The 72,089-nt window shown below is 37.6% G+C and overlaps 3 protein-coding genes and 1 pseudogene across 3 annotated transcripts; all 4 read left to right on the forward strand.

The window, feature by feature from the left end:
* The first annotated feature begins 1,631 nt into the window (after positions 1-1,631).
* On the forward strand, positions 1,632-2,701 carry LOC142528325 (uncharacterized). The gene is made up of 2 exons (XM_075633367.1): positions 1,632-2,011; positions 2,245-2,701. Exons 1-2 carry the CDS (start codon positions 1,632-1,634, stop codon positions 2,699-2,701), a joined length of 837 nt encoding a protein of 278 aa, XP_075489482.1.
* Positions 2,702-2,841: 140 nt separating this feature from the next.
* Positions 2,842-3,243, forward strand: LOC142528326 (uncharacterized). The gene has a single exon (XM_075633370.1). It carries the CDS (start codon positions 2,842-2,844, stop codon positions 3,241-3,243), a length of 402 nt encoding a protein of 133 aa, XP_075489485.1.
* Positions 3,244-11,273: 8,030 nt separating this feature from the next.
* LOC142528327 (uncharacterized) lies at positions 11,274-11,831 on the forward strand. The gene has a single exon (XM_075633371.1). The coding sequence runs from the start codon at positions 11,274-11,276 to the stop codon at positions 11,829-11,831; it is 558 nt and encodes a 185-aa protein (XP_075489486.1).
* Positions 11,832-70,416: 58,585 nt separating this feature from the next.
* Positions 70,417-72,089, forward strand: part of LOC142529269 (putative serine/threonine-protein kinase PBL18) — a 3,503-nt pseudogene continuing 1,830 nt past the window's right edge.

Below are 72,089 nucleotides of genomic sequence, written 5' to 3' on the forward strand. Positions count from 1 at the left end.
TGCCGGTGTATTTTTTATGTCTCATGAAATAATTCTGAATTGTTTGATTAGATTCGATGATAATATTATAATAACTAATCTAATCATGCTAGATAAGTCTGACTTCGACTTTATTTTGGGAATGGATACTCTGTCGTTGATTGTTTCCATGGAGTTGTCAGATTCAAACCGTATTATGGCGATAAATGGAATTTTTACAGTAGTTATTCACAATCACGTATTCCATTAGTGTCAGCAATGGAAATGTTTAGAATCTTGTCAACAGGAAATGAATGATTCATGATCTATGCAGTTAATGTGACACAAGGAAAAATATTTGAAGTTTCAGATATTCATGTTGTCAAGGAATTCCCTGATGTATTTCCTGATGAGATTCTTGGATTTCCACCCCAGAGGGAAATAGATTTTAGTATTGAGTTGGTTTCAGGGACAAATCCTATTTCTAGAGCACCATATCGTTTGGCTCCAGCGGAATTGAAAGAACACAAAGAGAAATTACAGGACTTACTAGGAAAAATGCTATATTAGACCAAGTATGTCATCTTGGGGAGCTCCGGTATTATTTGTAAAGAAGAAAGACGGAACGATGAGAATGTGATATGATTACATGCAGTTGAACAAAGCTACTGTGAAGAATAAGTATCCTCTGACGCATATTGATGACTTGTTTGATCAGTTGATAGGTAAATCAGTGTATTCAAAGATCGATCTTCGTTCTGGATACCATCATCTTAGAGTTCGAGAGGAAGATGTTCCGATGACAGCATTTCGAACACGTTATGGACATTATTAATTTCTAGTTATGTCTTTTGGATTGACTAATACCCCAACAGTTTTTTATGGATTTGATGAATCATGTTTTTCGAGAATTTATAGACAGATTTGTTATTGTCTTCATAGATGACATTCTGATTTATTCAAAAACAAAGAAGGAGCATCGAGAACATTTCAGCTTAGTCCTCCAAACACTCAGAGCAGCGCAATTGTATGCAAAATTTTCTAAATGTGAGTTCTGGCTAGACAGAATAGTATTTCTGGGTCATATTATATCAGCTCAAGAGTATCAGTGGATCCTAGTAAAGTTGAAGTTGTTATCAATTAGCCAACACCGACGAATATTTTTGATATTCGCAGTTGGGATTAGCAGGATATTATAGACGTTTTATGAAGGATTTTCTATTATAGCAAGGCCTATGACCCAATTAACGCAAAAAGATCAACGTTTTGTGTTGACTGATGAATGTGAGTCAAGTTTTCAGACTTTGAAGGAAAATTGACAACAGCTCCAGTGCTAGCTTTGCCATCAGGCTCGGGTGGATATGTTGTTTGTTCAAATGCATCTCTAAATGGACTTGGTTGTGTTTTAATGCAAAATGGGCGAGTTATTGCATATGCTTCTTGTCAGTTGAAGCCACATGAGACCCAATTCAGTTCATGACTTAGAGTTGGCTGTCATTGTGTCTACATTGTAGTTATGGTGTAATTATCTTTACGGTGAGCAGTTTTTGATTTTTTTGGATCACAAGAGTCTTAAATCTCTTTTCATACAGTCTGACTTGAAAATGAGACAACGTCGATGGATGAATTTTCTTTAAGACTTTGATTGTAAGAATCAGTATCAACCAGCGCGAATGAATCTTGTTGCAGATGCCCTCAACAGGAAAGTTCAGAATGCTATGCTGACATCTCTGACTATCTCTAAAGTCCACGAGCACTTGGGAACTTCAGGATGGACTTATCAGATCAGTAGAGACTACTTTATAGTGTCATCTATTCAAGTTGAGCCACAGATTTTATCCAGCATCAAAGCAGCACAAAGGACCGATCCGCACATTCATAGATTAAAAGAATTGTCTCAAATAGGTCAGATAGAAAATTTTAGTGTTACCTCATATGGTAGTCTGCGTTTTAATGGTAGAATTGTAGTTCCTAATTTGATATATTTGAAAGAAGCTATACTATGGGAAGCACATTGTAGTAGACATAGTATTCATCCAGGAATTCAAAAGATGTATCATACCTTGAGAGCTCATTATTGGTGAGGAGGTATGAAGAAAGATTTTTCTCATTTTGTGGCTAAATGTTTAACGTGTCAACAAGCTAAAGTCGAGAGAATGAGACATTGTAGAATATTACATTGTCTTGAAGTGCCGCAGTGGAACTGGGAGCACATTGCTAGGATTTAGTGACACATTTACCTCGTTCTAATCGTGGTTGTGATGCGATTTGGGTAATTGCCGATAGATTGTCTAAATTAGCTCATTTTATTCCGTATGAACGTACTTGTACTTATATGAAAATGGCAAAACTGTACATTGATCATATAGTAAGATTGCATGGTGTGCCAGTAACCATAGTATCCAATCGTGAACCAAGGTTTTCTTCAAAGTTTTGGGGAAGTTTGCAATCATTTTTGGGATCAAAGTTGGCTATGAGCACCGCTTATCACCCACAGAAAGATGTTCAGTCAGAAAAAACTATTCAAAAGCTTGAAGATGGGTCACGGGCAGTAGTGATGGATTTAAAAGGTGGTTGGCAAGAATCATTATCTTTGGTTGAATTCTCTTACAATAATAGTTTTCAGGCAACAATCGGTATGGCACCATTTGAAGCTTTGTATGGAAGAAACTGTAGATCGACGATATATTGGGAAGATGTAGGAGAAAGACAGATGTCAAAACAGAATTTATTCAAGAAATGAAAGATAAAGTTTAATTGATCAGGAAAAAGGACTAAAGCAGCCCATGATCGTCAAGCTAGTTATGCTAATAAAATGCATAGACCTTTAGAGTTACAAGTGGGCGATTTGTTTTCTTTAAAGTATCACCATTCCGAGGTACTATGATATTTGGACATAAAGGGAAATTAGTTGCGAGTTATATTGGTCCATATCTGATTGTTGAGATGATTGGCACATTTGCTTATCGTTTAGACTTGCCGCAGAGTTTGTCTTTGATACATAACGTGTTTCATGTATCTATGTTACGAAAGTATGAGCCAGATCCGTCTCATATCTTGAATGTCGAGGATGTGGAGTTGGACAGTTCTCTTAGCTATGTTAAACATCCAGTGCAAATTTTGGATCAAAAGGAAAAACAACTCAGGAGCAAGACGATTCCACCGATTTTGATACAGTGGAGTAGACATGGAAAAGAAGAATCTACATGGGAACTAGAGGCAAAGATGCAAAAAGAATGGCCTCATTTGTTTGAAAATGTAATGAATTACGCTGATCTATTCTGAATTTCCTATGTATTTATCAGACATAATGTTTTGAATACTAGTGTTGTATTTGTTAGATTTCGAGGACCAAATCTTTTATTAGTGGGAAGAATGTGAGGCCCAAGAAGTATATAGGCCTAACTCATTTCCAATTAATATTTATTCGACCAATTTCCCCTAAATCCACCCCGTAACCATCTCCATGTTTTTCCCCTGAAACCCATCGGCTCTCTTTCAAGCACCGAGTTAATCATCTCATCGTCCCACCAACTATCGCAGTAATAGCACGGTAGTCCAGCAATAGGTTTTCCCAAGCTATGTGTTCCGTCTCTGAGCTGAATCGGCAAAATCATAGCTCCATCCTTCACGTCCGAGCCAACAGCTGCGTTTCATTCTTTGTCCGATTTGGTGAGCTTCTAGTTTCGATTTTTCTTGTTGATGTGGGGTTTATTGAGCAAGGAATCAAAGCCTTTTATATTCCCCCTGTTTTCAGCTGATTTCCAGCTATTTTCAGCTCGGTTTCCAGCGTGGGAATAGTGTTTCTGACGACTTTTGCGGCGAGCCACCTCCGCGAGATCACCGTTGTGCATTTAGCCTCAATTCTTGAGGTATTAAGCTTAAAATTCCAGATTTTGATGGGTTTATAGGCTGCCAAGAATTTGATTTCTAACCACTCCGATTTAAATTGTTTTAGTCAGTTGGAATGCAATATATTGAAGCATGTATCGAATTTATATTGTATTTTATATCATTGGACGAGCTCATCAGAAAGTTCTTAAGAAATTACTGTGGTATTGTAAGTTATAGTTGAGGTGCGCTCAAACCTATAACATTATGACGCTTATATTGGCGTGTAAGAATATTCACTGAATGTTGTTCGCTATTATGTGCCTTGAATGTTTATTCTGATGCATTCATGCATAAATTGTATTGGCATAATATATTGAGCCTTAACTCCTTTGACGGTGATTTATGTTGATTCTGTTGAGATATATTGAGTCATCAGAGGGACGAGTGGGTTAGGATTAGACACATTCCCTGATGACAGTTAGGGACGAGCGACTTAGCTATTCGCATTCCCGATGCTATGTGCATGGACGAGCGGCGATTTGATTCTGCATTCCTGGCACGAGTGACCACTGTTATTGTTGACGATGATATTCGTTTAAACTTCGTTTGGTATTCGTTATTCCATTGTTATCATTCATACATCGCATATCATTGCATTTACTTGGTATTATTACATGTCTTTAATATAAATCGTAATTTTACTGATTTGTCGTACTAGGGTCCAACCCTTATTTTTTATGTTGTGGTTGTTTTTGATGTCATAGCAGGTCATTCTAGGGGATTTGACGTGTCTGGTGGAGCGTCAACGAGTAGTACCCAGTAGTGGAGTTGGATTTGTGTCAGAGTTCCCAGATACCTATATATTATACTGGTTTGATACATTTTCCAGGGAGATGCCTTGTATAGCTGTATGGTGTTGTTTTTATGTTGTTTTGGATTTTATTTGTAGTATATTGTGTATAGTCATGGACAGTGTGGTTGTAGGATATTTGTTTGGTTGATTGTGAAATTGATGTTATTTTCGAGCGAATATTGATGTTGTTGTGTTTTGAAATTTTTGGGATGTCCTAATTACGGGGAGTTCATGCCGAAATTTCTGGAGACCCAAATGAATATTTTAAACTTGTTTTGTTGTTTACACAAATTAATCCTTATTGTTTGGTAATTAAATATTAATTAAGAGCACGGGCCCTCACACTTTATATTAAATAGGTAAATTACTCATATTAAATAATATTTTTCTCATCCTAACTTTATATTGAAATATTTTATGTATAAATATATTTTATAGATCAAAGTGTGAAAAACAAGTACATGACACAATAAAAAAAATTAATTGTGAATAAAATTCGACGAAATAAAATATGAATCATTCGATGATTTCAAGTTGAGATTTCTCGGACCAAATACCGTTGATACAGTGAGACCAGCCATTGACTCGGCAATCCATCAATGGAGTCCTCCAAACCCAATCCCCTCCAAGAAGAAAGCCTCGCCTCCATACGCAGAAAAAACACACTTCCTGATCGCCATTTTGTTCTCCTTCATCGTCTCTTTATCGCTAATCATCGGTGGGTTTATCATCTACCTTGTATTCAACAACAATTCCCCATCAGCAATCACAAATCTCGCAGTCGATGAATTCTGCTACATAGCTGAATCCCGGCGCAGCTGCATTGCTTCCTTATCCTCCTTCAACATCAAGCACGTCTCTTCACAGATCCCATCCATGTCTACACATTCGCCCTCCGAACAGCCGTCGAGCGACTCTCCCGCTGCAATTCGTTTCTCTCCAACAACTGCTCGATTTCACTGCGGGCCGCCGTGGTCCGGATCGACAAAGCTCTGGCGGTTATGCGGGTCTACCCGGAAAACAAGACGCGGGTATTTGAGGAGAGGGGAGGTATGGTGGATTTGATCGTGGAGGCGGTGGAGGAGCTGAGATCTTGTAGTGGAAAGAGGGTGCACGGGATCGAGCTGTTGCTGAGATGTAGTAAAGATTATCTCCTTGCAGTGCGATTTGGTGAACCACAGGTTCCTTTCTCAAGTGATGATTTTACGTGAGGAGATGCCAAGAAACCCGATTCTTGAACTCTTGGTGATTCCTCTGTGTTATGGTTGCAGTATTTTGTTATGTTTTTTCTGTTTGTCTTGATTTTATTGAGATGCAATTTCTACTATATGGTGGATGTTGTCAGACTTTAGGCCATTGATCTTCTATAGAGAGCGAAAATGTATTCGGGCTTCTTTTATCTTCCCCATCTTTTCTAAAGATCAATTGGATCTTTTATCCTCAAACATCTGGTTTCAAATCTTGGATCTCATTGTCTTGAATGTTTTTCTTTAACATATATGAAAGCTTTTTGTTGATCATAGACGAACATGAAATAAATTAAAATGTGTATATCAGAAGTTAGTGTTGTGCTATGGTATTGTCAACACAGCACACAACATGCAGCGGAAATTAATTATTTAACACACACACAAACTTTAATAACAAGAACATAATATATTAAATTATGCACAAGTACGAATACTTGTACAATGCATCATGACAAAAATTCAGTAGAAAATATGTAAATTGTTTACACAAAACAATACTAGTGAATTTAACAAAACAAAATTCCTTGGCACTCCAAGAAATTAAAATACATCAAAAACTCAAATCAAATACTAGATGCATAAAACAAAAATCGTATTGATTAAAACCAAATGAAACCCAACACTTCACACAGTGTTGTTCTTGAGTGTCGTCAACACCAATCAGCAACATGGAAAGTATGTGAATCAATCACACAAACTCTTCACATTAAAAACTTCAACTATGAACTCTATGTATGCTCTGAAAAACTCCAGTAGCTGCATACTACTTCTCTGAATATATCATGCATTAATTAGCTTCCCATAAAACAAATCCTACAAACATGAAAAACAAGAGTTTAATCAGAATAAAAATCTATTCAAATCTAAAATACTATATCTTAGGGATAAATACCATGATTATATTAGGTCAAACAAGTCTAGAAATACAAAACACTTATATTTCAAATTACATAAAAGACAAAGATTAATTAGGAATAAAATATTCCTTTCAATCTCATCTTTTTTTGCATTTTTGGACATGACATCCCAAAAATGACAAGAATAATTATCTTTGCATTCAGTCTAGCTCCCCCTGAGCAAAAGAGTATCTCCCCATGAATAAAAGAGTATCTCATTTTAAATTCTCCTTCTGAATTAAACTAGTTAGCATAGTTTGTGAGATAGGTGCTGTTAAAAGTGTTGTCATAAAAAGAGTTTTATAACACCTAGAACACAACCTGGACATTAATACACTCTCGCTCTAAATAACCAGAGAAAGAGAAAAAAAACAAAACAAAAGACAACCCAAAAAACAAAACCAATCAGCCATTGGTCTCATCGGTATCCTTTGCTGCAGCTTCTGCATCGTCAGTTTTATCTTCATCAGCATCAGTTTTTTTTGTTACTCTCCCTTTGTGTCAGAATGGACTGCCACATCCAAGAGCAACCTGTACTCAGCAATCTGATCTTCGTAGTGTGCGATCAAATCCTTAGCATTCTAGATCGGCTTCAATCCAAAATCTGTTTGAGCCAGCAAAACAAAAGGAGACACCAGAAGATAACCCTGTGGTGTTGTGGTGGAGGAGGAAGTGATGTTGCCAATATCAGTGGCAACACCAGCTGCAGACCAAGGGAGATACAATTTGCGGTTGCCTTTGAAATAGGCTGGGTCAATTTTCAGCGACTCCCCTAATCTATCATGAGTTCATTATCTTCCTTGACAAAGCTTTGTGACTCTAGAATTCCATAGACGAGAGATGGTAATGGGAGTCGAGTGAACTTCATTCCACCTTTGGAAAACTGCAAGACAGTCTGGAACACAAGTTTGCAAAAGTTAAATCTGCTACCTGTTCCAATGGCATACAAGATAAAGATGTGCAGGCATGTCACCACTGTATTGGAAGACGGTGTCCAATTTCTAATCGTCGTCTTGTGGAGAACAGTGTAAAAAGATGTTAAATTTGCATCAGCAAGTCGGTGAGGCTCGGACTGGAAATTTGGAGATGAACCACTAGTTAGCACGGTCGTGATGGCGTCAATATCAGTAAGAGGAAGGTCCTCAGCAATTGAAGGAGTCCGGTAGTATTCGTTGATAATGTCAGGGGTGAACTGATAAATAGCATCCCGAACAAATACTCATCCGAACTGGATAGAGTTGACATCTCCGAGAGTAGCTGTGAGGTTGCAATAAAATTCCCGCACGGGCCTCTTTGGGTAGGGCATCACACAAGTCACCATCGCGAGTAAACCTCGAATAGTGAGGAAGGAGATCATATTTTGCCTTTCATAGGCATCGGTATCGATATTCTTCCTATCGACAAACTCTCTGCGTACATAAAGATACCATTTGGCTACAGCAGCTACAAAGTAAAAGACGTTGGAGAAGGAGGTAGATAGTTCATAATCTACATATGACGGTGTCGTCCGTGATGTTGCCAACACCAGCGAAAATATCATCAGCAACATCAGTCTCTTATGCGGCGGCTAGTTCAGAGTCTTCATCAGAGAACTCTGCTTCAACGAATTCTTCACTCTCAAGAGCAGAGGCAGAGGAGGAACTGGAGGCAGAACCTGGACGAATCTCTTCAAATTCCTGAGCCATTTCGTGGTCAGGTTCATCATCAGACTCCTGCTCCACGTTCTTTCCAATTCTTTTCTCCTTTGAACTCGCTAGGATGTCAGCTAGTGTTTGTTCATCATGAGAGGAGGCAGACACATTACTTTGCCCTGCGGGGAATGAACCTGAGGTCTTCTAGGCAACAAGTTTCAGGCAAGCCACCAGTTCAAAATCTTCATCATTAGAATCATCACCATAAGAGAAATCGGGATCCAAAACATTTGTAATGAAGGAAGAGGAACTAGGCTTCTTCGCCGGTGCAAACTCAAGGTCATATCCTGCTTGCCGTTTGGAGCACCTTGGTTGAAGTTGAGGCGGAAATGCTCTCCCTTGGTTATCAACATTAATTACATTCCCAGGTTCTCCCGGACCGATAGTTTCCAGAAGAATGGCCTCTGGAGCAACAGCAACTATCTGTAGAGGATTCTCAGTGGGGAGTACTGTTGGTGGTTTGAGGACGGTGTTTCCACACTGGGTGGAACACCACGGCTGGAAAATATCTCACTCCGAATATCCAATGGGTCGAATTGATGGTCAGCCATCTGAAAGATTAAGCAAGAACGAAAGAGAGTTAACACGAAAGAATTGCAAAGAGAATGTGATTATGCTTGTTGAATTTTAGTGCAAATGCGGTGACGGTAAATAATCAAAATGTTTATTAATCACAACCTAAATAATTCTACTGGTACAACGCTAACAAAATCAAGCAATGATCACATTGTCGTTTCTAATCGTTGCCGCATTCCCGCTCCCAAAAGTAACTTTCTGAAATTAACTCCATTTATTAATCGCCTTTTAACCCCTAATTCAAACGATTAAATTGATTCAAACTCGAGTTACAACGATTCTAGAATATTATCCAGTTAAAACTCATGTCGATTATGACCCACTGACACAAATAGTCACATAAATTCAAAATCTGGGTAATCAATGTTTTTGTCAACTGTCATAGGTCAGATATTGATATGTCACTGCACATGATGAAATCACGGAACAAAAATCAATATGCATGTCCTAAATATACCTCCAATATGATGTATTATCGAAATGTCAGGTAGTGTATAAGTTGTAATGTATAGGAACCTGTTGTTGGCAATACCACCGTGCAACACTGCTGGTTATGAGTCAATACTTCCACAAAAATGTTTTGGTTTAGACATGGTAGCTTACACACTATAAGAATGGTCTTCAAATGACCCCTCTAAGTAGCTTTTTCTATCGCTATTTTTTCCTAGAAGTAGTAGCTTCCATACTAGAAAAGAAAAGTCTTTTAAGGACTCCTCTAGGTCGTTTTTTCTATTTTCTTCTAACTTGATTATTTTTATTTTCTTTATTTTTTCTGTTTTTTACCAAACTGCTCAAGTTTTTCTAGTCACCATGTTCATATCGGGCATGATCAAGAAGATCTTAAGATTCCTCAATTATTTGATGACTGAGATTGAGTATAAAATACCTACAAAACTTGATTGGAAGATTGATCTCTGTCAAGGTGCACACTAGGAGATTGTCATCACTTGTACACATTACACACTAAAATAGAATTATGATGATTATGCAGTATGCGTAACATCCTAAAAATAGACATGCATGAATGGTATTGTCATTGGTGTTGGAAAGATATATCCACATATCTTGACATAATTATCTTTCCATAAAACCAATTTTACAAACATAGAAACAAAATTTAATAAGAATAAAACTCTATTTAAATCTAAAATACTATATTTTAGGGATAAATATCAAAAACAAGTTATCTAGGATAAAAACCAAGATTAGATTAGATCTAAGAAGTCTAGAAATACAAAACATTTATATTTCAAATTATAATAAAAGACAAAGATTAATTAGGAATAAGATATTGCTCTATATATATATATATATATATAATACAACAGCCATGGAATTCTATCTAATCTAAATATAAATTAGATATTTGATCGAGACTTGTTCTTGTGACTAAATCAAGAGATCACTGGCTTATGATTTTTTAAAAATTCATTATTTTGTTCTTTTCTTGACAAAGTACATGTCGTTCAGACGAATTTTCGCATGCAATAATTTGTATCCACGATAACTTGTTACTAACGTAATATATGTTATTGTGTATTTTATGTATTATTAAGTGTATTTTTATTTGCAAACGAAATTCTACAGTTATTTATTGAAATTAAAGATTCGTATCAGGTCCTCTCTATCTAATATCCAAGTAGACATTAAAATTCTGGAGAGAGATTTAATCTTTATCAATAAAGTTGATTTTGTATAAAATATATATGTGAAAGAATGCTTCAGAAAATACACATATGAAGTGATGAAAACTTGTTAAAAACATAATTATAGCAATTAAAAATTTTGATTTCATACTTTTTTTTTTTTTTCACAAATCGCATTCTGAAAAATAATAAAATATAGAAATTGGGGTTTAGGGTTCTTCGGGAAGCCTCTGCCTCAAATCCCCTAATCCAGGAGAATCCTCTTCTTTCACAACTTATAATGCTAAGATTACTGTTGAAAACGTCTAATTACTCAAAGTTTGCTTCATTCAATCCTTCACCTGTCCATAGACTCCCGTTTCTTCAGTTTTATCTATTTTCGTCATCAGCTGTAGCGGCAGGCAAGATTCACAAATCCAGATCAAGAAATGCGAATGGAGACTCATCTGCAGCAGATTATCTCATAAAAAATTTGGGGTTTTCTCAAGAAAGGGCTTTAAGAGCTTGCGAGAAAATCAAATTCAGAGGCCCAGAGATCCCAGATTCTTTCATCGCATTCTTCAAGAAACATGGCTGAGGATAAAATCTTGCAAGCTTTCAAGAAAAATCCAAGATTACTCGTGATGTCCCCTGATAAATTGAGGAAGTGTGTGGAGAGGATTAAGGAAATGGGATTCAACCCTTGCAGAGTCTCCTTCCTTACAGGACTATACGTGATGAGGAAGCCGATTAGTTCGAATTGGGATAGGAAGGTGGAGGTGTACCAGAAATGGGGTTATTCCGAGGCTCAAGTGCTTGCGGCTTTTAGAAAATTTTCATGGTGTATGGGAGCATCGGAGGATAAGATTGACAGAGCCATGGATTATTTCATCAACAAAATGCGTGATCCTTTGATTTTTCTAAGTTTTCCGCAGATAGTTTCATTGAGTTTGGAGAAGACATCCATTCCAAGATGTTCGGTGTGTCAAGTTTTGAAGTCCAGAGGTTCACTTAGGCAAAATGCTAGCTTGATCGGTGTTCTTTCCCTATCGAAAAAATCGTTTTTCGAGCAGTTTGTGTCAAGCTTTGCAGAGGAAATTCCTGAGCTCTTGGAGCTCTATCCGCAAAGATTGCATCCTTCTAAATGACGAGCATCTGCTGCTCAAGTAGCCGGCCTATTAGTCCAGCAGTAGAACAATCGGTTTCTCATGGCTTGTGTCATAGCCATAGGTCCATGTCGCATGAATTGATATACCTTTGGAGAATTGGTCATCGAAGATATTAAATTTTCTATTGTAGGAAAAATATTGCATTATACGTATGAAAATCTCATAATCATGATCAAAATTTATCTTATTCTCTTTTATAATATTTTTTTTTTGGCTAGTAGACTAGATGATAAAAGATTTATGACATGGAGACAATATTATAGGAAACAAAATTTTAAGTTTAGCTAAATGTAAATAAATTGGAATTTCGCGGTCAACTTCTTGTACTTGATATATCTCACACTTGCCACATTTATAAGCGCAAAAATAATAATATTCAAAAGGGGTTAGTATCAAATATGTTACGTACTTGGAAAATGAATGCAAAAATTCTGAAATAAATTAATAAATTAACAAGCTTTTAGACACTTCACAATTGAACATTTAGAACGATATTTTACGAAACACCTTTGATATCTTATGAATGGGCTCGTTACCCCTGGTCCATCCCTAGTTCAAATGGAAGACAGACCCATCAAAGGCCCAGATATTCTCCTATAAATACCAGTTTTGAGTGTTTAATTGAGGGATTCAATATATTATTTTTCAAAAACATCCTTAGCTGCTCCCCCTTATATCCTCAGTTTCTGACTTGAGCATCGGAGGGGCTACGTCGGGACACCATCTCGGCCCCCTTCTAACGGTCTTCTTCGTGATTTCAGGCTCAGGACAAATTCGAAACTTGTGTCTGTACTAGTGACACTTGTTGGAATTGGACCCTAAATTTCCCGTGAGTATCACTTGGCGCCGTCTGTGAGAAATTTGAGCTGAGACGTAGAGATGGCAGGTAGGAGAGGGAGAAGAAGAACTAACACAGCATCATCGCGTCCTCAGATGGGACACGAACAATCTTATGTTGAGATGAGACAGGAACAACCGCTTCTTGAGACGAGGCAGGAACAACCACGTCTTGAGACGAGGCATGAACAACTTCGTCAAGAGACGAGAGCCGAACAACCTCGTCAGGAGACAAGATCCGAACAACCTCGTCACGAGACCGAGGCCGAGCAACCCCCTCCCAATATGAACGTGGGGAACTTGACCCTGGAACAATTGAGCCGATTCATTACCCAGACAGTAGACGAGGCCATGGTAAAGAACCAAGAGTCTATGTTTGCTGAAGAACAGACCACTCGTCAGGAGCGAGAAGAAAATGTTGAGGGCCACCAGAGCAGGGTTGAAGAGACACAGCCCCTCCCAAGTGGGGAGAATATTGAGATGGGAGAAATGTGGAAGGAAATACGGATGTTGAGGTAGCAGTTGGGAAGCAGAGCGCCGACACCTAAGATAGGGAGTCCTTTTTCATTCGCCATTTTAGAAGAAGGGCTTCCTCCAAATTTTCGACAGTCGAATGTGGGAGAGTACGACGGACATACTGACCCCGAGGAGCACTTGGGGAGATTTGAGAATGCAGCTTTGTTACATCAGTATTCAGATGGGGTCAGGTGCAGGGTGTTCCTAGGCACGCTGGTGAGGTCAGCCTAACAATGATTTAAGACCTTGCAACCCAATTCCAAACAGTCTTTTGAGGATTTTTCTACGGCTTTCTTGCACTGATTCGCTAGCAGCAAGAGGCACCAATAAAACTATTTGAGACTGTTCGTGATTAAACAACAAGTGGCTGAAACTTTGCGAGAATTTTTCCAGCGTTTCAACAGTGCAGCGCTGGAAATACCAACAGCTACCCCTGACATCATGATAAGTGTCTTCACACAAGGATTGAGAAGATGTGAGTTTTTCAAATCGCTGGTCAAGAAGCCTCCATCGAGCTATGATGATCTTTTAGCTCGGGCGAAAAAGTATGTAAATCTAGAAGATGTCCAGCGGCATAGGAGGATGGAGCAGCGGCCTAGGGGAAGTAAAGTTGACGGAGCGGAATGAGGAGGTCGGAAGAGAGGTGCGGGGGAGAGGTATGAGGATAAAGCTAGGAGCGGATGACAATTCTCATCCCATATTCCTCTGGATAGGAGTCATGACAAGGTGATAGAGGTGAGGGAGCCCGAGAGGAGGTGGGAGAAGTCGCAAAGGGTTGAAAGCAGTGCTAGATTGCCTTCGCGGGAAAGACGAGAAGGATCTTCATCAGGTTCGACAGAGGTCTCGCCCGTCCCCTGGGCGTGGTCAAGGCCCTCTATGGATAAATTAAAGGGTCGGGGAGCAGAGAGTGGAAGGTCGAGGTCAAGATGTCTCTCAGGAGCCTGTCGAACCGAGGAGGGGAATGAATGAGGATAACCACCCTACGAGAGGAATGATTCATATGATCTTAGAGGATGCTACTGATGAAGACTCTGGGCGAGCTCGGAAGGCACATGGGAGAAAGTTGGAGAACTTTGAAATAACTAGGTGCGCAGACTTACCACAAGACCCCGTCATCAGCTTTGGGCCAAAAGACCTCCGAGGCGTTGTGACTCCACATAATGATGCCTTGGTGGTGACGGCCACCATTGCCAATTATGATGTGTCGAGGATATTTATTGATAATGGAAGCTCCGTTAACGTCTTTTTCAAGAGCACGTTGGATCAAATGAAGGTGGAAGTAATTGAGTTTGAGCCGGTCTCCACCCCGCTGTATGGGTTTGCAGGACACGCCATCCCTCCTTTGGGTCAGATTGTTCTACCCATATCCTTGGGGACTGATCTTCGGCGGTAACAAAAATGATAGCCTTCACCGTGATAAATACCCCGTCAGCGTATAATATAATTCTAGGACGGCCAGTCCTGAAGGATTTTAGAGCCGTAGCTTCCACCTATCATCAGAAGCTTAAGTTTCCTGTTGGAAAAGGAGTTGGAGTCTTGTGCGGAGACCAAAAAGTCGCGCGTCGATGTTATAAAGGGGTAGTGAATGAGGAGGGAAAAAGAGCGCGTGTGGAGATTAACATGATTAGAAAAAGAAGAAGTGGGTGACTTGGTCCTGTTGAAGGTACAAGAAGAGCAGAGATGAAAGTTGGACCCAAAGTGGGAGAGTGTTTTCTGAGCAATCGAGAAGCTTAATTCTAGAGCCTACTATTTGGAGGATGCGCAAGGCAAGGCTTTGAAGAGGCCCTGGAACGCATACCACCTTAGGAAATATTACTCTTGACTTTATCGTTGATGTATTTCGTCTTTTGAATTTGTCATGTGTAATCGGTTGTTATTTAATAAAGCCAAGTTCTTATATTAAATTTGTGGATTATGTTGTATTATGAGGATGATATGATTTAAATTTTTCTTGCTAAGACATCGCCTAGCAGAGGAGTTAGAAGATGAGGGAGAGAATTTTAAATTTTCTGTTAAGGCATCGCCTAGCAGAGGAGTGAGGGGGTGAGGGTGGATAATTTTTATTTTCCAGTTAAGGCATCGCCTAGCAGAGGAGTCAGAGGGTGAGGACGGAGAATTAAAATTTTTCTGTTAAGGCATCGCCTAGAAGAGGAGTCAGAGGGTGAGGACGGAGAATTTTTATTCTCTTACTAAGGCATCGCCTAGTTGAGGAGCAGAGTGGAGTAAAGACAACATTTAATTTTCCTACTAAGGCATCGCCTAGTAGAGGAGTAGAGTGAAGTAGAGAAATTTTTAAATTTTTTCTACTGAGACATCGCCTAGTAGAGGAGCAGAGTCGTGGAGAAAAATATTAATTTCCTACTAAGGCATCGCCTAGTAGAGGAGCAGAGTTGGGAAGGAGAAAATATTTTATTTTCCTACTGAGGCATCGCTTATTAGAGGAGCAGAGTCGAGGAGAAATATTTTATTTTCCTACTTAGGCATCGCCTAATAGAGAAGGAGAGTTAACGAGAGAAATTTTATTTTCCTACTACGGCATCGCCTAGTAGAGTAACAGAGTTAGGAAGGAGAAAAATAAATTTTTTCCTACTAAGGCATCGCCTAGTAGAGGAGCAGAGTTGTGAAGGAGAAAAATTTAAATTTTCCTACTAAGGCATCGCCTAGTAGAAGAGCAGAGTGAAAATAGACATCTTTAAATTTAACCTACTTAGGCTGCGCCGAGTTGAGGAGATGGAAGTTAAATTTTACCTACTTGCGCTGAGCCTAGTAGAGGAGTCAGGAGGTGAAACCTTTATTTTTCTGCTGAGCCGTCGCCTAGCAGAGGAGTCAGAGGGTGTGGAGGTGGAAGTTAAATTTTACCTACTTGGGCTGAACCTAGTAGAGGTGTCAAGGGTGAGGAGGTGAAACTTTTATTTTCCTGCTGAGCAATCGCATAGCAGAGGAGTCAGAGGGCGAGAAGGTGGAAGTTTGATTTTTCCTACTAAGGTGCGCTTAGGAGAGGAGTTACGAGATGATGAGGCGAGAGTTTTATTTTCATACTAAGACTCGGTTTAGTAGAGGAATTACGAGATGATGAGGTGAGAGTTTTATTTTCCTACCAAGGCATCGCCTAGCAGAGAAGTTAGAGATTGAGGAGGTTGAAGTTTTATTTTTTCTGCTAAGGACTATTTTAGGAGAGGATTCAAGGGCGCGGGGATGTTGAAATTATTTTCCTTCAAAATCTTAGTAGAGGACCTTGAAGATGAGGGCGACGAGGGCATACGGTGTTAGAAAATTTTATTTGGTTTGCCGATAACGAACGATATTTACCGCTGCAAAAATTACGAGGATCGACCTGCGCGGTCAGGTCGTGGGGGTTTGGGGGCAACACCCCCAAAAGCTCTTCAGAAACAATCAGGCGAGACGCTCGTGTGTGCAAGGCGAGGGGCGAGAGTGCAGGGCGCTCAGGCGCTGGGCAAGGGAGTGCAAGGTGAGGGGCGAGAGTGCAGGGCGTTGGGCGAGGGGCGAGCGTGCAGGGCGCTGGGCGAGGCGAGGACTAGGGGGCGGTGGCTTGAGCGAGGGCAATGGAGAGCCTGGGAGAGGGTGTGGCTGGCGACAGGCGAGGGCGAGGGTGGCGAGGCGAAGGGGCGAGAGCGAGCTGGGCGCTGTGCAGGCGAGGTGGGGGTGCGGGCGTGGCGAGGGGGCGATCGACGCAGATGGGCAAGAGCGCGCTGAGTTCGCGCGAGCGTGGCGAGGGGCGGCTGAGCGATAAGAGGCAAGGCGAGGGAGAAGCAGGATGGCGAGGGGCTGGCGGACGAGAGAGGCGCTGTGCAAATGAACACTCGGCGAGGCTGCTGTGCAGGTGAAAGCACAACGCGCGCTGGCGGCTGAGCGAAGGCAGGCTGTGCTTGAGCGAGGTGCTTACACGGGTGATGGTGAGGTGATGATGAAGCATGCTAGTTGATTTGTTTCCAAATTTTTGGAGACCGACGAGCGGCATGAAGAAAGTGCACAACTCGTGCCCGGAGAACCGAGGACAACATAATTAATCGAACTTTGATCCTACAATTCAGTTCGACTCGGGAGGGAGAGACTGGTGATACCCCATGGATGGGCCCGCTACCTTCTGGCCCATCCCTAGCCCAAATGGAAGACAGACCCATTAAGGGCCCATGTATTCTCCTATAAATATGAGGTTTGAGTGTTTAATTGAGGGATTCAATATATTATTTTTCAGCAGCATCCTTAGCTGTTCCCTTTATATCCCAGTCTCTTACTTGAGCGTCGGAGGGGCTACGTCGGGACACCCTCCCGGCCCCCTTCTAACGGTCTTCTTCGTTATTTCAGGCTCATGACAAATTCGAAACCTGCGTCTGTACTAGTGACACTTGTTGGAATCAGACTCTAAATTTCTCGTGAGTATCAACCTTTTTATTTTTATTTTTATCTTTTTAATTATTTGAGACTTTGAGTATTCAAGCTTGACCCAATCTTTCGGAGTAAATGAATAATCTAAGAATGGGGCTCCGGAATTGACTCCGACTTGGTTGGCCGTAGATGGACAACGTCTCTGGGCCTACTTTTCAGCCTAGAAATGACGGTAATCACAGATTTGGGCCCACGTGGTCAATCTGAGCCTAGATTAGGCCTGTTATTTCCAGCCCATCATGATTTTGGGCTGTTCCAGTATTAACATTGAGCTTTGTTAATTTATCGAGCTAAATGTTAAAGCAATGTTTCGTATAAATTAAAAATAAAATAATCTCTAATATTATTAAAATAATATTTTTAGTAAAATTTTAATTCGAATTATATATATAATTAAATAAAATTAAAAAATTTAAATATAAGAATCAATTAAATTCTAAAAATAATAAGGAAACCTATTCGACTGGTTTTTGACCTGGTTCGTGGACGATTCGACAAATTTAACCGTTACCACGGTTATTAAGTGTGGTTCGGATCGGACTAGTGACTGGTTCCCAATCGAACATGTCAAACCTGACTGATTCGATCTGTTTTTAAAAATATGGTGTTAAAGAGATACAATTATATATTTTATCTTTTAATTTATTTATTCTCTCTTTAAATATATTGTATTTTCAGTAACGATATACAATATATCGAAACGTTTTATATTAAAAACTACTAATTATAAAAAAAATTACTATTTATATTAGATTTAATATATGCACACACAACATGTATCGAAAGCCACTAGCCCTATGTATTAGCAAGGACGAGATTCTGACAATAACTATTTTTGATATCTGAATTAGGGGTAGGTTTTTTCTGAGACGGTCTCACGAATCTTTATCTGTGAGACATGCCAACTCTACCGATATTTACAATGAAAAGTAATAATCTTAGCATAAAAAGTAATATTTTTTCATGGATGACCCAAATAAGAGATGTGTCTCACAAATCAATTTTTTATATATATAAAATGATCTGATATGTGTATTGTACAATCGAGAGTGTTTGTTTATTTATGAAAAGCTACAACTGTTAGTTGATCCACTCGTGATCTTGATTTTAACAAAGACAAATATTATAAATATATATTTCGAAATCGTGCCCTCATTTAAAGATTTTGAATCAAATAAATAAATCAAATGCTCTTGATTGGTCCAAAAAGGTTGAATCCCCAACCTCAAGGGCCTCTCGAATCGTCTCAAACCAGAAAAAAGAGAAGGTAAATCATAGTACAGAGCAGTCCGATAAGATGACATGTCTACTAAATCCCAGAAACTTTGCACCCCACAAGATTTGAACTTTGATAATCGATCCAGATTTAACTACGCGAGACTAACTCAGCTACCCCGTGTGACATCAAAAGCTCTTAATTACTATATTATTAGTACGAGTAATCAGTAGATAGCATCTGCTTAGCATATTAATGTATAATTAATATTTTGAAGCTCTCAAAACCTCTTAAATGGCCCATTGGTTTCCAAATGAAAAATTAAAGAAATCAGAGCTTCAATGGAGTCTTCGCTGTCCGTTGAATCAGAGTCATGTGCTCCAGCATCAATGCTCAACAGTCTTTACATCAATTTTTTTTTATTTTATTAATTAACATATATCTAATAAATATGCAGTGAGTAACCAATTTTTTTTATCGTTCAAATTACACATCCGTATCTTTCGATCACACCATATCACATATCACATGATGTTTCATCAAGTTATTCAAGAAAACTCCGTACCCTCGCGTCCCTATACACAGCGACGGAGCCAAAATATGGCTCTTCCCGAACTAGAATGTTAATTATACAATATTTTAATATTTTAAATTGATCTAACCGGGTTAATATCATATTATTCAAAAATTTATATATAAATTTTTTTAAAAAAATTGGTCACCCGGGCTTATAGTGTGGCTCCGCCAGTGAAGTGACATCCCATGTTAATATCTGCCAACTTAGAAGCTAATTTATGTTTTACTTATATTCAAAGAAATATAGTATATATAGATCACACAGAGGATCCAATGAGGTAAGTAGGAGAAGTGCTCTCACATGCAAAATCGCCAAATTTATTTAATTTTTACAAAATTTTGAATTTTGATAATCCCTAGAGAAAAAATTGAATTTTGAAAATATTTCAAATTGTTAACTTTTATATATGTAAATATATATTATAAGACAATAATCATTCATTCATTATTTTTAGATTTTTTGAGTCGAGTATATATGAATTCAACCCAAACCAATAATATATTATATTGATTAAAGTACCTATAAATTCAAATAATTTAATTTTTATTTGTATTTTAAGTTGGATACTGAGAGCTGGGAACGTGGTACACACATTCGAGGACATGTTGCCGATGTGGACAGGACACGAGACTTTGAAAGTCAAAGTAAAAAGTTGAATGAAGCTAACATAAATATAGAAATAAAATTTATCTGAAAATTTTATTTTCACATATTTGCATACCATAAAAACAGTTTGAACGAAATGGAGCTATTATTTACCTAAAAAAAAAATATTATTACTCATTTTATTATGCAATAATTATGGTATATATAAGATGAAATTTATTATTGGATTAAAATTTTAAAATATGTTATTATTCAAATATAACTAACCTTTTATTTTCCTTTAAATGATTATATTTGTGAAAATATTATATGAAATGTTATATGCAGAAGTATGTATTCGATATTTAATATTCGGTTTATTCGGATACTTTGTTTTCTTAAATCTAAACTTCAGTTGTTAAATATACAACACAATTTATTTTCAAAGAAGTTTATTTCTTTTATTTATACTTTCCTGTAAAATATAGAAAAGTTCTGATTAAATTTTAATTTTGTAATTTAACTATATTAAATATCTGAAAATATTATTACAAGTTTTTTCACTATAAATACCATTTCAAACTTTTCTCAGTCATTACGATATTTCTCGGCAGTATTTTTTGATATAAAATTTTGTTGGTTGGTTTTTTGGGAAATTCCCCCTCAGTTTAAACAGGTTGACAGAGAAATTATATTTATAATCCTATAATTTACACATTTTTAAATTTTAATCTTATTTCGATTAATTCACGATTTTAATAAGGAATTTTTGGTTTTCTGGTTTTACCATTAACAGTGTCACTAAAAAATTTACAACCCAACCCTAGAATTTTACCTCTATTCCATCATATCTGTAAAAGCTGGGCTTTAACTATTCTCACCAAAAAATCCTATTTAAGCTTACACCTCCGTCACATTCCCTCGAAGTCCTTAATTGCTCTTCCAAATACGAGTAGGTCTATTGTGAGACGACCTCACGAATCTTTATCTGTAAGACGGATCAATCCTACCGATATTCACAATAAAAAAGTAATATTTTTTTATGGATGACTCAAATAAGAGATCCGTCTAACAAAATACGATCCGTGCATGAGACCGTCTCACATAGGTTTTTACCTGCAAATACTTGCACTTGAGTAGACAACTTCAGCAAACCTATTACTATATATACCTTAAGTTGCTTCCATTTTTCTTCCTCTAAATCCAAAAAAGTACTTACAAATTTTTACGTAATTTGACAGAGAAATGTCTTGCAGATCGCGATCAAGCTGGCATTCCGCGAGATCTTCGAGAATCACCGATGAACAAATCAATGAACTCGTATCTCAGTTGCAACTACTTCTTCCGCAGCTGAATAATAATCACTCAAATAAGGTTTTTTTTTTTCATCTCATTATTGTAGTGCGTGTTTATTTATATATTAGTTATTAAACTTCTCGTTTTGGTTCATTTGCGTGTTGTATGTTTGATTATTTGTAATAACACATACATAAAAATCAAATTATATATACTTGTTGCAACCACTGAACACTGTGACGTTGAAATATAAAATAGAAAAACCACAATTTTAGTCTTGTACGTTTGCATTATTGCGTTTTTCATACTAAATGTTATTAAATTCTAGTCTTGGACATTTATCTTTCATTTCTTGACAATTATAGTCTACTTCAATGAGAGTATTGATGTGTCATTGCACATGTTAGCGTCACGTTGAAAAATAACTAATAATAGTAACATAAAAGATATCAGAGTAGAATTGAAATAATACGCAACAGATGAACAAAATCTCAAATGTATGAGACCAAAATTATAACTAAATCAATATATTTTTAAAAATTTGCAGATGCCAGCTGCTGAAGTGCTCCAAGAGACATGCAATTACATTCGAAATTTGCATAAAGAAGTGGACAACTTAAGTGAGAGGCTTTCGGAATTATTGGAAACAACAGATTCCACTCAGGCCGATTTCATCAGAAACTTACTTTCAAAATGAATATTTGAGATTTTCAGTTCATCAAATTTTGTTTTCTTGAGAATTTAATATTTTGTTCTCTTTTTTTTTTGCCCGAATTTTTCAACCAGTTAACAAAGACAACAATCGAAGTAATAAGAAGGGGTTCAAGCTGGAGAACTTGTCCTAATTTTTCTATTACTCTTTGGAATTCACAAAATAATTTTAAACTATACATGTGACGTGTTTTAATTACTCTTATTTATACCGTCTTTGTTTATATAGAAAACAAAAATATATAACAAATTCAAATACAAAATTTGATAGCCAGAATGTTGGAAAATTAAATTGGTCAAACAAGTTGGTCAATATAAACTTTTAGTCATAATTGATTAAATTTATTCAATGCAAGTCTGTTTTTGGCCGGAATTTTTATTTAAAGAGGACATAAGAACAACATCCGACATCATATTTGCAAATTGACGAAAATTGAATTAAACACACAAAAAAACAACTATTACACTACATCCAAAATCTGGCCTAGTAAAGCGTCAAAACCAACTTATTTTGCAACCCCCCAAAATATTTGAGGTGTTTAGTAAACATTTATTAATTTAAGTAATAATAATAATAATAATAATGATAATAGAAAGGGCTATTGATCACAAACGAACATGAAATAAATTATCATATGTGTATCAGAGGTTAATGTTGTGCTCTGGTGTTGTCAACACCAGTATATAACATGCAGCGGAAATTAATTATTTAACATACACATAAAATTTTAATAAATAAACACAAGATTTAAACTATACACAAGTACGAATACTTGTGTAATTCTTTGTGGCAAATACTTCACTAGAAAAATATGTAAATCGTTTACACAAAAACAATACTAATGAAAATAAAAAAATCAAATTCGTTGACACTCCAAAGAATTAAAATGCATCAAAATAAATCAAACTAAAAACTAGATGCATAAACCGGAGTTGCTTAAAACAAATAATAGAAGAACACTCTTCGATCAACACTATGCATCAGTTTTGTTCTTCACGTGTCTTCAACACCAATCAGTAACACGATAATTATGTGAATCAATCACTCAAATTCTTCAACATAAAAATCTTCAACTCTGAACGTCATATATGTTAAGAGAAAACCTCCAGCAGCTGCTTAAAAGTCCCTCACGATTCTTCTCTCCATATTTTACATATAGATCTTCATATCTTGACCTAATTATCTTTCCATAAATCAAATCCTACAAATATGGAAACAAGAGTTTATTAGGAATAAAACTTTATTCAAATCTAAGATATTAAATCTTAGAAATAAATACCAAAAAATAAAATTATGTAGGATAAATATCAAGATTGAATTATCTAGAAATAAATCTCATTATTAGATCAAAATCAAATTAGTCTAGAAATAAAAAACTCTTATTTTTCAGTTTAAATAAAAGACAAAAATTAAATAGGAATAAAATATTCATTTCAAAAATTATAAGTGTTAGGATCAAATATTGATTTAGAGGATGATGAATAAATAATTTTAATAAATTTTGGAAATATTTCTGTTGGGTTAACAATACTGAAATGAAATTCTTATATGTTTGGTATCAATAAGCATGCAGTCTGTCACTGCGAGGAAATATGATAACTAATAAGGTTCAAACACGAAATGGCTTAATGTAAAAAATCAGTTGGGTAATCAAATAGAATGTTAAGACAGAATAACTGATAAATAAATGACACAAGTTTGTTTCTGGATGTTCGGAGACTTCAATACTTCAATGTCACACCTTCTTCCTTGTGTAATTATTTAACTAAAAGATTTTGACAATTATAACACTTACAACTGCCCACTTCAGTAGGAATCATAGCCTAACTGAAACTTTTCGTAATTCACTTAGAAAAACTGATAAGTACTCTTACCTGTAAGATTACAAATCTTTAATAAACAGAATGCTAAGCACAAAAGAGCATAATGATCCGCATAAAACACTCAAGTTTATACCAGGAGAATTTTATCAGTTGCATTCTTTAAAGATTGAGAATGTTTAGAGATAGAGAGAGACTAACCGAATTCTTTATCTATTTATAGCCTTTGATCCAATTGTGGGTAAAACCAAACCGGATATCTGTTCCAATGAAGTAGCCGTTGGTCATGTCGTTTTCCACGTCACTCTCTGAAGGATCGTTTGCAGAGCACCTTGAGGTGCTTCAAACAAAATATTCTCCAAGAGCTGCAATAGCTCGTGTTCTAAGAATATATACATCGATGAATTAGATCGAGTTTGGAGTTAAAACCAAGCGGAAAACACTTGAAATAATCCTTCTATAAGGTCCAAAAATTAAGATTACGTAATCCAACTGCATGTAAATCTAGGAAATATGAAAAATGGCTAATTAATTAATTTTAATTGCTTAATTGATTATATGACATGCATAATTATATGTTAAATATGATTTTATTGTCATTATGCATAAAACTGTATTTTAAGGATTATTCGAGTTGCGATCGAGGAACGGAGACCGAGGGCTGAAAAATAGAAAATGTTTTTATTAAATAATTGTTTTTAGTTATTTAAAATATGACTGATGTGTTTTCATATTTTTGAAAATAAGGAGTTTTGAGATGATTTTATACGCCGGGACGTAAATTTTATCGTTGTTGGTATTTCAACAAAAATATGAACGTTTTGGCAACCCGGTTATTAAATTCACAAACTTTATTAAACAAAAGTATTTTTATAATTTAAATAAAGACTAATGGACCTAATTAAACCCTTAATAGGCCTAGGTCTTGTTAGTTGATTAATTATGTATTTAAAGTGCAAAACTCAACCCCAAACCCTACATACTACACGCCGCACTCTCCTTTTTCAAATCAAATTCTCTCCCAAACCCTCCCCAAGCAATTCATGACACAAACACAAAATATTTGGTAGAGAAAATCGAAGCTTTCAAAGGGAACACAAGCTTAGGCCCTCCTCGTCGTCATTCTTCATCGTCAACATATAATCGTGCGTTTAAAACACAAAGGCATGCAATACTTTTTCCTTTTCTCATCTTTCACACCATAGTAATTATTTAAAATTTTTTAGCATGAAAAACAAGGAGCAATTGGTTATATTTTTCGTTTTTCAAACATATGTGTTGTTTAAAGCATGGTTTATGATCCAAAAACTTGTATATTATGTGGTTAAGGGGCTGCCATGATTAGGAAGGGTAAGCGCACCGTTTTTACATGACACAAGAGTCCTAGGATTCACCACACCATGTTGCACACGAATTGGAAACAAGCTGGAACCACAATCGGGTATAAGGTGATCATATGGCTCGGTTTTCATGTATTGTTGGCTGGCTTGGTCTTGGCTTGGGACCAGGGCTAGCCAGGGTTTGGTTGAGTCGAGGGTAGAGCTCTAGCCACGTTGGGGCTCGAGTCGAGATGGCTGGGAGGAGTCCCAGCATGCTAGGAATCCCACCTGAGAAGCTCAAGGGAATCGCGCACACTGCAGCAGCGCGCAAGGGGCTCAGGGGCTTGGCCAGGGGTCTAGGACTGGGCTAGGTCAAGACACTAGGGTCCTAGGAGGCTGCACAAGGGGCTGGTTCATGGGTTGGTGCGGGGGATTAGGTCCTAGGCGCGAAACAAGAGTCTTATGCCACTAGGAGTTCTCGGCCGAGAGCTTGTTGCTTGCAAGGCTTTGGTTTCGAGTTGTGGTTCAAGTCTTAGGGGTCCTAGTGGTCCAGAGGGTTCATGAGGGTCCAGGGGAGGTGTGGTCCGAAGATGGCTCGGGACGACTCGAGCTTGGCTCGGTGAAATCGTGAGGATGGTTCGAGGGTGGCTTAGTCAAGGGACCTAGGGTTTTCTTTTGGAAAATTTAATCGAAACACCACTCACGGGGGTCGAGTCGTGGTTCATGAGGGCCAAATAATTATTAAAAGCCTAAGTTTTAAATTTAGGAGTTTTATTTTTAAGTTTGAAATTATTCGGGATTAAAACGCCTTAAAAACGGATAATTAAAGATTAATTAAAAAGTCTATTATTTAAGCTATATAAAATCATTGGAAAATTAAATTATGCTTAAATAATTATTTGGGACATGTTAGAGTCAAGGAATATAAGAAAAAGTAAAAAACGTGAAATTTTACGTTTAGGGGTAAAACGGTAAATTTACACCCGAAAATTAGTAAACGTCATGGCAGTGCTCTGAATGTTGTTTTACATGCTATTATGATTATTTTAAATGTTTAAGGATTTTAATATGTTAAAATGTTTATTTTAAAGGTTTATGGAATTTTGTGATTCATTTATGGAATTTATGATGAACGATAAAGTTAAAAGGATATGTTGCATGTTTGTTTTTAAAAGAAAAATGATATTAAATACATCATTTTATAAAGTGATGAAAATTTAAAACGTTGAAGGAAGTGAAGTAATTGTGACTATTGAAAATATGAGGATATTGGGATAAGAATGGGGATATCGTGAGGGAAAAAGCCCTAGAGGGAGCCCATTTATGGGAGAAGGCCCAGAGGGAGTCTGACGATCGTATTTCCGTTCGATGAGGATAGGCCAAGGCTCAGTTGACGAGTAAGTGTTGCTGATGTCCCCGCCGCCCAGTACTCTGGTTACATGTAGATGGATCCATCGACTTTTTGAGGTTGAGGAAAGTTACAAATAACAATCTGAATTCATTAAAAAGGAAAAATGTTTATGATCATGATGAAAGGATATATGTTATGAAATAAGGAAAAGGAAAAGTTGAGGTTTGTGCTATGCATGTCATGAAAATGTTATTTTTACGTAAAAGTAACTTTCACTATTGCATGTGGTTTTATACGTATTACTTGTTATCAAGAATATGGTGCGTTGAGTCTTTAGACTCACTAGGTGTGGTGGATGCAGGTGATTATGATGTTAATATTACTGAAGGTCTTGATGGTTGACCTTGCTGGACTGTCGGTTTACATAACCCGTGGACCAGCGCTTCTACCTTCCGCATTTATGATTTATGTTTACGATTTATGTTAAAAGATTTTTAAGACTATTTATTTAGGCTTTAGAGAGGTTTTTGAGAGGATGATACTTTTTCAAGTTTATTGGCTTTTAGGTTTGGTAAACTATTTGACGATTTTATGCTTCGAGATATTTTCTTCAATTTTCAAATACTAGTTGGTTGATTTATTGTTTAAAATGGTGGAAAATATTTTATTCATGTATAAGTGAGTGTTTGACCGATTCCAAAAATAAAAATAAAAAAATATAGTATTTTTTAAGCAAAACGATTAGCAGACGTTTCAATTACGTTAAGAAACAGTGATATATTTTATATATCATGTGTAATTGAATAACTGAAAAAGGGTAGATTAGTTTTTGCATTCATCAGTTCAGTTATGGTGACAACTGAAGTGACGAATACTATAACTGATCTAAATAGTTTGAAAACAACAGTTAATCAGAAAAATACGCAATATATGTTTATGGATGTTCGGAAACTTCAACTGCTCCTACGTCACCCCTTCTACCACCTCGGGTATGATTCACTAGAAGACTTTGATTTATACAATACTTTGTACAAACTCATTCAGCTAGAACTTACGCTACTGCCTAACTGAACTCCTAGACTAGACTGAATACAGCATCTTCCAGCCAACACTTCTTTAACTTCTATGTGAGAACGACTATATACTCAAGTTTATTGTCTTTGTGCAAGACTGTATTTGAGTGGTGGTGTGTGTGTTTGTGAGAACTGATATCTGAAAACTACCCGAAAGTGTTCTCACACACTGAGGGAAATATGCTTCTAAACTAATCTGATAAAACGATGAAGTGTTCCCTTTGGGCTGATTGCTTCTTGAAAGCTGATAGACAAATAAGCGTGCTCTTTCTTTTTCCACTCTTTTACCTTTTTGGTGATGGTCTTGAGCGTGTATATATAGAGGAATTGAGACCGTACTTCAAGACTCATCACATGTGATCGTTGCAGCTTTGAATGCGTTCCTTGGTATACGTGTCTTGACTTTTCTGACATGCCTCCAGGAATCTATCGGCTTTAATCTTTGCTACAACGTCCATTATTGTACATTTGATTGTACATGTATTTGTATCTTTGTGCGTAGCTGGAGTCTACTAAGTTAAGCTAGTCTTGATCTGCAACTAATTGATTTCTAACTGATGTTCCCAACTGGTCATCTGAACTGATCTTCAGTTGGGCTGGTGAAATCAGTTGACTCGTAAGTTGAACTAATTTCACTCTTTCAGTTGAACTGGTCAGCTGAGTTCTTCATTATTTGAGCTCTTCATCAGCTGGCCGGGCTTTCTGAAGGTCTTTTGCTGAACTACCTATCAGCTGGACAATAATTTGAACCGTTCTTTGAGATATCAGTTGAGCTGATTCAGTTTAGTCGATCAGTTGATATTTTCAGTTTGCATCTCGATAGCTTCAGTTTTGGCTCGTTTAACTGATAAGTTCGAAGCTGTGATCAGTTCCAGCTTCCTGCGCACTAAAGTAAATAATTGAAAACAAAATAACAAGTTTTGTTAACATCAAAATCAAGATTGCGAACATGAAATGTTCCAACAATCTCTCATTTTTTGATGATCACAAAACTTGAGCAATTGAAAAAAATTATCCCCCTTTGTGAGAATAAAATCAGAAAAACTTTTAAAAAGAGTTTTTCAGTTCGAGGAGTAGCAGAAAGAAAAGCTCCTCCTCAACAACTGAATGAAATAATTTGAAAATAATTTTTCAGTTCAAGGATAATTCTAAACAAAACTCCCCATCAGAAACTGAATTAAAAACTCCCCTTCAAAATTATAATCATTTATGCGATTAATGAAGTTTCAATATCAATCAAGCACTTTGGACAACAAATCTTAAGATAGCAGTTCAGTTAGGTAAAGTCTAATTGGATGAACAAGATGTTTATTTAACCAAATAAGCGTTCCTTGTATTATACTTTTGCGAACATCAACAAGTGTAAGGGAAATTGCCACTCCACTGGCATACTTTGAATAACATCAAACATCAGTTAGTTTACACATAATAGAGCTGAATATACTAACAACTGGTTTTCTTGAATGCTTTGAATGCTGCAAGGATTTCGAGTTTCTTTTGCCAGAAGATCAGCTAGTTTGCTTTTGGACTTGATTTTTGTGTTGGCTAACTGGTCGAGCTGACTCAAACTGGACTCAACTGATGCTGAACCGCATTGATAATCTGTATTAGATCTGATATGGCAATGAAGCGGCGGTACTTCTGATGATTAAGTTCCACTTAACTCATCAGTTTCAGTTGGTAGTTGGGTTTTGTCTGTTGATCAGTTAGACTGATAGACTAGAAATGAAATTTTGTCTGTTGAGCCGTTTAGTTGAACTGCTGTCAGCTGAACTCAAAGCCCTGCAAACTACTTAAAACAACAAAGTTAATAAATCGAGAATAGTGGCTACAATGTTAGTTGCTGAGCCAATAATCTTCTCTCTCCTCATGGAAAACGCATAAAATATTTAAGAAGATTTTGAAATCCATTTTAAATAACATTTAAAACATATTTTAAAATATCAATTTTCAAATGTCCTTCTTAGAACAACTAGCTCTGATATCAATTGAAGGATCGTTTGCAGGAGCATCTCAGAGCACCTTGAGGTGCTTCAAACAAAATATTCTCTAAGAGCTGCAATAGCTCGTGTTCTAAGAATGTATACACCGATGAATTAGATCGAGTTTCGAGTTAAAACCAAGTGGAAAACACTCGAAACAATCTTTCGTTCAGAAACACTGATATATTTTATATATCCTGTGTAATTGAATAACTGAAAAAAGGTAGAATAGTTTTTGCATTCATCAATTCAGTTATGGTGACAATTGAACTGACGAATACTCTAACTGATCTAATCAGTTTGAAAAAAGCAGTTAATCAGAAAAGTACACAAGATATGTTTATGGATGTTCGAAGACTTCAACTGCTCTTACATCACCCCTTCTACCACCTGGGGTAGGATTCACTAGAAGACTTTGATTTATACAACATTTTGTACAAACCCATTCAGCTAGGACTTATGCTACTGCCTAACTGAACTCCTAGACTAGACTGAAGACAGCACCTTTCCAGCCAACACTTCTTTAACGTCTATGTGAGAAAGACTACATACACAAGTTTATTGTCTTTGTGCAAGACTGTATTTGAGTGGTGGTGTGTGTGTTTGTGAGAACAGATATCTGAAAACTACCCGAAAGTGTTCTCACACACTGAGGGAAATATGCTTCTAAACTAGGCTGATAACACGATGAAGTGTTCCCTCTGGGCTGATTGCTTCTTGAAATCTGATAGACAAATAAGCGTGCCCTTTCTTTTTCCACTATTTTACCTTGTTTTGCTAATGGTCTTGAGTGTGTATATATAGAGGTATTGAGACCGTACTTTAAGACTCATCACATGTGATCGTTGCAGCTTTGAATGTGTTCCTTGGTATATGTGTCTTGACTTTTCTGACATGCCTCCAGGAATCTATCGGCTTTAATCTTTGCTGCAACGTCCATTATTGTACATTTGCTTGTACATGTATTTGTATCTTTGTGCGTAGCTGGAGTCCACTAAGATAAGCTAGTCTTGATCTGCAACTGATTGATTTATAACTGATGTTCCTAACTGATGTTCCTAACTGGTCATCTGAACCGATCTTCAGTTGGGCTGGTGAAATCAGTTGACTCGTCAGTTGAACTGATTTCACTTTTCAGTTGAACTGGTCAGCTGGGTTCTTCATCAGCTGGCCGGACTTCTGAAGGTCTTCTGATAAACTATCTATCAGCTAGACAATCAGTGTAACCGTTCTTTGAGATATCAGTTGAGCTAATTCAGTTTAGTCGATCAGTTGATGTTTTCAGTTTGCATCTCGATAGCTTCAGTTTGGCTCGTTTAACTGATCAGTTCGAAGCCTGATCAGTTCCAGCTTCCTGCGCACTAAAGTAAATCATTAGAAACAAGTTTTGTTAACATTAAAATCAAGATTGCGAACATGAAATGTTCCAACACTTTCTTTTATGATAAAATTACAATAAGAATAGTGCATGTGGAATTCTGGCATTCAGTTGGAAATAAAAAAAATGTTAGTATGGTAAACTTTATCTAATAATTCAGTTGGGATCTAATCCTTAACACTACGTAAACTAAAGAATCTCAGGGAATGTTTGTTAATATAGATTGACTGGTCAACGGAGAAAAGTTTCTCCATCAGTTGGTCTCTTTGACTAGTTTGACTAAGCAATCGGTAGTGATCTAATTATCTTTGGAAACATAAGCGCGTGAATGGTCAGTTTCCTTCTTGAATTTATTTCAGTTAGGCTATGTAATTATCCATTGGATCAACAGTTTTGTTAATTCACCAAAACATAAACATGCTAATATTTTTTTTTGGTGTTTGACAAAATTAAGTACTTGATTCAAAATAATGAATTAATTCTTCAACAAACAATTGTAAAGCCAAATATACAAAATTGTTCTCTAGGCAATATACTCTATGATGATCTTTATGGGATCCAAAGTGCTTGCTACTAGAGTCATTTGAATTATTGGAATGATCAGTTAACTTGTGTGGTTTTCTCTTGTTAGCCTGACAGCTAGAGGATTCATTTGTTTTCCTTTCTTTCCCATTTTTTTCAACACCAGCAGGTGCTTTTAGGTAAGAAAGTGCAGTGGCTAAATGATTTCTCACCCCATCAATATATTCATTGAAGTTTGCTTGAAATTCCTCAATCTTGATGCAAAGCTAAAAATTATTTGTCTGATTCTAGTTTACCAAGTTGAGTGGCAGTAGCCACCTTGATTCTTGTTAATTTGATCCAAGTAATTGAATGTATCAATCATGCCTCTGGACAAATCATAGATTTCCTTGAGCATTTTATCATTAAAAAGATTCAAATCTTCTTCAGTATTCAAGTTGCTTCTTTTCAAAATAGTAATATTTGATAAAATGACTATCAAACTAGAGTGAATTATGTTCAGAATATTTCTATCAGACACATCTAAGTCTGGAGAGGAAGGCTTGATTCTGGGAGGTCCTTTGAAGATGGCAAGAGTCATATCATGAGCCTGATTACTTGAAGGACTGGCCTGCTCTATCATCAACATCTCTGAGTCAACATGACTGAAAAACTATTATGTTTTGACTTCTGAAACCTGGATAATCACCTGAGAAACTTGAGCTACTATATCAATATCAATTTTCCTGAGGGATTGCTAATACAATCCCAACAACTTTTGGTATTGCCTCCACAAACTCAGGAAACACCTCAAGATTGACTTGATCAGCCACTGCTATCTTCACAACTTTTTCTTCGATAGATTGAACAAAATTTCTTCAACAGACAAAGTATCAGCATTTGCTTCTCTCATTGGTACATCCTCGGATATGATTGCTTCTTCTTCTAGAATTTAAATTTGACAAAGCTGTCCAATGAGTATGAATTCCAAAACAAAGTCTCCGGGCCTTGACGGCATGGCCAATACTGGTGCTGAGATAAGAGCTTGCTTCAAAGTATCAAAGCTCTTCTGACACTCTTCGCTCCACACAAATTTAACATTCTTCTTTGTCAACGACGTGAGTGGAACTGCGATAGAGGAGAATCCCTGAATAAATTCCGATAATACCCTGCTAGCCCAAGGAAACTACGGATCTCTGATGCATTCTGCGGCACAACCCAATCTCTGACTGCTGCAACTTTCGCTGGGTCTACCTCAATACCGCTGCTAGAAACAATGTGGCCTAAGAACGCCACATTCTCTAACCAGAACTCGCACTTACTGAACTTTGCGAATAACTTGTGCTTCTGTAAGGTCTGCAAAACTGCGGTCAGATGTCTGCTGTGATCCTCTTGATTCTTCGAGTAGACGAGAATGTCGTCTATGAATACTATCACGAACTGATCAAGATACGGCTGAAATATGAGATTCATGAGATCCATGAAGATCGCTGGCGCATTCGTCAAACCGAACGGCATCACAAGGAACTCATAGTGGCCATAACGAGTCCTAAAAGCAGTCTTAAGAACATCGGCGTCTTTCACCCTCAACTGGTGATAACCAGAACGCAGGTCGATCTTAGAGAATACTTGAAGCTCCCTGTAATTGATCAAATAAATCTTCAATCCTCGGGAGTGGGTATTTGTTCTTCACTGTAACCCTGTTCAACTCCCGATAATCAATATAGAGTCTCATCGAACCATCCTTCTTCTTCACAAATAAGACTGGCGCGCCCCATGGTGAAAAACTCGGGCGATTGAACTCCTTGTCGAGAAGTTCCTGAATCTGCTTCTTAAGTTCTGCCATCTCTGTCGGTGCTAATCGGTACGGTGCTTTTGATATCGGAGCCGTACCTGGCATAAGCTCAATAGAAAACTCCACCTCTCGCTAGGGTGGCATACCAGAGACGTCCTCAGGAAAAATATCTAGAAAGTCCCTAACAATTGGGACATCGGAGGCTGACTGACTGGGTGCCTCGGGAACGGATACAAAAGTCGCTAAAAATGCCCGACACCATCTATGCATGAGCTTCTTAGCCTGGCCACAAGGTATAATGCGCGGTAAAGGAAAATACATGTCTGGCTCGAGTAAGAACTGCTCTCTCCCTGGCGGTCGGACTAGCACAGATCTCTGCTGGAAGTCAATCAAAACTCTGTTCCGTAATAGCTAGTCCATCCCCAGAATGATGTCGAACTATGGCCATCGGCAGCACGATAAGATCCGCATAAACAAGATAGCCATGAAGCTCGAGGTCTATGTCTCGGATCACATTAGTGGCTGTCAGCTCCTCTCCAGAAGGCAATACTACTGAATACGCCACATCTAGCCCAATGGTTTTGACCTTGAGGAAATTAGCAAAGACCTCTGAAATGAACGAATGAGTAACCCCTAGATCTATCAAGGCATTCGTAGCTGAACCGACTATAAAAATTCTCCCTGAAAGGTTGGAACATCAAGCTGAACCCAATAGATACAAGAACTAACTTATAGACATGCGAAGGTCAAAGTTCTTCTAACCTAAATTCCCGAAAGTAACACTGATTAGAGCATGCAATCCTAACACCAATTCTAAGTTCAAAACCTTAACCCAAAACCTCGAAAAATTAACTTTCAAATACAAACTTAAAGCTTTAAGATACCTGTCAAAAGCACAGTCTCCGGGTTCGTCTCCGCCGTATGAAGGGCAAAAACTCTGCCTTGGGTAGGCAGATTCCCCTGAGGGCAATTCTTCAGTAGGTGGTCAGGATTACCACACTTTTAGCACTTTCCTGAGCCATACATACAAGCTCCAGCGTGACGGCGTGTGCACTTAGCAAATACTGGATAATCCGTGGCCCTCGGGACTATACGTCCCTGCTGCTGCTGTCCTATGTTCCTGGATGGGCCGTGGAAAGGCCTCTTATTCTGATGCTGTTGCGGAGGAGGGCGGTGCGGCACTTGGACTGGTCGCTTGCTCTGGCGATCTCTCTCAATATCAATCAGATCCTGCTCTGCAGCTAGAGCTCTGAAGACAACGACGTCATAGGTAGTAGGGCCAGCCACCCTAACATCACGGTGCAAGATCGACCGTAGACCATCCATAAATTGCCTCAACTTGGCTCTTGCATCGTTCGCAATCAGGGGTACGAAATGGCAACCCCTCTCAAACTTATGGATAAACTCCGTAACAGTCATATCCCCCTGCCTCAGGGTCATGAACTCCCTGGTCAACTTGGAACGCACCTCGTCAATAAAATATTTAGAGTAGAATACCTCTGTGAAGCGCGTTCAGCTAAGAGTAGCCAAATTCAAGGCTATGGATGCTCCTTCCCATCATAAGTGGGCGTCTCCTCCAAACAGGTAGGTCGCACAATGGACCCTATCCTCGTCTCCAAGCCCCATGAACTCGAAGATAACTTCAAGGGACTTAATCCAGCCCTCGACAATCATGGGATCCGTCGTCCCTGAGAACTCCTTCGGTCTCATCTTCATGAACCGCTCATAGGTAGCCTCAGGCCCCGTCTGCCTGGCTACCCCAGTATTGTTCCCCGCAAACTGTGCGAAGAACTGCGTCATGCCAGCTAGCATCTGGGCGTTCATGTCCGGTGGAGGAGGTGGTGGTAAGTCTCTCTCCTGTCTGCTGGTCCTCACCGTTCTCATGACGATGCTCATCATCTCTCACGCGCTCAGGAATGCGTCTAGGAGGCACACTGTTCCATACATATAACCCATACGTAACCAACATGCATAATTTCTATTATTTCTTTAAATTTAAATAAATATTGCATAATCATAATTTTGACATAAAACATTTCATGGAACATGCTGTAAAAATATTTCATGCTTTAAACGAAATGCAGTAAACGTAAAACTTACAGACCGAAGACGTGACTTCGTGAGATTCTCGAGGTCAGTAGTAGTACAACCCTTTACAAGAACATAGGCTCTGATACCAACTGTCGAGGTCCGTATTTCGTACTTTAAAATTTGCGGAATTATTTAAAATTTTTCTCTAAGAGTAAATAACTTGCCTCATTCATAAAATAAACTGATAAAAAAAAGTTTTTTAATGTTAAAATAACAGCGGAAGTAAATACTGTTTCAAAACCACAACTTGAAATATTTTCAACGTAAAAACTGAGTTTGAACAAAAATAGTAAATAATAAACATGAGGTCCTCGGGTTCCTACTACTGTCGACCTAAGCTAGCTCACTGGTCCCCGCCCTCGGTCCCGACCTCATCAGTACCTACAACAATCAAGTCTAGTGAGTCTAAAGACTCAGCATGCATATATCGTGAATAACAAGTAAAATATATCATAAAATTTCATGCCATGTAAAGATATCATATCGTAAAGCGTAACGTGAAAATCGTGCCATGAATAATTATAAATACGTGCATAACTGATAATCGTATGTAAAATGTTTGCTCGATAGAGCCCTGTTATAAAATAGCATATCATAATTTTCTGTTTAGATAATGTTCTACGCAAGTGGCCCATAACGTAACGTAACATAACATGCGCGTCTGATCAGACTAAACCACAGTATACTGTACGGTAGAGATCATCACAGCCCTTGGACTAGATATCCGTACCCATACATGAACATGAACCGGTCGTAAGTCACCGGGTGAAGTAATAATCCCATAAGCTGAAATCCCATAAGCGTGAGGTGGCCACATGACATGTCACATATATCTCAAAAATAAACATTTTTCTATTTTTATTTATGCACGCAATATAATTATTATCCTGTTTTATTTTACCAATTGAGTTGGATCGTTCCCAGGCTCGCTGCGACCTAATTCTAACATGAGGACATGCAAATAAACTTAACTTGTCCAACACTTCATAACCGGACCAAAAACGAGACTATTACGCCCAACAAACTTAATATTCAACCATGCCTTCGTACCAACCCGAACCAACATTAAACCATCATTTAGCCATGATTAAAATACACCTAAAATACTAGAAAACAAATACCAAGGGCTGTAATACACAAAAATTGTGCATGGAGGCCAAAATCATGAAACGCTCTTTCGAGAGTTACTTTGGCACATCGCACCGTAAATTCTCGTACGACCTCTAAACTTAACCAAATCACAAATGGCCAAAAACATGACCTTCGTAACTCAATTAGGTACTATCCAGTCCAAGGCCATAGGCTAAAAGCCAACCAAGAACTCAAACAAGCCTCTGAACCGAAGCCCAAAGCTGCTGTCAACAAAAATACAGCAGCAGCTGTTGTGCTTCCGTGTTTCGTTTTTGAGACTATCGGCCATTGGGGCTTGAACCGCCGACTAGAGCCTCTTACCAACATCCTAAGGTATGGTTTGAACTATGGCTAAGGGCCCTAGGCCAACCAAAATCCAAACCAACGCCTACGATGATCCCAAGCTTCACCCGAGAACACACATGGCACGCGTGGGGGTGTTGCTTGTTTTGCTGTCATGGATCATTCCAGTTGACAATGTGATCGACCATGGCTTGATCTAGACATTATGAGGCATTGTGTGAACCATGGCTAAGGGCACAAAAGCCAGCCAAGATCCACACAAACCTCAAAACCGAAACTACACATGCAGGAAAAAAAAAGGGTTCGAAGGGGGCACTTGTCGTGTTTATTTTAAACACCGATGGGACCATGAACCAAGCCATGAAAGGTCATCTTGGTCATGTCCTAGAAATGCTAAGGAAGTGTTCAAACCATGGTTATAGGCCCTAGGCCAAACAAGATCCGAACCCCCGCCTTAGACAAACAAGAAGAGAAATCGAGACTCAACAATTGCAACTATGAGAGTTGCTGTCAAATCTCTTCCGTCAGCGTGTAGGGGCTGGAACCAATGGACTATCATGACTCTAACATGCCCTAGTACATGTCTAGATGCAGCCTTTCACGCCTGGAACTGAGCCAAACCCTGAAACCAAAAGAACAAGCCAACCCGTGAAGGCATAGGTGGAAGCCGAAGATTCTGTGCTTGTTTTGATGAAATGTTGCTGTCCAAAAATTGGTTTTGCTTCATGAATCATGTACATACAATGTTTTAAAGTATTTATATAACTTGATTGAAGAGAAAATAATAACATATACATGCCTTGAATTTGTTTTAAAAGAAAACAAATGATTACGACGAACACGGCGCGGCGGAGACGGAGTTCTCTTTTCTTTCTACTTTTTCTCTCTTATTTTTCCTTGAAGAACTCACGATTTTCTCTGAAGTTTTACTCTGAAATTTTCGAGAATAAGGGGAGGAGAATGGCTAGGGAAATGAAGGAAAAGTTTGCAAGATGAAAGGGAGAAAATAACTCTTGCTATCCTTTGAGTTTGTGAGATAAGGAATGATATTGATATCAAGGGATTTGAGGGATGGTTGAGGGATGAGACGGGCCGATTTCTAGCCAACAAAATATGGTAGAAATATTGCTTAAATATTTAATTATTGGTGATTAAAATGAAGGGAATTATCTTCCAAGAAAAAAATAAGGAAATGAATCAAAATGGTGAGTTGTCAAATAAGATTAAATCCTTAAGGTAGGGTGGCCGAAACCTTGTAATTAAATGGAGGTAGAATATTGCTTAAATGTTGAATTTTATCTCCTTAAAGTTTTAAACACTAATTATGTATTTTAGTGAAATAGTAAATTTAATTTAGGATGGTAATTTTCTTGCATGCATGGCTAATTCTTTAAATTAAATTACTAACATGTTAAGTTACAATTTCTTAAATAAAATAAGCCTAGATTAATCTATCTCAATTGGTCACACATTTTAATTTAGGCTTTTAATTAAATTATTGGACATAAAGGAACTTATTTACTACTTACCTCTAATTAATTAAATAAATCCCTACACATTCTTTTACATTAAAAATAAATTATTCTTTATCTTAAATAAATTCTAGGAATATTTTCTTATCATTAAATTTTATCTTAATACTCCAACTCCGGTCCGGCCTCGCTTATTTAACTGAAAAGATAATAACTAAATTACTGCGTAAAATAAATAATCATAACTCAATCAATTTTAAAAGAATGAACATAAATCCTCATGCATAAAAAGATCATTTTAATTTAAATAATAGTAATTATGCATGGCTTATACGTAGTCTGAACGGGTTCTACACTTCACGTAGTGCGCATGGACTCTGACATTCAAAGACTGTTAGTAAAGAAAACTTTATCCAATAATTCATCCGGGCTATGCTCTTGAAGAAACGTTAGCTGACGATCAGAGAATGTTTGTTGTCCAGACTAACTGATCCAACGAAGCGAACTGTTCTAATAAGTTGTCCTTTGATCAGTTTGGCTATCAGGGACCTTTTAGCCTTGAAATAATAAACTATCAGCTTGACTAAATAATCTGTAGGGCTCTGATTATTATTGAAAACATTTGCTCATTATATTCAGTTTCCTTCTTGAATTTTGTTTAGCGACTCTGTTATTAACATTGGATCAACAGTCTTGTTAAATTGCCAAAATTTAAATGTTCTAAATGACATACAATTCATACAAGGAACAACATAAATATATATATGAGATGAACAGTGGAAATTGCGAGAAAAATGTCAAAAGAGAGAGAAATTCTTGAAAAATCAAAAATCTTATCCCAATTTCCACAAAAATTATCTAACATTTTGCTTCCACCTAGAAACCAGTTGGTACAAGAGATGTAATAAGATCATAATCATTCCAGAAAATGCAAAACCATGAAAAATAATTATTTTCTGCTATCCAATTCTAGCTCGATTTACTCATTCTATTTTAACGATTTTGATTTCATTTTTCACATGAAGGTTGTTCAAAACATGCTATACAGAAATTATAAATTTTCATTATGCTATTCATCCGGTTTGAAATTGAAAAAAGTGTAAAATATAAAAGTTGTAGATCATCCGAAAATACACCCGAAAAAAAAGTTTTGACTGTGCGTGGTCCTCTGAGCAACCGCACGTGCCTCCGCACTTATGCGGGCATTATACGCGTCGGCCAGATGCCGTAATTTTCACCTCTCAATCAATTTCGGACAAAATTCTGGCCATCTGGTGAAGTTTCATAATTTTCGGATATGTATTTACTTTAATAAAATTTTTTAAAGTTTTAACCAAAACTACTCGTTACAAGTTTTCTAAAAAAATGATTATTTAAAGATTCCAAAACCTTCCATCGATCCTAACCGATATAAAATAACTCAAATTCTATTTATAGTTAGATTGAAGTCAAGATGAAAAAGTGAATTACCAATGTGCAGTACCTTTAGCGACGGTTAAAGGAAAACCGTTGCATGTTTTACTTTAGCGACAGTTATACTAAACTGTCGCTACATATAGCGACGGTTATATCTAAACCGTCGCCAAATAAAGCGACAGTCATAAGTTAAACCGTCGCAACATTTAAATTTTGAAAAAACCGCCACAATTAGCCACGGTTTTACAAAAAAGCGACGGTTTTAACCATAAACCGTCGCTAACTTTTCGATAAATACCACCGCTCTCGATCCATTTTCTTACACCCACTTCACAACACTTAAATTATTTCTCTCTTACACAATTTTACCACTTCACAACACTTAAAAATTTTAATTTCTTACACGATTTTAATTTCGATTTCGGGTAAATTTTTTCGCTTTAATTTTTGGTAAATTCTTAAGTGTTAGTGAAGATCAGGAATATTGTTAACATAGTAATATTGTAAGCTTTTTTATATTTATTAAATTATTAAAAATATTTTTTTTATTTTACCTATAATATTAGCGACGGAGTTCATGAAACAACCGTCGCTACTCGAGCGACGGTCTTAATGTGTTACCGTCGCCAATTTTGGCGACGGTTGTGCGAACATCGTCGCTAGGTTTAGCGACAGTTTAATAAACCGTCGCTAATTCGAACCCTTTAACATCAGTTTTAAAACGGCTTTTTCAATAATAGAATTCGATATTTGACTTAGAGTTTAAAGTAAATTTTATAAACTACTGGTTTATTCATATATTTCACCATATTGTGCATTTCTTAATTTATTTGACATATTGTATTTCATATTGAATTCTAGATTTGTTAGTTCTTGACTGGTTACCGATCAGATACTAATGATGAAATGACTGAATGAATGACTGACCGAATAAATTGAGTTTGAACAACGGTCAATGTACCGAGTCGTTAGTCCACTGGACAACATGGCTTTGGCTCGAAAATCTGATTCTAATGAACAACATGTTTAAAACCCGGTATATGATTCATCTGAATAACGTGAATTCAATATCAAAATGTGAGTTCACCTTGAATCATAAATGTCCGATTGTACAGATCAAACTTGAGTACGTGGAAAAAATTGTTACATCGAATGTTGGTAGAAGCCACCTCTTTAACCCACGATATTCATTTCAGAGTTTTGAACAGTCACTATATTTCATTTGATAAGATATTTTGATAATGTTATATTACTACTAACACATGTCATCTCATATTGAATTATTGTACTGATAAATATTTTTTGACTTGTTATAAATATGTAAGCTCAATTTTATTCTATCACTAAGTCCCAAAAGACAACCCTATTTCCTTTCTATTTATTGTAAATTTCAGATTCCTGATTTAAGTACTCTAAATAGGATGAACATAGAGAAAATGAAAATTTTGGCTTAAAAAGAGAGTGACTTTTTTGTTGGTTTCATTTTTTGTTATATTTTATATAGTAAGTGACGGAGCAAAGACACTATGTTTCCACACTTCCTTCAAGATGTAATGTCCTGATCATGATTGTGGATTAACTCATCAATTGACCGACATTGGGCCTCCAAAAATGACTTCATAAGAGTTGGTTCACTTGGATAGAACATTTTTTTCTAGAACAGCACATAACGATAGTCTCTGATATCATTTTATCATAGGTCCGACCAGAATCTAGCGCGAACACAACTATGTACAATGATGAGCCCTTTCTTTCTTGTTCTAAAAAATTGATAAATCGAAGTTATAATTAACTGCTCATACGTCAATTGCCATTGTACGTATGCATCTTTTTCATACTTCACAAATGAGTTTTCTTCTTACCATTTGAGGTATTGGAAAAATGACTAGATGATTATTATATTTTCAGCATGAATAGTTTTTTGAAATTAGAAGGGATTTAGCTCTACCAGAAACTCGTCAGGGAGGGTTTTTTCCTGATTAATAGGAAAATTAAGAAATCCTTCATGAAACGTAACTATTGTCACATTTTTGTTTTTTGATCTTATAAATCGTCAAAGTTTAATATATTATAAAAAAAGTATGCTTTTTTCATTTTTAATTATATTTTTCTCTTCACGCCCCGGGACGGGGGTTGGTTGACACCGGCGTTGCTCTAAAATTTACATTCGAAAACAACAAGCCTCAGAAGTACAAAATTCAGAAATCAGTCTTTTTATTCATAATACGAAATAATTCATTGTCTGATACAAACTCGAATCACTAATATTTTACAGTGGAAATGTAAAATAGACATAACATTGCTTCTACAGATGCAGCGGAAAACATAATTTAAAACTGAGAATAACAGTCTTCTTCTTCACCATCCCCAAAACTGATTTTGCTCCTCTTCTTCTAACCTTTCTTCATCGTTCTTATCTGAGATGTTTTGGTGGGTGAATGATATGATTGTCACTCAGTAAGCAGGGGCGGGAATAACTCTCAGTTTTCAAAACCATTTTTAACAGAAACAGTAATACGAGTAATATACAGAAATTCTTATTTTCAGAACAGAAATCGGTATTCAATATTCAGTATTCAGTAATCAGTATTCAGAAATCAGAAATTTAACAAGTAAGCACTGAGCACGTTCGTGAATTTCATGGCTAAACTGATATCAGTCCTCTATATGTTCTCTCCTCTAAGGGGTGAGGCCAGTAATCAGTAATCAGTAATGTTCAGAATATATATTCCTACCATTAGTTCACTAGGTTTCAGTGCTTCAAAATTCAGATATCAGAAATCGATCATACAGAAACTTTGCTTTAAAACATAAATCATCAAACTGGATTCAAGATACTATACATAAGCCCACTTACTGTAATTTGCTGGAGAGTTTCGGTTGAAGTTTGGAATAGGCTTGCTCTCGCTACTGGTTTCTACTGCCCGAAAATAAGCACTCTCTTATCTCAAATATTTCAAGTGATAACTCAAGATTTGTGTAAGACCAATTCAGAGGTACGAGGGTGTTATATATAGGCAAAATTCTGATTGTTAGCCTCTCAATTAATGGCCATAATCTGCCATTAACAATCTTTATTCCGTGTTAAATGCTTCAGTTACAAGCCATGGGCTGAATTAGTAACTGTCTGCTGGAATTTCGTGCTGCTGCTGGATTTTATCTGTTGTCTGCTGCTGGATTCTAATATGCTGGAAAAATACCGGCTTCTGAAATATTAGCTTCTGCTGGAATTTTGCATTGCTGCTGGAATGCTGGAAATTCGGGTTCTCACATCCCTCCCTCCTTATGAAAAGTTTCGTCCTCGAAACTTGGCTATACATGATCCTCAAAGAGGTAAGGGTATTGTTCTCGCATCTTTTCTTCCAACTCCCAAGTAGCTTCTCTTTCGGTGTGATTGGACCATTGTACTTTGACATATGGAATAGTTCGTCTTCTCAGTACTTGGCCTTTGTTATCCACAATTCGAATCGAAATCTGTTCATATTTCAGCTCTTCGTTTAAAATTCCCTCAACCAACAGTGGTCCAGCTTCAAGAATATGACTAGGATCAGAAATATATCTCCTCAACTGCGAAACGTGGAATACATTGTGAATTGTTGACATGTCGGGTGGAAGTGCTAATCTATAAGCAAGTGTTCCCACTTTCTCGAGGATTTCAAATGGTCCGACGTATCTAGGATTCAGTTTCCCAGCCTTATTGAATCGAATAACACCCTTCATGGGTGACACTTTCACATATGCCTTCTCTCCAACTTCGAATTCCACGGGCCTTTTTTTAAGGTCAGCCCAGCTTTTCTGTCAATCTTGTGTAGCTTTTAATCTCTCCTTGATCACAGCAACTTTATCAACTGTTTCTTTGATCATTTCGGGTCCAACAATGGCTTTTTCCCCTACCTCATCCCAATACAGTTGTGATCGACACTTTCGTCCATACAGAGCTTCGTATGGTGCCATTTCAATACTGCTGTGGTAACTATTATTGTACGCAAACTCAATTAAGGGCAGATGTTAGCTCCAATTACCACTGAAATCTAGAGCACGTGCTCTCAGCATATATTATAGAGTTTGAATTGTCCTCTCTGTTTGGCCATCAGTCTGAGGGTGATATGCCGTACTAAGAGTAACCTTAGTCCCCATAGCTTGTTGAAATCTCTTCCAAAATCGAGATGTAAATCTAGGATCTCTGTCTGATAGTATGCTAGCTGGTACTCCATGTAATCGCACGATCTCATTCATGTACAATGTGGCTAGCTTGTCCAAATTATAATTCATGTGGACAGGTAAGAAATTTGCAGATTTTGTGAGTCTATCTACGATTATCCATATTCCATCATGACCTTGTTTCGACTTGGGTAAACCAACTACAAAATTCATGGAAATATGTTCTCATTTCCATTCCGGGATTTCTAATGGTTGAAGAAGTCCTCCAGGTCTTTGGTACTCTGCCTTGACTTGCTGGCACACGTGACACTTGGAAACAAACATTGCCACGTCTTTCTTCATTCCATTCCACCAGAAATTTTTCTTCAAATCTCTATACATCTTGGTACTGCCAGGATGAACTGAAAATTTTGACTTATGTGCTTCAGACATTACTTCCTGTCGAAGGTTATCGATGTCTGGTACACACAATCGTCCTTTCATCCACAAGATTCCATTGTTATCGATCTCAAAATCTGGTGATTTCCCTTCTTTAGTTTGCTCTTTCAATTTCATCAAAGTGGAATCTCTATCTTGACTCATCTTGATTATCTCTTGAAGACATGGTTGTGCTGAAAGTGATGTCAGGATCACCTTACTCATATTCTTTCGACTTAAAGCATCTGCTACCTTGTTGGCTTTGCCTGGATGGTAGCTTATCGTCAAGTCGTAATCCTTCATGAGTTCGATCCATCGTCTTTGTCTCATATTTAGTTCTTTTGAGTGAACAAATATTTGAGACTTTGATGATCAGTGAAAACCTCACATTTGGCTCCATAAAGATAATGTCTCCAAATTTTTAGTGCGAATACCACTGCAGCTAGTTCGAGGTCGTGCGTTGGGTAGTTCTGTTCATACGGCTTCAACTGTCTTGACGCGTATGCTATCACCCTTCCCTCTTGCATGAATACACATCCTAAACCTTCTTTAGATGCATCACTGTAGACGGTGTAGTCCTTACCTTCCATAGGTAATACCAGCACTGGTGTGGATGTAAGCTTCTTCTTCAAAGTCTCGAAGCTTTGCTCACATTTTTCACTCCATTGAAACTTAGAGTTCTTCTGTGTGAGCTTGGTGAGGGGTATGGCTATTGAAGAGAATCCTTCAACAAATTTTCGATAATAACATGCTAGTCCCAAGAAGCTTCGAATTTCTGTCACATTCTTTGGTCTAGGCCAATCTGAGATTGCCTCTACTTTCTTAGGGTCCACCGATACTCCTGCTGCTGATATTATATGTCCCAAGAATGCAACGTTCTCTAGCCAAAATTCTCATTTCTTGAACTTTGCGTAAAGTTCTTTTTCTCTCAGCGTCTGGAGGGTGAGACGAAGATGTTCTTTGTGATCTTCTTCACTTGACGAATACACTAGGATGTCGTCGATGAATACCACAACAAACTTGTCAAGAAATGGTTTAAACACTATATTCATGAGATCCATGAATACTTGCCGGAGCATTTGTCAATCCGAACGGCATCACCATGAACTCATAATGTCCATACCTTGTTCGGAAGGCTGTCTTCGGAATACCGTCCGTCTTGACCTTGAGTTGGTGGTAGCCTGACCTTAAGTCGAGCTAGGAAGAGACTGTAGCTCCCTTGAGTTGGTAAAACAAGTCATCTATTCTTGGAGCGGATACTTGTTTTTTATTGTGATCTTATTCAGCTCTCTGTAATCAATACACATCGTCCTGCTTCCGTCCTTTTTCTTTACAAATAGGACAGGAGCTCCCCACGGGGATGCGCTTGGTCGGACTTGCTTCTTATCCAACAATTCTTGAAGTTGCTCTTTGAGTTCTTTTAACTCTGCCGAAGCCATTTGGTATGGTGCTTTTGAGATTGGTGCAGCATTGGGCACTAAATTAATCTCAAATTCCACTTCGCGGTCGGGAAGTTCGCCAGGGAGTTCTTCAGGAAATACATCCGGAAACTTTTGTACTACCGGAATCTCTTCTAGCGTAAATGTGGTTTCTTTCTTTATCTCGCTTAACATAGCTAGGTAAACTTCTTCTCCACTTTTCATGGCTTTCCAAGTTTGAGAAGCAAAAAGAAGAGTCTTTCGTTCTTTTGTCTTGTCATGAAATAAAAGTTTCTCTTGGCGTGAAGCTTGGATAATTACCGTCTTTCCATGACAGTCTACTAAAGCATGATTCTTGGCTAACCAATCCATTCCAAGAATTACGTCGAATTCCCCCATGTTTAGTTGAATCAGGTTTGCCTTGAAATTCTGATTATCTATGAGAACATCAATATCCCGATATAGAGTGCGATTTTCTAAAATTCGATTTGCAGGAGTTGCTACTCTATATGATTCTTCTAAGTTATCAGGCTTAGCTTCTAACTTCTTGGCAAATCTCTTAGACATGAATGAATGCGTAGCACCAAAATCAAATAACACATAAGCAGGTATATTATTGATTAGATTGGTACCAACTACGACATCATTTGAGTTGTCAGCCTCTTCTTGAGTGATAGCATAGACTCGAGCATTTGGCTTGTTCTCCTTAGGCTTGTTTGGAGTTGTTCCTCCTGTTGGACCATCCCTTGGATCAAGAAAAGGGCATTGAGCAATGTGGTGGCCCATCTTTCCACAACGGAAACAAGCTCCAGAATTCTTACGGCATTCACCAGTGTGATTGAATCCACAATTTTGGCATTTGACTCCTTCTTTGCTTGATGGAGAAGAAGTGGTTCCTTTAGCTGGAGCACTGGTAAATTGATTGCTTGAAAGCCTAGGCCTCTTGAATTGTTGGCCTAGTTGGTATTGACTTGATTGAGGACGTTTGAGTTTGTTCTCACCTTCACGCCTCTTGATGTCATTCTCAGCCCTGATGGCGGCTCCCATCAATTCATCAAAACTATTGGGCTCGATAACGGCAAGGGCAGATTGAATGCGGCTATTCAATCCTTTCTTGAAGCGATGTATCTTCAAAGTCTCGTCTCCCATGATGGTTGGGGAGTAGGTTCCCAATGAGTGGAACTTAGATGAATACTCCACCACTGTCATGTTTGGTTCTTGAACCAAACTTTCAAATTCTAACAGCTTCTGCACTCGAACTGCTGTCGGGAAGTACTGCTTCAGAAATGCCTCTCGGAACCTTTGCCAAGTGATAGGTCCCGCCCTTACCATAGCTGGTGATACTCCTTCCCACCATTTGGCTGCTTTATCCGCAAGAAAATGTGTAATCACATCTACCTTAATCCCTTGTGGAACCTCAAAGAGTCAAAGATGATTCTCCACCTCTTTCATCCAATTCTGTCCAACCTCAGGATCGGAGCTTCCATCAAAGTTTGGGACTCTTGCTCTTCAGAAATGCCTCTCGGAACCTTTGCCAAGTGATAGGTCCCGCCCTTACCATAGCTGGTGATACTCCTTCCCACCATTTGACTGCTTTATCCGCAAGAAAAGGTGTAATCACATCTACCTTAATCCCTTGTGGAACCTCAATGAGTCAAAGATGATTCTCCACCTCTTTCATCCAATTCTGTCCAACCTCAGGATCGGAGCTTCCATCGAAGTTTGGGACTCTTGCTCTTCAGAGAGCCTCGTAGTGCTGTTTCGTCCCATTCTGAGCTGGAGGTGGTGGCAGTGGATGATTAGCATTAGGGTTGACCAACCCTCGTAGCGTGGTTGCCACAATCGTGGCTATAGTCATCAAGTCCACTTGAATGAGGCCAACTGCTGGTGGTTGCTGTGGGAGTTGTTGTGCATCTTCGTCATTACAATTGTTGTTACGGTTGTTAATTTTTTATTGATTTCTCAAGAAAATGCAATTACAACGAAACATCGAAATTGAAAACAGAAATGCGAGGAACAAGTGATATTACAAAGAAAACCACTACTGATGTTCTAATCTATCACTTCTCCTAATCCCAAATCCATAGGATCCTCTTCGATTTCTTCTTCTTCTTCGGGAACCTCCTCAGGTTCGTCTTGGTTGGTTATTACTGCTTGTAGGTGTTCAATATGACCATGCAGAACCGCATTCTGGTCACTAAGAACTTCAACAGTACTCTGCAACTCATGAATCTGTGCATCAGTCTGTTCACTATACTGATTATGCTGGTGCACGAGTTTGTGATTTTGATCCTTGAGTATTTGGATCTTCTCAACTAGTGTATCACGTAACTCGATGAATTCTGTCACAGTCTCTTGGGAGGTTTCAAACTCTTCTTGAGCCTTCCTACTCCTCTCTTCTGTTTCATGCAGATAATGAGCATAACGTTGAACATCACCTCTCAAGTGTTCTGCTCGATGCTCTAATTCATCTTTGTCCAGCTCTAGGCAGTAGTTATGTTCTTTTAGTTTCTCTAACTTTCTCTCTAAGCTTTTAATGTAGCTACTCTGGTCAGCCATTTTCTACATCCAAAACATGGAAGAGAATGTTCAGAAGTGATCTCAAAGACACAGGTCAAGTTATAGACGAATACTGAATGAACAAAATCAGTACTGTCTATGCATTTAATAGAAGAAATAGCTCAAAAATTTTCTGTCTCAGAATTCCGTGAAAAATTTACTAAAAATCCTTCAGCATCAAGAACATGAATGGTACCAAGTTTGGTGTAAAAATGCTAAGCCGTTTGGAAATGAAAATTCCTCAAAGTTTCAAAAAATTAGAAAATTTTACAGAAATGATGATATCACTATCTTAAAGAAGGATTTTGGGGTTCATCGGCGGTGCTAGAACGTTTGAAATTTGCGCGAAAAACACCTCAACTTCCATGCCATTTTCGCAAGGTCTACTGCATGCGCTTGCTGTAATACACTATCTACTGCAACTCTGATGCTACTGCAATCAGTCTGCTGCTTTTCCAGCACTGTTAGAACCAGTCTGATGCATTCCGAGTCTACTGATCTAGTCTTCTGCATTCAGATCTACTGGTTTCCATCTACTGGTTCTTGTTTCAGGCTACTGGTTTTGGGTCTACTGATTTTTTTTTTACTCATTTCAGACATGCTGTTTATTTCAGACATGCTACTGAAACACTCAGAGCTCTACTGTATTCTGATTTGTTTCCCTTACTGATTTTTCCCAATTGTACGTAGTTAGTCTATATTTTCAGTAGTCTATTACAGTAGTAAATTTTCAGAAGTCTATTACAGTAGCTTATTTCAGTAACCTTCAGGACTTAATTTCAGAACTCTATCAGAACTTATTATTTCTAGTTCCTCCTCCCCAGATTATGAAACCTGGTTTGCTCTGATACCACTTCAATGTCACGCCCCGGGACGGGGGTCGGTTGACACCGGCGTTGCTCTCAAATTTACATTCGAAAACAACAAGCCTCAGAAGTACAAAATTCAGAAACCAGTCTTTTTATTCATAATACGAAATAATTCATTATCTGATACAAACTCGAATCACTAATGTTTTACAGCGGAAATGGGCTAAATTCTCGTTTCAGTCCCAATTGTTTGGGGTAGTTCCCGATGTAGTCCTAAACGAATTTAATGTGCCGATTTAGTCCCAGAAGTTGCCAAAGTTGTCCCAATCCTATTTCTCCGTTAGTTTGCTGTCAAACTAAACAGAGTAGAGTGATTTGTAAATCAAATTGAAAATTGGAAAATTCCCAAAAAACTCATCCTCACTCTACGCTCTAAAAATCCCCAACCTCCTCCATCTCTCCATCTCTCTGTCATCAAGTTAGCCACACAAGGTATGTTCGCAATTTCTCATGGAGACAATTTCTTTATTTTCACGTAAATTCGAAGTTTTGTGAAACCAGTGATAGAGTTATTAGCTTGACTGTAAGCTGAATGGAATTACCGTAATTCTTGAAATTTTGATATCGTGAATTCTTAGAAATATAATAGCATCTGTATTTCTTCCCCCAATGCTTTTCTTTCCAGATTATTTTAATTGTTAAAATTTTTGATTTTCACAGTTAAGATGCTTGATGAGGATTTCTAGTTGAAGGAAGTCTTCATCCCCATCCTCACTCTCTCCTTCATCAGCCATTGACTTTCTCTATATGTCGTCACCTCAAGGTTGATAAGTAATGGCTAAACCTAGTAATTCGACAATCGAGATTACTCCAAATTATGGTAATTTATTTTCACTTTATTTTACTTAATTTTGTATCATTCATTTTTCAGTGAATAATTATATTGTTTTTTCCGTCTTGTTCTCTGTGGGTTTACTTGGAAAACCAGATCTGATTACTATTAAAATGCATTACAGTGGAAGGTTTAAATCTAAAGGCGAACACGATGAATACATTGGGAGAAGTTTTGAATATTTCGACTTTTTTGATCTTGATAAGCTAGCAATGGTTGAATTGTGGGGGTTTGCAGATGATCTTGGATTCAAAAATAAAGATGCTATTATATTTTGGCACAAGATCGGGAATACGCTAAATAAAAGGAGATATCTACAAAATGATTCAGATGTGTTGGAAGTTAGAAAGAATATTCCAACAAACTATGAGGTAGAAATTTATATGGAACACTTAGATGCCTATTCAATTGATGGTCCAAATGAACAAAGTGGAGTTGAAGCTGTAGGCGAATTTTTTGACATCGATGAAGATGTTGTCATGGATGATATGTTGTTCGATGCATTCATTGACCATGAAATTCAATCTACGAAGGGAAAGAAAACGTTTTCTGTTGAGAGAGAAAATGCAGATAATCTGCAATTAGTGGTGCATGAGCTGGAGGATGATGATGGCGACGAAGAAGATCTTTGCGTAGACAATGAAGATTTGGATAGTATTCATGAGTCTGATGATGAGGAAGCAAAAAATTATCCAAAGTTTGATCCGAAGAGAGAATCTGAAAACCCGGACTTGAAGCTTGGTATGATTTTTTGCTCAAAGAAAGAAGCGAAATTTGCGATTCAAACTCACTGCATTAGAAGAGGAATGGCAGTGAATTTTGTAAAGAATGATAATATTCGTCGTTGGGACGAAGTGCAACAATGATGATTGCCGCTGGATTATTCATGTTGCAAAGATGACTAATGACAGTTGTTGGCAAATAAGAACTTTTGATGACAATGTTTTCGAGAATTTAGCAACAAGAGCATCAACTCAACGTGGTTGGAAAAGACTTTTTCCAGGATAATTGCCGCAAGTCCCAAAATGGGAACCGATGAGTTTAAGCAAGAGATTTGCAGGACATTGAATGTAAACATTTCGAGGAAGGTAGCTTATGTAGCTAAGAGAAAGGCACTAATGCTGGTGCAAGGGACTGCACAGGAGCAATATCGTCAAATAAGGAGATATTGTGCTGAACTTAAAAGATCAGATTCTCGAGCTACAATAGTTTCGAAGTTGACAGAAGACGAAGAAGGGCCAAGGTTCCAAAGATTATACGTTTGTTTTTCAGCGTGTAAGCAAGGATTTAAGGATGCATGTCGTCGTGTCATTGGTGTTGATGGATGCTTCTTAAAATAACAACATGATGGAAAATTGCTAGTTGCTGTGGGTTTAGATCCGAATAACAACATATTCCCAATATGTTACGCGTTGGTTGAACGTGAAACAAAAGATAGTTGGACATGGTTTCTCCGGCTCTTAGATGAAGACCTTGGGATTAGTGGTGTTCAATATGACTTTACATTTATGTCAGATAAGCAAAAAGGTTTGATTCCAGCAGTTGAATCTTTATTTCCTGATGCGGAGCATAGATTTTGTGTCCGACACTTACACAGCAACATGAAACGTGCTGGATTCAAGAGTTTGGCTGTTAAGATCACCTTTTGGGCTGCCGCAAAAGCGACAAGAATTGAAGAATTTCGAGTTCAAATGAATGAGATGAAAGTTATTGATGAAAATGCATATGAATGGCTTGCTAAGAAGCATGAAAATCAATGGTCTAGAGCATATTTCAGCACCTCCCCTAAATCTGACATCTTATTGAACAACATGTGTGAAACTTTTAACAGCATTATATTAGATGCCAGGGAGAAGCCAGTGATAGATATGTTTGAAACACTACGGAATCTTTTGATGGCCAGATTTCAAGTTAATAGAGAGAAGGTAAAAAAATGGAAGGGTCGAATTTGTCCTAACATCAAAGATGTGTTGGCAAAGATCTATATGGAGGCTGTCAGGTATTTCCCAATGAAGTCCGATGAGATGCATTACCAGATATCAAGATCAGATGATATACGTGATCAACATTCAGTTGACATGTCGATTAGGTCATGCAGTTGTAGGAGATATGATTTGACTGGCATTCCTTGCAAGCACGTTGTATGCGCCATTTGATGCAAAAAAGAGGATCCAGAAATGTATGTCCATTCGTATTACCTGATCGAGACCTATAAAAGATGTTATGCAATGTCCATAATGCCTACCAATGTCCATGTTTGTGGCCTGAATGTAATTTTCCTCCTCCATTGCCTCCAATTCACAAACAGAAACTTGGAAGACCGGCGAAAATGCGAAGAAGAGAACCAGATGAACCTCCCCCTTCTTCAAGAAATAAGTTGAAAGGTGTGAAAAAGTTCAATAAGTGCAAATTATGTGGTGGATCAGGACATAATCAAAGGACTTGTAAGGGGAATGAAGACATCCAACAAGAGACCGTGACACAACAAATAAGAAAAGAAAAACTACATGTAAACATATTTGGTTTATTTCATTGTTTTTGTGTCGTTTACGAAAATTCTTATATGTGTACCTATAAAAATACAGGTGAGAAGACCACAAGAAGTTGATGTTCATATTCAAGTAAGCTTAAGTTTAATATCATTGATAAATGTAAATTATTTGTTATGTATATTTGTATAATATTTCTTCAGTAATAGGCAATAAATGTATGTTTTTTATAGGGTAATCGACCGGTGAATATCAACAAACCTGCTTTTGTGAAAGATGGCGTCAACTTCACAACTGTCTCACAACTACGATCGTCCATGAAGTCTACCTCGTCTCAAGGATCTAGCAGGAACAAGTGATTTTGTGGCTAGGATTTGTATTTTTTTTTTTGGCGTCCATGTTTTTCGGTAGTAGTCTTACTTTCATTAACAAGTCTACCTGTCATTGTTACTGTTATGTTGATATGAGGAAAAGTTGGTACTTTTGTAATTGGGGTGTGGTGAAATCTTGATCCTCAACTGTTGGTGAATTTTTTTCTATTTCTGAGATTCTGGTGTTCGGCTTTTCAGTGGAACATGGGTATTGACTGCTCACTTTTATCATCTTGTTCCTCGCTTCAATGTTTTCTCTTTTTCCCAGATTTAGAGTCCAATTTTGGTTTCTAAATGCAGATAAGAGTAGCTTCCATGGTATATAAACTTTTCCCACATGGGTATTGACTGCTCACTTTTATCATACTGTATTGGTATATAAACTTTTCCCACATTGGTTGCCATGATTTGAAGGTTCAAATGCAATCCAGTAGCTTTGCTAGCCAGATAATGGGACCATAGCAGAAAACTGGAAAAAAAAATTGCATTTGCCATTCATTAACAGGTATCATTATAGTTATCCAAATTCAATTGCTTTACAGGTTAATTTTGGATCATACACATGGATTCTCCTCAATCAGTGGTGTCACCTGTTCAAATGGGATAAAGTCTAGCACCTCAACTGTTAAAAAAATAAACTTTTGAAAACATTGGGACCAAACTTAATCTCAATACATTCCATTAAAAGTTTACAAAATAATATTGTGCACTCGATACAATCCATTAAAATGTTACAAGATACTACAACATGCTCAACATAATCCATTAGTTGTCATCACCACTAATCTTTAGAGATTCGATTTGTTGTTTTATCTCCTCCGTTATCTTCACTAAATTTGATAGCGCCTCGTTCAATTTATCTAGTTTTCCAGCTTGAGTGGGTTTTGTACTTACACTTGCATTTGAATTTGCGCTAGAAGTTGTGTTCGACAGTGTTGGTAGAGGAAGAATCTTGCACTAGAGCTTGCTTGTCCATATAAGAATCAAAAGCTTTTATAGCCCCCTCCCTACTCAAGAATGACCTGTGGGATGCGTCGCTAAATTTATTGACTTGCTTTTGTGCCTCTTCCCAGGTCTCATATACTCCGGGTTTTCGTCCAATAAAAACTACATATGTTTTACCCTATATCACAACAAAAATATAAAAACAATTCAGTATTTCACACAAGCAAACAACACAATATAATTTCACAAAAAAAATTTAAAAAAATGAAGCTCACCATTTTGATCTCACATATGTTACTTTCGGCTGCTAATAAACAACAAACAATTAGCTTACAAAAAATGATAATTCCATGAAATATTTAACAAAAACACTTTCAAAAGCCTTTCAAAAGAAATGAAATATTTGACCAACTAATGTAAACTGGAATTGCCCATCATATAATGGAATTGACCATCATCAACAAAAAAAAATATATATAGCCCAATTTCAAGCTAATACAGATGCTATTATATTTCTAAGAATTCACGATATCAAAATTTCAAGAATTACGGTAATTCCATTCAATTTACATTCAAGCAAATAACTCTATCACTGGTTTCACAAAACTTCGAATTGACGTGAAAATAAAGAAATTGTTTCCATGAGAAATTGCGAACATACCTTGCGTGGCTAACTTGATGACAGAGAGCGATGGAGAAATGGATGAGGTTGGGGATTTTTAGAGCGTGTAGAGGGTATGGGTTTTTTGGGGATTTTTCCAATTTTCAATTTGATTTAGAAATCACTCTACTCTGTTTAGTTTGACAGCAAACTAACGGAGAAATAGGATTGGGACAACTTTGGCAACTTCTGGGACTAAATCGGCACATTAAATTCGTTTAGGACTACATCGGGAACTACCCCAAACAATTGGGACTAAACCGAGAATTTAGCCGCGGAAATGTAAAACAGACATAACATTGCTTCTACAGATGCAGCGGAAAACATAATTTAAAACTGAGAATAATAGTCTTCTTCTTCACGATCCCCAAAACTGATTCTGTTCCTCTTCTTCTAGCCTTTCTTCATCGTTCTTATCTGAGATGTTTTGGTAGGTGAGTGATATGGTTGTCACTCAGTAAACGGGAGCGGGAATAACTCCAGTTTTCAAAACCATTTTTAACAGAAACAATAATACGAGTAATATACAGAAATTCTTATTTTCAGAACAGAAATCGGTATTCAATATTCAGTATTCAGTCATCAGTATTCAGAAATCAGAAATTTAACAAGTAAGCACTGAGCACGTTCGTGAATTTCATGGCTAAACTGGTATCAGTCCCCTATATGTTATCTCCTCTAAGAGATGATGCCAGTAATCAGTAATCAGTAATGTTCAGAATATATATTTCTACCATTAGTTCACTAGGTTTCAGTGCTTCAAAATTCAGATATCAGAAATCGATCATACAGAAACTTTGCTTTAAAACATAAATCATCAAACTGGATTCAAGATACTATACATAAGCCCACTTACTGTAATTTGTTGGAGAGTTTCGGTTGAAGTCTGGAAATAGTCTTGCTCTCGCTACTGGTTTCTGCTGCCCGAAAATAAGCACTCTCTTATCTCAAATATTTCAAGTGATAACTCAAGATTTGTGTAACATCAATACAGAGGTTTGAGAGTGTTATATATAGGCAAAATTCTGACTGTTAGCCTCCCAATTAATGGCCATAATCTGCCATTAACAATCTTTATTCCGTGTTAAATGCTTCAGTTACAAGTCATGGGCTGAATTAGTAACTGTCTGCTGCTGCTGCTGTTGCTGGATTTTATCTGTTGTCTGCTGCTGGATTCTAATCTGCTGGAAAAATACCAGCTTCTGCTGGAATTTTGCATTGCTGCTGGAATGCAGGAAATGCTGGAAATTCGGGTTCTCACAACATCAATAGTATCCGACACCATAGCTTAGCGCTTGTTCTATGACATCGATCACATCAATAGTATCCGACACCATATGCTCAAGCGCTGTTCTATACAAATGATCATTGTCCACAACCATGTCACACATGAGTTAAAAAAACTTAAAGTGAAAAAAGCACGACTTATTGGATTAATACCAAATTTTAACGATTTAGGAAACCAAAAGAAAAAACAAAAACAAAATTTATAATTTACCATCTTTCGTATTACGATGAATTATACTACTCCCTCCGTTTTATTAATTTAGGCTGAATTTTATTTTTCAATATTAGTCTCAATTATAAAGTTAACTTTCTGTATTTAGTATTATTTTCCTCATTTTTTTTTTTATCAATCTACCTCTATTTTAATTAGTTCCCAACTGCTTTATAAAATTTATTTTCTAAAACACTTTCTTAATTTGCGTGAAAACACACGCATATATATGCCTAAATGAGTGGAACGGAGAACACTGCGTCTACACAAGAAAATATTACTGTGTTAGCAAGTTGTGGTTTCCTACGTTTGAAAAATTGGATTAGACAGAAAATAAAATAATTTCAAGGTTTCGACTGAAGATTTTTACAAGTATTCTTCACCCAATTTTGACTAAAAATGTAGAATTAAGAATAAGTTAAATTTATTTGTCCTTTTTACTAATGTATACAATTGACTGAGAAAATAAAGCAGTAGCCACTCTGATTAATTACGTGTTTGTCGTCTTATTTCAATGTAATATCCTATCTTCCGTTTTACAAAATTTACATTTTATATTTGATCGTGGTTGAATGGAAAATTAATTTAAAGTATAAAATTAATTAAATAAACAAATCTGTAGTTTTTATAAAGTAATCAATACTCGATTATCGCTCAGAACTGAGATCGCATGTTCAATTCTTATTGTTGCAAGTAATTGATTAATAATTATCCTCCAGAGAAGAAACGATGAAACTTTATCTATGATAGATCAAATAAATTTATATGAAATGGTGAAAAGTATAATTGCTCACCGAAAAAAACAAAATTATTTTAAATTTTAATGCATTTATAATTAAGGAGATATTATATTATTTCAAAATTTCTCAAAGAGAAAGCAATTTTTTTTTTTTATAAAGATAACAATGTTTGCTTTGGCCTTTTCATTTTGAAAATACTCATAACCAAAATCAAGAATCCCGATATTAATATTTAGAACTTTTTCTGCACTATTTTTTTTTGGAACACTTGGGGTGGTGAGTGGGGCTTGATCCCGAGTCGCCACTGAATTTACAAAGGATTTTGGTCTCAATTTTCTGCATTCTCTGTGATTGATGATCGGTTAAACTCTGTTCTTTGTGCCCCTTTTACGGGAGACGAAGTTAGGAAGGCTTTGTTTGATATCAATCTAGATAAAGCGCCAGGGCCGGATGGTATGTCGGTGTTCTTTTTTCAGAAGTTCTGGGAAGTGATTGGGGAGTAGGTTGTTAGAGTAGGTGCCCGTCGAGCCAAGTGTTGGCCGAGGGTTTATGTTTAAACTCTATGTATAAACAATCTTTATTTTAACAATATTTGAAATTATTATTTTGGCACTTCTTTATCTGTATACCCATGCTAGTTGCATAGATAAAGTTCTTGAATATATAAATAGTAGAAAGAATATGAGATGCTCATATGATGAGTATCATGAACCTCATATTTGGAATACTGTATATTTTAAACAGTTCCTAGTCGATTCAGCCGCCGCTAAGAAGGATATAGGCCGCTCGAGTTCGAGACTAGTATCTGCGATGTGAGTACCATGTTTCATTGGTAGGGCACATTGTGATGTCCAAACATGCAGATAGGTGCTCCTTGTAGAGTGCACTGAACAACCCTCCATAAAGGACTTTCCAAGTGGTTCTCACTTATCGAGTGGAAACGTCCTAGTTTGTGATTGTACACCATTAGTCCTTATGACCCGAGACAACATTGAGACTCTATGTGCTAGCATTACACTTTGATTTGTTTACCGACTCTCATGGGGTCATCAGGTGGCAAGGTTGGGTGTTTTGTCGAAACATATAGGAGTCGATGCATTGTAGTCGAGGATTCACCGCTTACCTTCGGGTATGGATATCCTATGTGATCTCATGTGTATGTAGTATGAAATCTCTGATCGGAGTATGGTGGTAATTATGAAATGGGTTTCATAGATTACACCATCGATGCAACTACGACATGACACATAGTATCGATTCATTGACAACTCTCGATAAACCAATGGTTGTCGAATCGGTCGGGATATATGAGTTGAAGGACCTACTGTACGCTAACTATAATTGAATGGTTCTTGCAAGCACTATCATTTGATACCTAGGGAATCATGTAAGCGATGCTGCTAGGCGTTTAACATGATTGGTTGGGTACTATCAGACTTGAGTTCTGACGTTCTTGTTATCAAGGAGTTGATAATTAAGAATGAAGCAATTTTGGTATGCTCGTATAAGGACATGTTTAGTCCGAATCACATGGAGATGTGAACCCACGGCTAGTTGTATCAATGAACCATTGAGGGCCACACAAGTACTAGCTTTCTAGATCCCGTTGAGAAGTAAAATAGTTCAATGTGTTGAACGGCTTATAAATGAGTTTATAAGCGTAAGGAAAAATAGAAGTATGACTTATATGAGGAAAATGTAACTTTTAATTTATGGAAGTGTTCCTAAATTAAAAGTTGGCCAAATAAATAATGTATTTGAAAATTGAGATTTTCATAAACATTATTATGGACTAAATTAAATTAATTAAGTATTGAATTAATTAAACACTAGTGGGCCTAGTAGAGTCCAAATAATTAAATTAATTCAAGTGTTGAATTAATTAAATCATATTGGGTCTTGTAGAGCCCAATAGTAAAATAATTATTCAACTAGTGACTTGAGTAAATTCAAGTAATGTTTAATTAGTCTCAAATTTGTTTGAGATAATTAAATTAAGTCCATGGATTTTTAATTGTTAAAAATCAAATAACATTGCATGCATGGGAGGTGAAGGGTTGGTGATTACTTTTTCAATCTCCAAGGCTTGGCATGCTAAAAGTGTTTTAACTTTTTACACAACCAAGACTAGTCATCCCTCTCCCCATTCCACTCCTCACTTGGCCGAAACCTTGAGAGTTTTTCCTTCCAATTTTCTCTCAATTTTTCTTCTTCAATTGTTGAGGAAAGAAATCACTTCTCAAAGAAAAATCTTCTTATTTTTCTAGTGCAAATTAAGAAGAGGTTCTAGCTAGCAAGTGGTGGGCCTAATTTTGAAGGAAAGGAGGAAGCTTGAAGATCAACTATCCCTTCAAGAGCTTAGTTGTTTGATAACTAAGTTGGAGCCAACATCAATCTTTTAAGATTGATAGGTAATATCTTTAAAACACCCTATGTATGACATATTTTGTGTTTTTGTATTTGTTACACCATTAATAGGTGCTCGGTTTTCTTTCCCTATAAAATATGATTTTTGAAACTTCCGTTGCGCTACTGGCACCATAACCGATCCCTTTCAAATGGTATCCGAGCTATGGTTACAATTTTGGTGTAGCAAATACATAATATTATATTGAGATCGATTTCTAACCGCTTGAGATAAATTTTGCAACAAAAAAATCAAGGTTTTTGAGTGGGGATTTCGGGCAGCTCAGGCTGCCCGTGGGGCTGCCCATTTCGGGCAGCAAGGGCAGCCCCTCGGGCTGCCCGAACGCGCTCTTTAAAATAAAAAAAAATTTGTTGGCCGGAATCCGCCGACGGCGATGACGACTAGGCTTTCCAAAAGTGTTTTGGATTATCAAAGTGTCATGGGCCTTGAAGTTGTTGGGCCATGAGATGGCTAACATATTTGTGAAATTTAAATGGGCCAAAATGTGTTTTGGTGAAAAATGATTTTTTGGGCCCTTAAGTTTAAATTTACAAAAGTTGCAAATATTTTCTCATGAAATAAATAATTGAAGTTGCACTTTAATTATTTATAGCAAATGGTGATTTACAAGAAATTCGGTTATAAATAAATAATTAGAAAGTAGACAAAGGAGTTTGTATACTTTGTTAATTTAGTTTATAATCGTGGCGATTAGTTATTGGATCAAGATATATAATATTGGATCAATTAATTATTGTGATAATTAATTGATGGTGTATGATATGTGATATTATGCATGAAGGATGATCAAAAGCCCAAGCCCAAGCCCAATTTGCTAGGTGTATGCTAGGATATTTTGTGTTGAATGATTGTAATAATTATCAAATTTAAAGTGGGCTTGGTTTATGGCCCGTTCCCACCCCCCATGAGATGTATCCATATTTTCCATGGATATTTATTTGTAAATATTAGTATAGTGGAAGATCAAGATTGGAAGATAGGTGGCCTTGATGATTATGAAGATCGAAGACATGTAAATATTGGAAGCATGTGTAATAGTTGCATTTGCATCCCTTGCATTTCCGTGTGTTTATCTCACACGGGCCATTAGTATTGGGGCGATTGATCATCCTTGTTTTGTTTACTGTTTATAATATATGCATGATATGTTATAAATAATGAGTATGTGCGTTATTATTATGATAATAACAAAGTTGCATGAATCCGGCAAACATACGATCAAACATGGCGAGCTTTTAAATAAAATTAATGATGAGACCTTTCAAAATTAAAAATCCTCATTTTGAATAATATTCAAAATTAATATCAAGCCCGAAAAGGGGAATTATAAATTTGTTTATAATTTCCATGTCTTCCATCGACAATGGGTGCATGATGGACGCTACCCGTGCTCGGGGCTCGGCTCATATTATTGGGGGGGCCATGGGTGCCGGAAAGCTGTGACATCCATTGACATGGTGATGTGAACTACTGTGGAACTCCCATGATTTCGGCTCATATTATTGAGGGAACTCATGGCGAGCAGTCCATTAAGGTTCAACATCGATGGGTAAGGCTTGACACGTAAAGATGAACGACGTCATATTATTGGGTCCAAATCAAACGTGAGACAAAATTTTACGTAGAGGGTTGCATGGTGATGCAATTGAAACTACCTTTTAGGAATTGTGATTGGCTGATATTATTCGGGATCATAATTCACTAATTGGACCTTGCGTACCTACTGAGGAAAGGAGTTTCCCGTTTTCACTAGAGGGTAGTGAAAAATGTCAAAATAGTGGGAGTAAACATTTATAAAGTATAAGTCCATACTTTATATCTTACTAAATATTTTAAAATAGTCATTAACATTTATCTGTTTACTTTTCAGTACAATTTTTTGACATTGTCTTCGATTCGCAAACCGCTGTCTGCTATACTCGAAAAACACGTATTAACCGAACCTAATTACCTCACTTGGCTAAGAAACCTGAAAATCGTCTTGAACTTGGAAAAGATTGCATATACACTGACTGAATCGTCCCCTGTTGAGGCTCCGACTAGCTGCACTCCTGAGGAATTGCAGACTTACAAGGATTGGTGTGACCATGACTTGAAAGCCAGGTGTTATATGCAGGCTTCTATGAATGATGAGCTGCAGAGGCGTTTTGAGGATGCAAAGAATGTTGCTGACATTCATTTGCATCTCAAAGAGGTCTTTGGTGAGCAGACTCGACCTCTGAGGCATGCTACCGTCAAGGAGCTGATCACTTTGCGCATGCGAGATGAGGCCTCGGTCCATGAGCATGGCCTAAAGATGATTGGGCTCGTGGACAAGCTCGTTGGCATGGATTTGATGTTGCCTTCGGAGCTGACCACCGACGTGTTGCTGTTGTCGCTGCCTAGCTCATTTGATCTTTTTGTGGTGAATTTCAATATGAACAAGATGGAGCCGACCCTTGAGGAGTTGGTGAACATGCTTGTGACCTTTGAGTCCACCATCAAGAAAGAGAAGCCGATTCTTTATGTGAGTTCTTCATCTGGTACGAAGACCGATCCACGTGTGAAGGGAAAGAAGCGTTCTTTCCAATGTCCCAAGAAGAACGTGCCCTTGAAGAGCAATCTCCGAGTCCCGTTGTGGCAGCCATACCAGTGAAGGCTGACAAAACTGCTGATGTATGTCATCACTGCAAGAAGCCTGGACATTGGAGGCGTAATTGCAGGGAATATCTTGCCTAGAAGAGTTCTGAAAATGGTATGTTCTATATTGAAGTAAACATTTCAATTAACTCTACTTCTTGGGTATTGGATATCGGCTGTGGCTCACATCTCTGTAATGATTTGCAGGTGATGGGAAGAAGTAGGAGGCTCAGGGAAGGTGAGACCTTCTTGAGGATGGGCAATGGAGCAAGAGTTGCTGCCAAGGCCATAGGAGATGTTTACTTGCTTTTGAACAATGCTTTTAAGTTAATTTTGAGAGATGTTTTGTTTGTACCAGATTTGGTGAAAAACATTATTTCCATTTCTATGCTTGATAAAGTTGGATTTTCTTGTTTATTTAGCAAATGTGTTTGCAACATTTACAAGAATGAATGTTTAATTGGTACTGGAGAACTTGAAAACGATCTCTACACCTTAAAATACAAAGATATTCCACTAAACAATGTCCAAGCAATAACAATAACAAACAAGCGAAAACAAGATACTCTAAATTCGGCACAATTGTGGCATGCTCGATTAGGACATATTTCCCTAAGAAGGATGAACAAGCTAGTGGGAGTGGGCATATTTGATATGTCTGATATTAATGCTCTCACGACTTGTGAATCCTGTCTAAAAGGAAAGATGACCAAAATTCCCTTTAAGGGCCATGTGGAGCGAGCCACATGGTTATTGGATTTTATCCATACCGATCTGTGCGGTCCGCTTAGCATCACCACTAAGCATGGACATGCCTACTTCATCACCTTTATCGATGACTTTTCGAGGTACGGGTATGTGTATTTGATGAAATACAAGTCTGAAGCCTTTGAAAGGTTCAAAGAATTCAGAAGTGAAGTAGAGAAACAGTTGGGACGAAGCATCAAGACACTTCGATCGGATCGAGGTGGTGAGTACTTGAGTGCCGAGTTCCAAGAGTATCTTAGGGCGAATGGGATTCTCTCGCAGTGGACTCCGCCTGCTACACCACAGTTGAATGGTGTTTTGGAGCGTCGTAACCGGACTTTGATGGACATGGTTTGGTCTATGATGGGGTTCACGGAGTTGCCGCCATCCTTTTGGGGATATGTGCTTGAGACAGCGGCACTGTTGTTGAACAATGTCCATTCAAAGGCAGTTGATAAGACACCATATGAGATATGGATGTGTAAGCCACCCAAATATTCTTATCTTAGAATATGGGGGTGCCCTGCTTATGTGAAGCAGGTAGTGGGAGATAAATTGGATAGTCGATCCATTTTATGTTACTTTGTGGGATATCCAAAGAATTCGGTTGGATACTACTTCTATCATCCCCAAGAAACAAAAGTGTTTGTTTCTAGGAATGCAACCTTTTCGGAAAAGGAATTTCTATTGGATAGAAAAGGGGAGATGATAGAACTCGAAGAGGTTCGAGAGACACCCACAATTATAGAACCCACATCCGAAGAGCCAAGAGAGGAGATACAAGCTCCTAAAAGATCCGAGAGAGTCTCGAGACCACCTATGAGTTATGGTCTGCTTCTTGAAGAGGGCCATGATGAGCCTAACCATGGATATGATCCAAGGACCTTCAAGGAAGCATTATCTGATGCCGTTTCATCCAAGTGGCTTGAAGCAATGGAATCTGAGATGAATTCCATGCATTCGAACCAAGTGTGGAATCTCGTGGATCCACTTGAGGGAATTGTTCCCATAGGGTGTAAATGGATTTACAAGAGGAAACTTGAGGCGGATGGGAAGGTATTGACCTTCAAGGCGCGATTGGTAGCAAAAGGATATACTCAAAGACAAGGAGTTGACTTTGAGGAAACCTTTTCTCCAGTTGCAATGTTCAAGTCCATAAGGATATTGCTAGCCTTAGCTGTATGGTATGACTATGAGATATGGCAGATGGATGTCAAGACAACCTTTCTTAATGGGGATATTAAGGAAGAGATTTACATGTCTCAACCTGAAGGGTTTACATCTGTCAGAAGTGAGCATATGGTATGCAAACTTCAGAGATCTATTTATGGTCTAAAGCAGGCATCTAGGAGTTGGAACCTTAGATTCGATAGTACAATCAAAGAGTTTGGTTTTACTAAGAATCCCTGAGGAACCCTGCGTGTATAAAAAGGTCAGTGGGAGTGCTGTGACATTCCTGGTGCTTTATGCTGATGACATTCTACTCATTGAGAATGATGTAGGAATGTTGCAATCAACTAAGATATGGTTAGCGAGTAAGTTCTTGATGCAGGACTTGGGTGAAGCATCTTTTGTATTGGGAATACAGATCTATAGAGATAGATCAAGAAGATTGCTTGGTCTCACCCAGTCCACATACATTGATACCATCGTGAAGAGGTTCTCGATGGATGAGTCCAAGAGAGGACATCTACCAATGTGTCATGGCGTGTCCCTATCCAAGTCTATGTCTCCCAAGACTGATGCAGAGATAGAGGCGATGACACGCATTCCGTATGCATCTGCGATTGGTAGCATCATGTATGGGATGATATCTACACGTCCTGATGTGGCTTTCGCACTAAGTGTAGTGAGTAGATATCAATCGAACCCCGGTCTTCCACATTGAAAAGCTGTGAAAGACATCCTCAAGTATTTGAGAAGAACCAATAAATTGTTCTTGGTCTATGGGGGTGGAGAACTGAAATTGGAAGGCTATACCGACTCTAGCTTCCAAAGCGATATCGATGACTCGAAGTCAACCTCTGGATTCATATTCATGCTCAATTGTGCTGATGTCTCTTGGAAGAGTTCCAAGAAAGACAGTACAGCGGATTCTACCACTGAGGCAGAGTACATTGCCTGCATCAGCTGCAGCAAAGGAGGCTGTTTGGATAAGGAATTTCGTCCAAGAGTTGGGCGTCATTCCTAATGGAGTTGCTTCTGTCCCGGTGTTTTGTGACAACACGGGAGCCATTGCTCAAGCAAAGGAGCCAAGGTCTCATCAGAAATCCAAACATGTATTGAGAAAGTATCACATCCTCCGAGAGATTGTGGAAAGAGGAGATGTCTCGATTGACAAAGTCGGCTCCTCAGATAATGTTGCTGATCCGCTTACTAAGCCTTTACCTGGACCATTATTCGAGAATCATCGCGAATCGATGGGTTTGAAGCATATGGGTAGTTGGCTCTAGTGCAAGTGGGAGATTGTTAGAGTAGGTGCCCGTCGAGCCAAGTGTTGGCCGAGGGTTTCATGTTTAAACTCTATAGTATAAATAATCTTTATTTTAATAATATTTGAAATTATTGTTTTGGCACTTCTTTATCTGTATACACATGCTAGTTGCATAGATAAAGCCCTTGAATATACAAATAGTAGAAAGAATATGAGATGCTCATATGATGAGTATCATGAAACTCATATTTGGAATACTGTATATTCTAAACAGTTTCTAGTCGATTCAGCCGCCGCTAAGAAGTATATAGGTCGCTTCGAGTTCGAGACTAGTATCTGCGATGTGAGTATCATGTTTCATTGGTAGGGGACATTGTGATGTCCGAACATGCAGATAGGTGCTTCTTGTAGAGTGCACTGAACAACCCTCCATAAAGGACTTTCCAAGTGGTTCTCACTTATCGAGTGGAAACGTCCTAGTTTATGGTTGTACACCATTAGTCCTTATGACCCAGGACAACATTGAGACTCTATGTGCTAGCATTACACTTTGACTTGTTTACCGACTCTCATGGGGTCATCAGGTGGCAAGGTTGGGTGTTTTGTCGAAACATATAGGAGTCGATGCATTGTAGTCGGGGATTCACCGCTTACCTTCGGGTATGGATATCGTATGTGATCTCATGTGTATGTAGTATGAAATCTCTGAATCGGAGTATGGTGGTAATTATGAAATGGGTTTCATAGATTACACCATCGATGCAACTACGACATGACACATAGTATCGATTCATTGACAACTCTCGATAAACCAATGGTTGTCGAATCGGTCGGGATATATGAGTTGAAGGGACCGTACTGTACGCTAACTATAATTGAATGGTTCTTGCAAGCACTATCATTTGATACCTAGGGAATCATGTAAGCGATGCTGCTAGGCGTTTAACATGATTGGTTGGGTACTATTAGACTTGAGTTCTGACGTTTTTGTTATCAAGGAGTTGATAATTAAGAATGGAGCAATTGTGGTATGCTCGTATAAGGACATGTTTAGTCCGAATCACATGGAGATGTGAACCCACGGCTAGTTGTATCAATGAACCATTGAGAGCCACACAAGTACTAGCTTTCTAGATCTCGTTGAGAAGTAAAATAGTTCAATGTGTTGAACGGTTTATAAATGAGTTTATAAGCGTAAGGAAAAATAGAAGTATGACTTCTATGAGGAAAAATGTAACTTTTAATTTATGGAAGTGTTCCTAAATTAAAAGTTGGCCAAATAAATAATGTATTTGAAAATTGAGATTTTCATAAACATTATTATGGACTAAATTAAATTAATTAAGTGTTGAATTAATTAAACACTAGTGGGCCTAGTAGAGTCCAAATAATTAAATTAATTCAAGTATTGAATTAATTAAATCATATTGGGTCTTGTAGAGCCCAATAGTAAAATAATTATTCAACTAGTGACTTGAGTAAATTCAAGTAATGTTTAATTAGTCTCAAATTTGTTTGAGATAATTAAATTAAGTCCATGGATTTTTAATTGTTAAAAATCAAATAACATTGCATGCATGGGAGGTGAAGGGTTGGAGATTACTTTTTCAATCTCCAAGGCTTGACATGCTAAAAGTGTTTTAGCTTTTTACACAACCAAGACTAGTCATCCCTCTCCCCATTCCACTCCTCACTTGGCCGAAACCTTGAGAGTTTTTCCTTCCAATTTTCTCTCAATTTTTCTTCTTCAATTGTTGAGGAAAGAAATTACTTCTCAAAGAAAAATCTTCTTATTTTTCTAGTGTAAAGTAAGAAGGGTTCTAGCTAGCAAGTGGTGGGCCTAATTTTGAAGGAAATGAGGAAACTTGTAGATCAACTCATCCCTTCAAGAGCTTAGTTGTTTGACAACTAAGTTGAAGCCAACATCAATCTTTTAAGATTGATAGGTAATATCTTTAAAACACCCTATGTATGACATATTTTGTGTTTTTGTATTTGTTACACCACTAATAGGTGCTCGGTTTTGTTCCCTATAAAATATGATTTTTGAAACTTCCGTTGCGCTACCGGCACCGTAACCGATCCCCTTTCAGAGGTCACGATGGAGTGTTTAAATATTTTGAATGGAGGGGCCCCTCTAGAGGACTGGAATGCCACTACTGTTACTTTGATACCTAAGGTAACGTCTCCAATGACTATGAAGGACTATCGGCCTATCAGTTTGTGCAACGTCTGCTATAAAATTGTTGCTCGCTCTCTCATGAATAGATTGCGTCCCATTCTCAAACATACTGTGAATGAGTTTCAGAGTGCTTTTATCCCAGGCAGACTGATCTCTGACAATATTATACTGAGTTTTGAAACTCTGTACTGGATTAGAAGCAGAAAACAAGGACAAAAAGGCTATGCTGCTTTAAAACTTGTTATGAGTAAGGCTTATGACAGAGTTGAGTGGTCTTTTCTTGAAGGCATTATGATCAGACTTGGCTTCTCACGATGTTGGGTGGAGAAGGTTATGCGATGTATCAGAACAGTTAGGTACTCTTTCTCGCTGAATGGTGATCTGGTTGGGAACGTCGTTCCGAGTAGAGGACTAAGACAGAGAGACCCTCTTTCTCCCTACTTATTTATTTTATGCGCTCACGGATTATCATCTGCTCTCGTCCCACTTGAACAACAACGTCTGATTTCTGGGGTTCAGCTAGCTTCTTCCTGCCCATCTATTACTCATCTATTCTTTGCTGATGACAGTCTCTTGTTCTTCAGAGCTACAATGGCGAACTGTTTGGCGGTGCACAATTGTCTGTTATCATATGCGAAGGGTTCAGGACAGCTTATTAATTTCGAAAAGTCCTCCCTCTCCTTCAGCCCGAATACAAATGAGCAACTGGCTGAGAATATTAAGTCTGTGTTAGCTATCCCAGTGGTTCACGCCCATTAAGTGTATTTGGGCCTCCCGGCCGTCTCTTTGCGAAGTAAGAAACTGCAATTCAGATACCTGGTGGAGAGAGTAGCGAAGAGAATTCAAGGATGGGGAAACAAAACTTTTTCGGTAGGGGGTAAGGAAACATTGATCAAATCGGTGCTCCAGTCCATCCCCACTTTTGCTATGTCCTGTTTTCTTATTCCCAAATCGGTGTGTGAAGAAATAGAGCGTGAATGCTCTAATTTTTGGTGGGGAATAGACACAGGGAAAAAGAGAATGCACTGGAAATCGTGGCCAGCCTTGTGTAAAACGAAATGCATGGGTGGTTTGGGGTTCAGACAGCTGGAGACTTTCAATCAGGCCCTACTAGCTAAACAGATTTGGCGCATTATCTCGGAACCTGAATCTTTGGTGGCCAGAGTCTTGAAAGGCCGGTATTTTCGCCATCGGGATATTATGGAAGCCGATATGGGCAGCAATCCTTCTTCCATCTGGAGAGCGTTTATGTGGAGCAGGCCTTTACTTGCTGAAGGTTTGTGTTGGAAGGTGGGAGATGGGGCTCGTATTAATACGTTTGAGGATATTTGGCTTCCGGGTCCTAGAACCTGCCTAGCACCGATTCCAGACTATGCCTCATTTTCTAAAGTGAAGTCTCTCATGGTGGATGGTAGATGGAACATGCCTCTGATCCAAAAGAATTTCTCTCCACTTATTGCTCAGAAAATCACTTCTATTCTCATCACTCTGACAAGTAGAAAGGATACGAGATTTTGGAAATATGACCAGAAAGATATATATACGGTATGGGATGAGTATAAGGCTGCCCAAGGCCTCTATTAACAGCCCCCCTCGTGCTCGGCCCCTCTCCAAAGGGGCTGGTGGAAGTTCCTGTGGCCATTATCGATTCCTCCAAAAGTGAGATTATTCTGGTGGAGAACGCTTAATAATATTATTCCAACGGAACAAAACCTACTTATACATCATGTTCCAGTTACTGGAAGGTGCCCGTTGTGTCAATTTAACTGGGATACTACCATTCATTCCCTATTTTCTTGCCCGGCTGTGAAATCATGTTGGAAAAGAAGCTGGATTTGGTCATCTCTTAAGTAGCTTCGCCACTTAGACGTATTTGATATATTTCTAGGGATGAAGGAAAAGCTGAGTAAACTTGATTTCGAACTATTTATCATGCGTACTTGGGCCACTTGGAATGAGAGGCTTCGCTATCTTCATGAATGTAATGGCAAGGCTCGAGAATTGGATGCTGATTGGTGTGAAAATCTGCTCCGAGAATTGCGTGCGGCACGTGATTCAGTTATGAGCGGCACAAAGTCAACTTTGATCAGCTCTCAAAGCACTTGGTCTGCCCCGTTAGTTCACCAATTCCGGTTGGATGTGGATGCAGCTTATAAAGAGGGATATCCTAGTTGCACAGTCGGTGGAGTTATTCGTGATCATGAGGGACAACCGATTTTGGCTTTCGGAGAATTGATTGACAAGGCCTAATCTGTTACAATGGCCGAGCTTCTTGCCATCCGGGTTGGCTTGAAAGTCGCTAGGCAGCACAACATTCAGATTCATCAAATCACCTCGGACTCTCTTCTTGCAGTGCAAGCAGTCACAAGGCCAGAAAAGGATCTTAGTTATGTGTGTTCTATTGCTGCGGATATTAGCATACTTATGGAAGGCACTCGAGAGCCCTCATCTTTTTCATGTCAGGAGATCGGCTAACCGGGTGGCTCACTCGGTTGCTGCTTTTGCTTTTTCATCCTCCTCTCATTTTGTTTGGGAGGATGGATCTTTTCCTTGGTGGTTGATTAAACTTGTAATTACAGGACCTATCATCTTCTTAATAAATTACAAGATTTCAGCTATAAAAAAAAAAATTTTCTGCATTCTCATTCACTGCTACATTCAAACTAAAAAAACTATTTATGCCTTCAAAAAAATTGCAATAATAAATTATACTTACATACTTGTAAAGTTGAATAATCTTATCTGAACTCTTCTTTTATATACAATTTTTTCATAAACCTTACATCGTAATTTTTTTAAAGATAAATATAACTTTTGAATCCAAGCTTTATTTTATTTAATTTAAAATTTTTAACCCTTTTTTGTTTATTGCATCACTTACCATTTGGCAATTTGGGTAAATTTGTTATAATTATATTTTGAACATAAAATCTCATCTCAAACATGAAACTTATTGTTACATGAGTTATAAGTGATCGTAAAGCGTACTTACTTGATTCCAGTTGCTTTCTTCCTTAACTCTTGACCAATAATCCATGTATCTAATGTATGAATATTGCCCTTTATTCCTCAAAATGTCCTCAACTTTCTAAAAATTTGAATGATCAGTTATGGATAACACTAACTGTGGTTAGGCGTGAAATACGTGGAAACCCTAACAAACATTGACCGTATTTATTAAACAAATAATTTTTCTTGTAAACGACTTATTCAAAACGCATATATTTATTACATAAATAAATAACTTTGACTGACATTTTTGCCACTACCTTGCTAACTCAATAAATAAATAAATTACGAATTTTGTAAAATATAACTTAAAATAGTTGAATTCGTTATGCAAATGCATAAGATATGGCCAAATGGCATGTGCTTTTTTTTTTTGGTAAGTTCAAACATTTTAGTGGCATATTCTAACTCGCAAAAGTCATGTTTTTTTTGTTAATATTAGTCTTCCTTCCTAGCCTTAGGTTTAATTCCCCCTCATGACGTCTTTCTCTTTTACACAATATTTTCCTTCCTCTTCTCCCCTCAAAAACGACAGTGGAGGAGAAGATGATAAAATGGTGGAAGTTACGTCGAAAGATGTTGTTTTCTTGAGTTTTTTCGAGTATTTTTTGCATAGTTTTAGAAAGGTCTTTAGTCTTTTAGAATGGGAAATTGCATTCAAAGGAATAAAAAAGTGGTGAAGGAATACGATGGTGGCACAATAAGTTCTCATAAAGATAAGGGTAATTCAAGTGAAGGCAGAAATCAAGAAAATGTGGAAATCGAGAATAATTCAACAAATCTTCATGATATTAATCTTAGTAATGCTGATTCAAGTCAAGGGCCGAAGCAAGTTGCGGAATCAGATTATAATTTCGAAATGGAAAGTCATAACAAAATACCATCGAATCTACCTTCGTTTTCAGGTAATATTTCTTCCTCAATCTTATTCTTATTGTTTCATCTTAAATTTGATATTCAAATTTGTAATTGCCATTATGTCTGCGTATGCATGTATTTTGCATCAATATCGGACAAATTATTGATCGGTTCATGTTTCTGGTTTGTTCAAGAAAATCATTCATTGTTCTCGTCTGAAATGTTATCCAGTTATTAGGGTTTGTTTCGGGCATATGAAAAGTACCCCAATCCGTGATCCAAGATTCTTATTATATTTATTTAAGATATATATCAAAAAAAGTTTGAAGAATTATGATATGAATATGCATGATATATAATCGTGCAAATAATAAGGAAAAGTAATTTTTTTAAAAAAAGAAATGTAAAACAACAAAAAAAAATTACCCAGATATTGATTTTGAAAAAAGATCGAAGCCATAATATTGTGAAGAAATGATATACTCTTCAGTTTATGGGAGTGTTATTCGCTTTTCATAGATGATCACACTTTACTTCACGCATGGTTCTTGGAATTTGTAAAAATATATATTATATATATATATGTGTGCGCGCGTGTATATATATATTATGTTAATTTCTTAAAAAAAAGTTACTCTTAGTTTATTTTTCAGTAAATATGGAGCAAACTCACCAAAAGAGTCATCCATTACCCACTCCGAATCTCCCCCAACAGCCTCGCAACAAGAACCCTAAAGTTAGTTGTTCACTATTGCCAAGACCAGACACTATACCAAGACTTGAGAAACCTAGCTGCTCATCAGCAATCCCGAATTCCGAGACACTAATGGAAAATGGGAAATCTAGTAAATTACCAATGCCAAGATCAGAAAGTGAGATATTGTCGTCACCATATCTAAAGGCCTTTAAGTTTAACGAACTTAAGAACGCCACATCGAATTTTCAAAAGGATAATTTACTCGGCGAAGGAGGTTTCGGCCGTGTTTACAAAGGATGGTTGGATGAGGAAACTTTCACAGCCGCAAGGCCTGGATCAGGCAATGGAAGTCGCTATCAAGATGTTGATACCTCAAGGTTTCCAGGGTCATAAGGAGTGGCTGGTTTGTTTTCTTCCTATTCTTGAAAATTTTATGGCATTTTTTAATATATACTTAGCCTAATAAATTACAAATACATCCTTTCAAATGATATTTTTGCGATATCTAATGTTAAATATTCTAAT

This window comes from Primulina tabacum, chromosome 16 (assembly GCF_025594145.1).
Source record: "Primulina tabacum isolate GXHZ01 chromosome 16, ASM2559414v2, whole genome shotgun sequence".
Lineage (NCBI taxonomy): Eukaryota > Viridiplantae > Streptophyta > Magnoliopsida > Lamiales > Gesneriaceae > Primulina > Primulina tabacum.

What these genes read in the sequence shown, in the direction of transcription:
- LOC142528325 (XM_075633367.1), top strand. Translation starts at nt 1,632, where the DNA reads ATGAATCTTGTTGCAGATGCCCTCAACAGGAAAGTTCAGAATGCTATG. An exon ending in CATCCAGGAATTCAAAAGAT is followed by an intron (nt 2,012 to 2,244) that starts GTATCATACCTT and finishes AATTGCCGATAG; the next exon opens with ATTGTCTAAATTAGCTCATT.
- LOC142528326 (XM_075633370.1), top strand. Translation starts at nt 2,842, where the DNA reads ATGATATTTGGACATAAAGGGAAATTAGTTGCGAGTTATATTGGTCCA.
- LOC142528327 (XM_075633371.1), top strand. Translation starts at nt 11,274, where the DNA reads ATGGCTGAGGATAAAATCTTGCAAGCTTTCAAGAAAAATCCAAGATTA.